This window comes from Aquarana catesbeiana, linkage group LG04 (genome assembly GCF_042186555.1).
Source record: "Aquarana catesbeiana isolate 2022-GZ linkage group LG04, ASM4218655v1, whole genome shotgun sequence".
NCBI classification, from domain to species: domain Eukaryota; kingdom Metazoa; phylum Chordata; class Amphibia; order Anura; family Ranidae; genus Aquarana; species Aquarana catesbeiana.
This window is the reverse complement of record NC_133327.1, coordinates 269,042,443-269,109,887: the sequence shown is the minus strand read 5'-3', so window position 1 is coordinate 269,109,887 and position 67,445 is coordinate 269,042,443. Positions and strand designations below refer to the sequence as shown.

Below are 67,445 nucleotides of genomic sequence, written 5' to 3'. Positions count from 1 at the left end.
CAGAGTATATGTGGGCCAGAAATGGATGCTAGCATTTAACATTATGGGGGTAACCGTGTTGAAGAGGCCTCTGATCCTCAAAATCTGGTTCTCAACTGCCACACCATTACAGCCAATGACTGTGAAGCAGGATGTTAAATACTTTCTTGGGATAGAACATTTAGTCAATCTGGAAGAGCACACAGATTGTCTCCCAGGAGCCTGATCAAGTCAGAGTCTCACATCCGTCTGGGTCATTCCAAAGTTATGAGGATCACCAGAAAGCCCTCCATCTCCAAGTGCAAAGCAGAAAAGGAAGGGGTTTTATGGCGGAAAATGCATAGATCAGGTTGTATTGATCCCATGGAGTTACCAGTGCATTCAATGTTCCCCTAGGACCTCTGCACATCACCTGTACATTTGTTGTTATATCTGAAGGCCAGGTTTTGGGTCCTTCACATGTGGCACAGGTTCTGGAACATTTCTGAAAGAGGGGGCCATTCCCCCTTGTACTGGCTGCCAGCTGAGTTAGTCTGCCTGCCAATTTTCTACTTCTGGGATGTTAAAGGTGTACAAGGCTAGAACTGGAAGCTCTGCCAAGGATGGAGTCCTTTCTACTTTTGGTCCCCCCCCCCCCCCGTGATGATTAATGCACACTACTGCCGTGGCATCGTCTGGCTGAATCCTGATCAGAAGACCCTCCAATTGAAATGCCCAACATTGTAGAGAATCAAATCGTTCAAAGCTTCAGAATGTTGATTGGGAGTCAGGATTCTTACAGTGTTCAGGCCCCCTTGCACTGACAAAGTGTTTAAAACCTCTCCCCAGCCTGTCGGGCTGACTCTTGTTGTGATGATCTTCTAAGAGATTGGGAGGAAGAGTTTCCCTAACTCCAGAACTGGATTCCTGACCCCACAATGCCAGAGACAATCAGGTGATTTTGTCTGTCCAGACTCTAAACCTACCTTTTCCACGATAACATGATGTTGAGTTGTAGGGGTCTGGAGTGAAAGTGGGCAAAATAGACTGTCTTAAAAGGGGCTACTTTCAGCCCCATGACTCTCATGCAAAAGTGAAGCGTTGGTAAACTTTTAGACTGAAGAGCATTAGAAAAACTTCCACTTGAGCTGCATCCAGAATCAGACAGAGATACTCCAAGTGATGAGTAGGCTCCAACGCAGACTTCTGAAGCTTCAAGATCCAATGGAACCTTTACAAGGTCTTAACTATCTATGCTACATTGTTGGTCATGTTGGTTGTTTCCCTAACAAGAGGTAATCCAGATCAGATACCCCTCAAGGGAGATGCCCTGGGAGTGTAACAAGGCAAACACAGGAGCTAGAATCTTATTAAATATACAGGGTGCAACAAACAGACTGTATGGCATGACCATGAACTGGAAGTGTTGAGACCCACAGCAATGCAAATAAATTGATGAGGTGCTGTAAAATTAGGGAAAAGCCAGAAAGTCAACCTGACAGACCTCATGAATAACATGTACACTGAGCAAAATTATTAACGCAAAACTTTTGTATTTGCCCCTATTTATCATGAGCTGAACTCAAAGATCTATGACTTTTTCTATGTACACAAAAGGCATATTTCTCTCAAATATACATAGTTACATAGTAGGTGAGGTTGAAAAAAAGACATCAATATTGTTCACAAATCTGTCTAATTGTTAGTGAGCACTTCTCCTTTGCTGAGATAATCCTCCCACCTCACAGATGCTGATTAGACAGCATGATTATTGCACAGGTGTGCCTTAGGCTGGCCACAATAAAAGGCCACTCTAAAATGTGCAGTTTTAATGTATTTGGGGGGGGGGGGTCCGGAAACCAGTCAGTATCTGGTGCGACCACCATTTAGCCTCATGCAGTGCAGCACATATCCTTCACATAGAGTTGATCAGGTTGTTGATTGTGGCCTGTGGAATGTTGGCCCATTCTTTTTAAATGACTGTACAAAGTTGCTGGATATTGGCAGGAACTGGAATACGCTGTCGTATACGCCGATCCAGAGCATCCCAAACATGCTCAATCGGTGACATATCTGGTGAGTATGCTGGCCATGCAAGAACTGGGATGTTTTCAGCTTCGAAGAATTGTGTACAGATCCTTGCAACATGGGGCCGTGCATTATCATGCTGCAACATGAGGTGATGGTTGTGGATGAATGGCATAACAATGGGCCTCAGGATCTCGTCATGGTATCTCTGTGCTTTCGAAATGCCATCAATAAAATGCACCTGTGTTCATTGTTCATAGCATACGCCTGCCCATACCATAACCCCACCACCACCATGGGCCACTCAATCCACAACGTTGACATAAGCAAACCACTCACCCGCACAATGCGATACACAGTCTGCCATCTGCCCTGTACAGTGAAAACCGTGATTCATCCGTGAAGAGAACACCTCTCCAAAGTGCCAGAATGTGAGCATTTGCCCACTCAGGTCGGTTATGACAACGAACTGAAGTCAGGTCAAGACCCTGATGAGGACGACGAGCATGCAGGTGAGCTTCCCTGAGACGGTTTCTGACAGTTTGTGCAGAAATTCTTTGGGTATGCAAACCGATTGTTGCAGCAGCTGTCCGGGTGGCTGGTCTCAAACGATTTTGGAGGTGAAGATGCTGGATGTGGAGGTCCTGGACTGGTGTGGTTACACGTGGTCTGCGGTTGTGAGGTCGGTTGGATGTACTGCCAAATTCTCTGAAACGCCTCTGGAGATGGCTTATGGTAGAGAAATGAACATTCATTTCAAAGGCAACAGCTCTGATGGACATTACTGCAGTCAGTATGCCAATTGCATGCTCCCTCAAAACTTGCGACATCTGTGGCATTGTGCTGTGTGATAAAGCTGCACATTTTAGAGTGGCCCATTATTGTGGCCAGCCTAAGGCACACCTGTGCAATAGTCATGCTGTCTAATCAGCATCTTATATGCCACACCTGTGAGGTGGATGGATTATCTTGGCAAAGGAGAAGTGCTCACTAACACAGATTTAGACAGATTTGTGAACAATATTTGAGAGAAATAGACCTTTTGTGTGCATAGAAAAAGTCATAGATCTTTGAGTTCAGCTCATGATAAATAGGGGCAAAAGTGTTGTGTTTCTAATTTTGGTGTGTTAAATTTGGTGTTATCGCTCTCACTCTCTCATACTGGTCACTGGAAGTTCAACATGACAAAGAACTCTGAGGATCTGAAAAAAAGAATTGTTGCTCTACATAAAGATGGCCTAGGCTATAAGAAGATTGCAAAGACCCTGAAACTGAGCTGCAGCATGGTGGTTAAGACCATACAATGGTTTAACAGGACCATGGTCGACCAAAGGTCGCCATGGTCGACCAAAGAAGTTGAGTGCATGTGCTCAGTGTCATATCCAGAGGTTGTCTTTGGGATATAGATCTATGAGTGCTGCCAGCATTGCTGCAGAGGTTGAAAGGGTGGGGGGTAAGCCTGTCAGTGCTCATACGACGCACACTGCATCAAATTGGTCTTCATGGCTGTTGTCCCAGAAGGAAGCCTCTTCTAAAGATGATGCACATGAAAGCCCTCAAACAATTTGCTGAAGACAAGCAGACTAAGGACATGGATTACTGGAACCATGTCCTGTGGTCTGATGAGACCAAGATAAACTTATTTGGTTCAGATGGTGTCAAGCGTGTGTGGCAGCAACCAGGTGAATAGTACAAAGACAAGTGTGTCTTGCCTGCAGTCAAGCATGGTGGTGGGAGTGTCATGGTCTGGGGCTGCATGAGTGCTGCCAGCACTGGGGAGCTACAGTTCATTGAGGGACCCATGAATTCCAACATGTACTGTGACATACTGAAGCAGAGCATGATCCCCTTCCTTCAGAGACTGAGCTGCAGGGCAGTATTCCAACATAACAACCCAAAACACACCTCCAAGATGACCACTGCCTTGCTAAAGAAGCTGAGGGTAAAGGTGATGGACTGGCTAAGCATGTGTCCAGACCTAAACCCTTTTGAACATCTGTGGGGCATCCTCAAATGGAAGGTGGAGGAGAGCAAGGTCTCTAACATGCACCATCTCCATGATGTTGTCATGGAAGAGTGGAAGGGGACTTCAGTGGCAACCTGTGAAGCTCTGGTGAACTCCATGCCCAAGAGGATTAAGGCCATGCTGGAAAATAATGGTGGCCACACAAAATATTGACACTTTGGGGCAATTTTGACTTAGGGGTGTACTCACTTTTGTTGTCAGCGGTTTAGACATTCATGGCTGGATGTTGTGTTATTTTGAGGGGACAGCAAATTTACACTGTTATACAAGCTGAACACTCACCACTTTACATTATAGCTAAGTGTAATTTCTTCAGTGTTGTCACATGAAAAGATATAATAAAATAGTTACAAAAATGTGAGGGGTGTACTCGCTTTTGTGAGATACTGTATGTATGCATCTGAATGATTAAACACACCCACCTCAGTATAGAGTAGCACCAGCACAATAGTTCCCTGGTTGGGCGCTGGAGCATCCAGGGAACCCCCACCACAAGGGATCACTAGATGTGTTGGCACATGAAGACTGAATGTATCAGTTTTCATTCTTTGGTGTATAAATTATATTCTATTAGCACGATCATTGTTTTTAATCATGCATACATATTGTGGGATTTTTAAATTTTTGTTACCGAATAAACTGTAGTATTTTATAGTACTCATTGTTTTGCTCCTTCTGTGGCCTGCACCGTCCAATAATATATATATATACAGTGGGGACGGAAAGTATTCAGACCCCCTTAAATTTTTCACTCTGTTATATTGCAGCCATTTGCTAAAATCATTTAAGTTCATTTTTTTTCCTCATTAATGTACACATAGCACCCCATATTGACTGAAAAACACAGAATTGTTGACATTTTTGCAGGTTTAGTAAAAAAGAAAAACTGAAATATCACATGGTCCTAAGTATTCAGACCCTTTGCTGTGACACTCATATATTTAACTCAGGTGCTGTCCATTTCTTCTGATCATCCTTGAGATGGTTCTACACCTTCATTTGAGTTCAGCTGTGTTTGATTATACTGATTGGACTTGATGAGGAAAGCCACACACCTTTCTATACAAGACCTTACAGCTCACAGTGCACGTCAGAGCAAATGAGAATCATGAGGTCAAAGGAACTGCCTGAAGAGCTCAGAGAGAGAACTGTGGAAAGGCACAGATCTGGCCAAGGTTACAAAAAAATTTCTGCTGCACTTAAGGTTCCTAAGAGCAGAGTGGCCTCCATAATCCTTAAATGGAAGACGTTTGGGACGACCAGAACCCTTCCTAGATCTGGCCGTCCGGCCAAACTGAGCTATCGGGGGAGAAGAGCCTTGGTGAGAGAGGTAAAGAAGAACCCAAAGATCACTGTGGCTGAGCTCCAGAGATGCAGTCAGGAGATGGGAGAAAGTTGTAGAAAGGAACCATCACTGCAGCCCTCCACCAGTCGGGGCTTTATGGCAGAGTGGCCCGATGGAAGCCTCTCCTCAGTGCAAGACACATGAAAGCCCGCATGGAGTTTGCTAAAAAAAACACCTGAAGGACATCAAGATGGCGAGAAATAAGATTCTCTGGTCTGATGAGACCAAGATAGAACTTTTTAGCCTTAATTCTAAGCGGTATGTGTGGAGAAAACCAGGTATTGCTGATCACCTGTCCAATACAGTCCCAACAGTGAAGCATGGTGGTGGCAGCATCATGCTGTGGGGGTGTTTTTCAGCTGCAGGACAGGACAACTGGTTGTAATCGAGGGGAAGATGAATGCGGCCAAGTACAGGGATATCCTGGACGAAAACCTTCTCCAGAGTCCTCAGGACCTCAGACTGGGCCGAAGGTTTACCTTCCAACAAGACAATGACCCTAAACACACAGCTAAAATAACGAAGGAGTGGCTTCACAACAACTCCTTGACTGTTCTTGAATGGCCCAGCCAGAGCCCTGACTCAAACCCAATTGAGCATCTCTGGAGAGACCTAAAAATGGCTGTCCACCAACGTTTACCATCCAACCTGACAGAACTGGAGAGGATCTGCAAGGAGGAATGGCAGAGGATCCCCAAATCCAGGTGTGAAAAACTTGTTGCATCTTTTTTTTTAAATAAATCTGCAAAAATGTCAACAATTCTGTGTTTTTCTGTCAATATGGGGTGCTGAGTGTACATTAATGAGGAAAAAAATGAACTTAAATGATTTTAGCAAATGGCTGCAATATAACAAAGAGTGAAAAATTAAAGGGGGTCTGAATACTTTTCGTCCCCACTGTGTGTATATATATATATATATATATATATATATATATATATATATATACATACATACACACACAACACGGATTATGGCCATGAGTGTCACAATATCTTATGTAGTGAATAACATGCAGAGATTTTGGGACAGAATGAAGACATTCAGGGACTTGAGATCCATTTTGGTTTTGGAACTGTGTAAAGGTTGAAATAAAATCTTTGTAACCTTTCTGTTGTAGGAACTGAACCTCTTGCTCCATAAGGGGTACATGAATGTTTGCTAATCTGCATAGTGACATCAGAAGGTTGGAACACATGAAACGAGCCTGGAAGTGAAACTCTAGTTTGTAGCCTGTTGAAACCATCTTTCTTACCTAGGCATCTGAAATACTTATCTCATAAATATAAAAACTCACAACTCACTATAACGTAGCTATATAACAACCACCACACTCTGCTTCTCTATAATTAATCTAGTTTTATACTGATCCAATTAGGATATAATCCTGATGTGGTGGTATAGGGCTGCCACCTCATCCCTTTAAAACCGAACACATATTAAATTACACAGATTCTGTGGCTGATTAAGGTGGTATTTAAACTCACTTGGTGCCTTATCTGCATTAAATTAGCCGCAGAACCTGTGTAATTCATATGTGTTCGGGATTAAAGGGATGAGGTGGCAATTCTATGTATACTAGGGGTGCGCATCTTCACTGGTCTCATGATTCGATTCGATTCCGATTATCTGGTCAACGATTCGATTCGATATCATGATGCATCACGATTACCGACGAGCTCCCACTTCCGCTTGGGCCGCCTAGGTGGCCCTTCCACCCTGCAATCTTCTGGGACACATTCCGGTTCCCAAAAGATTGCCCGGCTATGCAGGACAGCGCAGTGAGACATGCGCACCCGGCTGTGAAGCTGCAAGCTGTCACAGCCGGATGCCCACAGTAGTATTGCCAGTAGTATAAACAAAAAATTGACTGGAACTCCGCTTTGAATTAAAAATATCCTCACTCCCTTAAAAAGTGCAGTAATCCGGTGCACTGCAGGGTACAAGCATTCACACACACTGCTGCTGGGAGGTCAGGAGGGAATACAATCCACAGATGACAAACAGCCCTGTGAAGTTCCCTGTACTGTCTCTGTGCTGACCAGTGGCAGCTGGTGCTCAAAATTTTTGGGGGGCGCAAACAAACTGAAAAATACTGAACCTCCCCCATCAAACGCAGCCACTGTGCCCGTCAAATGTAGCCACTGTGCCCGTCAAATGCAGCCACTGTGCCTGTCAAACGCAGCCACCTGTGCCCTTCAAACATAGCCACCTGTGCCCGTCAAACGCAGCCACTTGTGCCCGTCAAATGCAGCCACCTGTGCCCGTCAAACACAGCCACCTGTGCCCGTCAAACACAGCCACCTGTGCCCATCAAACGCAGCCACTTGTGCCCGTCAAATGCAGCCACCTGTGCCCGTCAAACGCAGCCACCTGTGCCCGTCAAATGCAGCCACCTGTGCCCGTCAAACGCAGCCACTTGTGCCCGTCAAATGCAGCCACCTGTGCCCATTAAATTCAGCCATCACTTCACTAACCCCCCCCCCACAATACACGGGCCACCACTGGTGCTGACAGTTCCTTGGCATTCCTGTTTGCACCTTCCAGCACACTAGGAGTTAACAGTGGAATGTGCACAGGATAGCCAGGGACCTGTCAGCACGGAGTGAGAGGTTTAAGTAGAGTACACATTTGTACTCTACTGTCTACTTACTGTTGTTAAAATTACTTTATTTTAATAAATGCTGTATTGCAATGGATGATGTGCCCCCCTGTATGTGCTTTTTAAAAAACTATGTCACTTCATACCGAATTTCACAGTAGTACGATACATGTGACTCCCGGCCCGTCCTGCCCCTCCCCGCTCTCCTCTCTGCTCTCCTGAGTCCTGACGTCAGCGGGGAATTCTCAGCCCTGCCCGCTGACTATAGCTATCGTATCAGAGAGGCGGGCGGGGCTGAGAATCCCCCGTTGATGTCAGGATTCAGGAGAACGGAGAGGAGAGCGGAGAGGGGCGGGACGGGAGTCACATGTATCGTACTACTGTGAAATTCAGTATGAAGTGACATAGTTTTTTAAAAAGCACATACAGCGGGGCACATCATCCATTGTAATACAGCATTTATTAAAATAAAGTAATTTTGAAAAAACGCTTTGAGCGCTTTCCCCGGAGGGGCGGGGCTAGACATCATGACGTCACCCGCAATCAATTTTCCGGTCCTTATGCATCAATGCCGCATTGGGGACACCCGAATCGCGATGCATCGATGCAACGATTAATTTCAGCACCTCTAATGTATACCCCAAATACTGAACCAATAACCTTAACAAAGGCTGAAAAAAAGAGTATAATAAAAAATACTTTACTATTACCAAAATAGATCATAATACTTTTAACTCTACACCAATAATAATAAAAAAAAAAAAACAGATCTGTTATTAAAAAGCCACTAAAGAGTTTCCCCACAGCTTGAGGTCTAGGCTTCTTTTGCTGGAGTAGATGTTGCAGTAGATTAGTGCTTTTACCTCCAGTAACATCCTTGATGAGGGTGTCCAAGGCAGCTCTGAAGGGCATGTGCAGGAAACATACTGAATATGACCTTCAAGGTGAGTTTATATTAAGAAATTGACATGTGCACTACTGAAAAATTTGTTTAGTTTTCGCTTTATTCAGGTTTTTTTTGTTCCACTCATCGGATCATTCGTTATGCTCAGCATTCGTTATTTTGGATCAACTTTGAATGCATCGGTATTTGTTCCGTTCCCTTCGTTTAGAGGTGGCATTCGTTACCTCGGATAATTCTTGACTTTGGATGCATTCGTGTTCGTTACGTTCAATAACAGTTACTTTAGCCAAATTTGAAAGGAAATTCCAATACAAATGTAAATCTAATCTATCCCAAATTAGCTGCTATGGTGCAGAGACCTGAATAGAAGAATTACTGACTTCAGCTATTTTACCTATAATTTAACAGTTTATAGTTAATAATAATAATAAAAACTATATCAGTTTTATAGTTTTAACTAATATTAGATAATAATTTCATTATAATAGAAAATACAAAAAACAAAATTATCCAAATGTAATCGTTTCGTTAAACTCGTAGGTTGAATCGTTTTTCGTTGTTTAGAATTTTAGGAATCTTGTTCTGACAATTTGTTTTCTTATACATTCGTCAAAAGAGTCTTTAGTTCATTTGGATGCTTCCGAATGAACGAATATGCCGAAGTTCGTTCCGAAAACAAATTCGTAACTAAACAAATTGCACATGTCTAGTAAGAAAACGGAAATGGACAACAAACAAGCCAAAACTAGCCCTATATACTTACTGTCATATCAAGATAGCAATTCACAGGTATTTGAAAAAAAAAGCACATCATTAGTTTAATTACCAAGCTCCCCAGGTCAGAAAGGTAGGAACTTGAATAGATATTAGTATATAGTAAAAAATGAGTGTTTGCCTCTAAATTTATTATTGATGTCTCCAATATAATTCTTTAAAAAGGCTTTTCATTGCACGATAAGCTAGATTCCAAGCTTTTAATTAGAATCCAATAAAGGGAAAGCATGCAGGCATCTTCCTCAAGGTACTCTCAAATGTGGATCATGGACTGTTGAAAAAATATACACAATGGAACAGGCTTCAGGCTATCGAATAGGGAGATATATAGGGCCCAGTGTTTTTCAAATTCTACAGCGATTGGTGTAGTTTACCTATTGACATGTAAATGTGGAGTCTACTATGTAGGTAAAATGAAACGTGCCCTTTGGCTAACGATCTATAATTACACATATGTTATTTGAAATTGGAACTTACAAACACCTATTGGGAGACACTTTGCAAGACATTGCAATTATCAAACAGATGGCTTGTATTTCTGTTTCTTGGATAGAATCTACCTTATTGCAAGAGGTGAATATTTTGATAAACAATCTGCAAAGTAAGGCAAAACAAGATTATATGATCTTAAAACTTACTATATCTCCTGATTTTGACTTCATTGATTCAATTTGTCTCATTTTTATAACAAATATTTGTCTGTCCCTTTTTTCTGACTATGATAGATATTTGGAAAAAGATGAAACTGAGTGAGATGTAAAATCAAAGAGAGCTAGAATCCAATAACAATTCTTCACAGTTCTTTATTTGGTAAAAGAGAAGCGATCTGGGACATCCAAACAAACCCAGCAGAACCCTAATGCCCCGTACACACGATCGGAAATTCCGCCAGCAAAAGTCCGATGTGAGCTTTTGGTCGGAAATTCCGACCGTGTGTATGCTCCATCGGACTATACTCTTATCTGAAATTCCGATCAACTGTAGCAATTCTGACACACAAAATTCCTACGCATGTTTGGAAACAATTCAACGCATGCTCTGAAGCATTGAACTTAATTTTCTCGGCTTGTCGCAGTGTTGTACGTCACCGCGTTCTTGGCGATCGAAAGTTCAGAGAACTTTTGTGTGATTGTGTGTATGCAAGGCAAGCTTGAGCCTAATTCCTCCGGAAAAACCATCCAAGGTTTTTCTGACGGAAATTCCGATCGTGTATACGTGGCATTACACAATTTAGCAAAAGCCCTATGCCCAGTACACACGAGCGGAATTTCCGACAGAATTCCGCTCAAGCTTGGCTTGCATACACACAGTCACACAAAAGTTCTCTGAACTTTCGACCGTCAAGAACGCAGTGACGTACAACACTATGACAAGCCGAGCGTCAGGGCTGGGCTCAGCCCTTCCTTCTCAGAGCTGGCTGCTCAGCTGTCGGCTAATTGCCAGCTCCCATCTCTCCCCACAGTTACCCAGCTGTTGTTGATTCTGCAGTCAGTCCTGCCTACTTAAAGCCTTCCAGCTCACTTGATCTCTGCCTTCGCCTTCAATATGTCAATATCACAGAGACTTTCTCACGCATTCCTGTTGAAGACTTGCTCGGCTGGCATTCCTTCTGGCTCCTGATCCTGCTTGCTGTACTACTACGTTTATCTCTGGCTCTCTGACATTTGCTTGGCTGACTACCCTATCTGGTTACTGAACTCTGGCTTGTTTTGACTACGCTTACTCTGTTTACCTTATTATTATTATTAATTAACAAGTGTGATTTAACTATACTTCTGTCTCAGTCTGATTCATGGTTCCTGATACCGAGAAAATGAAGTTCAATGTTTCCGAGCATGCGTGATTTTTTGCACTTCGGAAATGCATACAGACGAACGGAATTTCCATCAAGAACTTTTTCCGTCGGAAAAATAGAGAACCAGCTCTCAATCTTTTGCTGGCGGAAATTCAGACAGAAAAAGTGGGATGGAGCATACACAAGGTCGGAATATCCGACCAAAAGCTCCCATCACACTTTTTTTAGCGGAAATTCCGCTCATGTGTACGGGGCATTAGTCATAGCTAATGACTATACTGTATATAATACAAAGTGGCTACAGCATAGTCCTTACCCACTTCACCCCGGAAGGATTTGCCCCCTTCCCGACCAGGCCATTTTTTGCAATATGGCACTGTGTCGTTTTAACTGACAATTGCACGGTCGTGCGACATTGTACCCAAGGAAAATTTATGTCCTTTTTTCCCCCACAAATAGAGCTTTCTTTTGGTGGTATTTGATAACCTCTGCGGTTTTTATTTTTTGTGCTATAAACAAAAAAAAGAGCGTAAATTTTGCAAAAAACACAATATTTTGTAGTTTTTGCTATAATAAAAATCCCAATTTAAAAAAAAAAAGTTTTCCTCAGTTTAGGCCAATATGTATTTTTCTAAATATTTTTGGTAAAAAAAAAAAAAATCGCAATAAGCGTATATTGATTGGTTTGCGCAAAAGTTATAGCGTCTACAAAATAGAGGATAGATTTATGTAATTTTTATTATTTTTTTTCTAGTAATGGCGGCGATTTTTATCCGGACTACGACGGGCAGATCGGACACTTTTGACCATTGACATTCATACAGCGATCAGTGCTAAAAATAGCCATTGATTACTGTATAAATGACACTGGCAGGGAAGGGGTTAACACTAGGGGGCGATCAAGGGGTTAACTGTGTTCCCCAGGTGTGTTCTAACTGTAAGGGGGATGGGACTGACTAGGGGAGGTGAGAGATCAGTGTTCATACTTAGTACCCTGTTTCCCCGAAAATAAGACCTAGCGTGATTGTCGGTGATGGCTGCAATATAAGCCCTACCCCCCAAATAAGCCCTAGTTAAAGTCCTTGTAAGTCTAATTTTCAGGGTAGGGCTTATTTTCGGGGAAACAGGGTAGGGCTTATTTGGGGGTAGGGCTTATATTGCAGCCATCACTGACAATCACACTAGGTCTTATTTTCAGGGAAACAGGGTAGGAACACACAATCTGTCTCCTCTCCCCTGAGAGAACCGGGATGTGTGTGTTTACACACACACATCCCAGTTCTCGCTCTGTCATGAGCAATCGCGGGTGCCCAGCGGGCACACGGCGCGCGCGTGCCTCCTGATGTCTTAAAGGAGCGACATACAGCTACGGCGATTTGCCCAGCCGAGCCAATCTGCCACAGTATAACTGCAACGGCTGGTTGGCTAGTGGTTAAAGTGATTGTAAAGTCTCATTCTTTTTTTTTAATTAAAAATAACTAATATGTTATAGTTACCTCCTCTGTTCAGTGGATTTGCACAGAGCAGCCAGGATCCTCCTCTACTTGGGTCCCTCTTCTGTGATCCTGGCCCCTCCTGTTGAATGCCCCTACAGCAACCAGCTTGCTATGGAGGCACCTGTGCCAAGCCACAACTCCATGTGTCCATTCAGACACAGAGCCGCGGCCCCCTTTCTATTCTCATTGGCTGACTGACTTTGACAGCAGTGGGTGCCAATGATGCCACACTGCTGTCTAAGCCAATGAGGAGGGGAGTCCCGGGCAGCCGAGACATTCCTTCAACATTGCTGGATCTAGAGGGGGCTTAAGTAAGTATTACAGGTGCTAAGGGGGGCTGCTGCACAATGCATGAAGATAAAAAAAAATCTGCCTTTACAAATCACTTTAACCACTTCAATACCGGGTACTTTCACCCCCTAATTGCCCATGCCAATTTTCAGGTTTCAGTGCTGTCACACTTTGAATGACAATTGCGCGGTCATGCAACACTGTACACATGACATTGTTATATTTTTTTTCACACAAAAATAGAGCTTTCTTTTGGTGGTAATTTATTCACCACTGGGTTTTTAAATTTTTTTTTTGCTAAATAAATGAAAAGACCGAAAATATAGAAAAAAAAAAAAAAGTTTTTCGTCATTTCAGTTACCCAAATCAGTGTTTATTATTTAGTCTGTAGGAAAGTTATAGAGTCCACAAACTATGGTATATATATATATATATATATATATATATATATATATATATAAATTGATCTCCATGGGCCGCATTCCGGGATGACGTCATATGATGTCCACCTAGAACGATGAAGGTCCCGCCCGGATTTCATTTGACTATAGGCTGGGCATGAACTGGTTAACAACCATGACTCTTCTGCTGTGAGCGGGATTCCCCACTGTCAACAGAATGTAAATAAAACATGTGGTGGTTAAAAAAAAAAAAAGAACCCCATGTCACGATTAAAAACAAAACTTTGTGGGGTCCCCCCAAAATCCATACCAGAAAACACAGTTTTTGACAAGTCCTTTATTAAAAAAAACACTCAAAAAATAGCTGTCCCCCGAAGTAGATCCATTGTCAATCACGAAAAAAGCCAGCTGCCGACCCACACAAAAAAAGCCTGCCACCCACCGAACACTATCGCTCTGGTGTCCTGTCACTTGACAAATGACAGGTAAAAATGGGGGCAGGGTTATCTGGTGAAGTCACTTGGGGGACTCTGCCCCATGTTTGCCTGTCATTCTGCGAGTGTCCCGTCACTCGCCAAATGACAGGTAAACGTGGGGGTCATCTGATGAGGTCACCAGACAACCCCACCCACAAGTTTATCTGTCACTGGACACTTGCAGAAAAAAAGGTAAACATGGGGGCAAAAAGTAAATGTCCCCCAAAGTAGATCCAAAATCAATCACGATGAACGTTGACTGCCGACCCACTTGAAAAAAAAAAATCCTGCTGCCTGCTGAACACGACCGCTCCTGTGTCCTATCACTTGTCAAATGACAGGCTAATGTGGGGGCAAGGTCATATGGTGAAGTCACCGGATAACTCTGTTTTCTACCTGCCATACATCAAGTGACTGGACACGGGAGTGGTTGTGTTCGGCAGGGGACAGGTTTTTTGTGGGGGTTGGCAGTCGACGTTCATCGTGATTGCCGTTGGATCTACTTCAGGGGACTTTTTTTTTTTTTTTTAAATAAAGGGAGTTGTCAAAAACAGGGTTGTGGGGAATAGATCCTTGTCTTTATCAGCATGGGGACAAGGTGCTTTGAGGGAGGAGCCCCCCTCCCCCATAGCATCCCCATGTTTAGGGCATGTGGCCTGGTATGGGTCGTGATGGCGCTCGCTCGTTCCTCCCCACTTTCCTGACCTACTGCATGCTCGAATAAGGGTCTGGTATATATTTTGGGGGACCTCACGCAATTATTTTTTGGTATGGGATTCCCCTTAAAATCCATACCATAAGGCGGAGAGGCCCCAGGGACAACCACATCTGGCAAATGTTTGAGACTCTTTTACAGATGCAGCCTATGCAAATGAAGGGTCAGAAAATACTAAAACTGCAGGCAGAGCAGATAATGATTCTGTAGAGGGAGGCATTGACATATGTTCATGTAGATACTTTTACTTTTTGTCTGATTATTAACGTTCTCTTTCATTTTTATATTACTGTGTGTATAAAATTATCATAGTGGTAAGATAGGTTTATATCCTTATTATAATGTTAAATATATTGAATGTATATTATGTATTCATGCTTTACATTTCTTTATTTTTTCTTGTGAAAATTCAATAAACATATTCAACAAGGAGGTATGTTCATGTCCTGCAATTCCTCCTTTGTTTGGAATCTGACATGATAAAAAGGAAACAACTCAGTTCTAATATAAGATAAAAGTCTTGAGCACTGAAAAATCAAGTGTTGGAAGCAGGAGTTCAATTGCCAGAGGTGACACAGTAGGTGGCAGCAAGGTGTAAGAGAGGTGAAACCCTTTGTCTCTTAAAGCGGGGGTCCACCCATCTATCGTTTTTTTTTTTTTTTGGAGTTCATTCACAAACTTTTCTTCTCATGATTATCTACTCACATGTTCTGTGTAATAAGTCCGCCTGTGTCCGATTTCGTTGTAAAGAATAACTTATAAAATTCACTGAAGGCGGTTTCCATCTTCATTGTGGGCATTTAAAGCCCACAAGAATGTATTTCCTGGATGCAGTGAATGCTGTGCTCCCAGCATTCACCGAGATGTTGTGATGACGCTGTTGCACAATGCATGCTGGGAAGCCTGAGACTAGCTCCCAGGGGACTGCGGGAGGTCTGGAAGAGGCTAGAAACACACCTACTCCCATGGGAGGAAAACCAGGAAGTGCTAAGAAGATTAGAAAAAAAAAAGGTAATTACGGCGATTTAAATTTTTTTACACAGCATGTCGGCATCTAGGCAAGGAAGAGAATGCATAGAGATAATGTTCAAAATTTGGGTGGAACCCCGCTTTAAGATAAGAAGCAGTGTTAGTTTACACTGAATGGCGGGACAAAAGAACAGAATGTGCATACTCACCACATACTACTTTAGTGGCGCAGAAATCAATTCCTTAGCATTTTAATCCTTCTCTCACAGACCAACAGTAAAAAAAAAAAAAAAAAAAAAAAAAAGATGTAACCATGCTGATCTGCATATCTGCTATGTATGCACCAGCTCAAGCAGTGTGTAGATGAAGTGTTGACTGCAGAAAAAGTAATTTTGCACTACAGAAAAAATAGCCACACAGTGAAAGAATATGTGAAACCCAACATTTAATGTTCCTGATATGTGCTTGCTGTACCATGTGCTTGTATGAAAAACTATCCAGTTCACTTTGTATTAAATCCCTAGGGTTCCTGCTAATCCCTCTGCTTTCCAAAAAAAAAGTGACCACACGAAGCTGGATAGCACAGCATGGTCAGCTCTCTAATGATCACATTTGTCCTGACAGCCCCCACTCCCACGCAAAGCCATTCACTGGAAAGACCCGTGTGGTCCCCCCACCCGCCGCCGCTCCCTATGCAGCTAAAAATAGAGGGTATGTGATCACTTATCCCAAAGGGGGAAAATAGGTATTCATAATGTTTTTTATATTTATACACAAATGTTTTGCCATTTTATTTCTATTTTAAACTGAATGATATATTTTACAAGGTGAGGGTTTACATATACTTTAAACAGAGAAAAGATACCCATCCTATTACAATAATTGATTTTTTTTTTTTTTGGTTTGCCAGAGTCCAATGCCTCCTATAGGCAGTAGTATAACCCAAATGGCTCTGAATCCTGTGTTCCACAATAAAGTAGAAAGAAAAGGATTTTTGCATTTAGGTTAAATTCAAGACCTGTTACAAACTGTCCCTGCACATTTCTCAACTTACAGTTTACATTCATGTTTTATACAGATTGACGCTTTATCTATTATTAACATGAATAAATCAGACCAGTCACACAGTATATCATTTCAATATCTCAAAAAGCATTAGTGCTGTAACAGTAAGTTGCATATACATGAACCCTCAGAAGCAGACATCCTTTGTGTATACTAGAAAGTTTAGTCGCTACACACAGTAAGTGCTTCTCCTGTGAACTCATTTACATGTTCTGCCCTAGCAGTCCAGAAGCTTAACCTATTGTTTACCTATAGTTTAAACATACATTTCTGTGAATTACTGAATAAAAATTGCCACACAGACATTAAGGATCACAATGTGTACATGTGCTTGGTAGTGCAAGGCATAGGCACTCTATAACTAATAGGGTGTTTTAAAGAAGATTGTAAAACTTGAACCCTGTATCGACTGGTTGTAGAAACAAATGCATAGTTGATCTATTCTTTTGTGCCTGGACATTGGAACAATTGCCCTTAAAAAGGTATGTACACACCACATACCAGGTTTGTAAAAAATAGCTTTACTGGATTCTGTCTTCCCAATTTGGTCCTGAATGCTGACAGCACCAAAAGTAAGTCCTGGATGTGTCTGATTATGTTGACAGTCAAGATCTGGTGAGTAAAACAAATCAATGCAGTTAAGAGATGGAATGGGAAGTTCAGAAGAGAGGATTTTTGTAATGTTGCGCTTCTTTTTTTCCACAAGATGGCAGCATCAAACACAGCTACTAATTAACGTTTCTGTTTCCTATGGGGATGCACTGCAGAATTTCCCAGTTTGTAAATCAGGTTGCTACAGTACATGTGATATTGGGGCCATACGCGCACCAGCACAGAAAATTGGCTATCAGAATTTTTTTTTTTTTATTTGCTGCTGAGACATACATTATTGTTACAAAGCTTTTAAACATATGTTAATACAGTGACTGGTAAAACATTTATACCCTTTTGGTGCAGTTACCATCGGACTAACATATAATTTCTGAACAAAATCTGCCAGAAAGAATTTGCCAAAATCACTCCTGAATAGTGCTACATACCTAGAAAGAGACAGTGATTACCATAAAAGATGAAGAAACATTATTTAATAAAGGTTTGGAGTTAGAACAAGACACAAAAAAACATGCATAGGAGTGATTAGTATGTGTCCACCAGTAGGGGGCTAATTTTTGCCAATCCCCAGATAGGTATGAATGAATAGCTACCCCCCCAAATGAGTATTGAGGGACCTTGTAAGCAAGAAAAATTAATCAAAAAATGTATAAATGATATTTATTTAAAGAAGATATAAAATTATTAATGTGCAAAATATCACCTAAGGAACATCTTGAATAAAAACAAGTTTCAACAATGAATTATTCGTGCGTGGTAGTTATGTGGATATTCAGCGCGACACGTTTCAGGAGAACTTGAAGGGTCCTTTCATCAGGGGCATTCAAAACCAGATGAGAGCTACCGTAGCATAATCTAAAAACAAAAACAAAAGAAGGAATATGATAGTAATGATAGAAACAGACATAAAAATAAGAAGCAGCAAAAGTAGAATCCATCATATGCGAGGGTCAAGAGAACAAGATTGTGAGCTCACCTACCAATTGTATAAACTTGATACTGCATACACCTCCAAAAAGCATGCCAATTGATGTCAATGCATATGCACATCTGACATTATACAGTATGAATTGGGTTTAAGGTCTTACAACTTGTTTTCTTCCTGAAGCAGCTATAGTAGAAAAATAGAAGAGTGACTCCCCTCCCTGCCAGTTGGTTGGCAATTAGACAGAAATTCTGAGGTTTTTCACTTTTGGAACAAATGCACGTAGAACAAATGCACATGCTTGTTGGCTTACCTGACATGCAGTTGCATTAAAGTGAAAGTCATATTAGTTCATGCTGGCCCCTTTTGCAGGTATAGCATAGAGCTGCACGATTCTGGCTAAAATGAGAATCACAATTTTTTTGCTTAGAATAAAGATCACGATGCTCTCGATGTAACATCATCTTTCATATTATACAAAAATTGGGCTAACTTTACTGTTTTTTTTTTTTTTATTATTCATTGAAGAGTATCCCCCCGCCCCCCCAAAAAATGCATTTGAAAGACTGCTGCGCAAATTCAGTGTGACATAAAATATTGCAACAACCGTTTTTTTATTCTCTAGGGTCTCTGCTAAAAAAATCATATATTTTTTGGGGTTTCTAAGTAATTTCTAACAGAAAATACGGATTTTATCTTGTAAACAAGTGGCAGAAAAAGGTTTGGTCTTTAAGTGGTTAAATTGGCCTCATTTACACACAAGTTCATTCCTTTGATCTAAAAGAACACAGAGATACATTGTATCTTTTCTCTATCTCCTGGCACTGAGGAATGTTGACATTTTGTTTGACAGCTCTGAGCGGCACTTGTCACATAGAATCAAGGAAATGTCGGGTTAAGATCGCAAGGGGGGTTGAATTGAGATCACAATCTTTTAACGATTAATCGTGCAGCTTTAGTATAGCATATATCGTGCAAACATAGGTGCTCCTACCGTTTAAAATCAGAAGAGGTGACAGGACAAACTGCTGCCAGTGAGACAAACTCACAAGGGTAGCATCCTCTTATCTCCCCAATTTTCTCTTCCTCATGAGCAGCTTGTGACCTTCAGCACTGTAAAGCTTCTGCAGCCTTCCTCTCTGGCTTAGCCTACATACAATCAAGGCTGCAATTGTACATATTTTAATTGCAGAAAGTGACATATAGGGTTGATTTTTTTTTAAACTGGAGTGCAAAATCTGGCACAGCTGTGCATGATAGCCAATCAGCTTCTAACTTCAGCTTGCTTTGGCAAAAAAAACCTGGAAGCTATTTGGTTTCTCTGCAGAGCTTCACCAGATTTTGCACTCCTCAGTTATAGTAAATCAACTCCATAGTGCTTGAGACCAAGAAGAGGACAAGAGGTTCCAATAGGGAAGTAACTGCTCTGGGCTTCAATAAAGTGGCGACCTCCAACAAGAACAAACAGGCGCAATTTATAGCACACACTCATTTTGGTAGCATAATCATCAATGTGGAATTTATGTTCTTTTGTTAAAGAATCTTAAAGCAGAACTCCTGGATTTTCAAAAAAATCCCCCCCCCCACACACACATACCACTAAAACAGTTATTACATTTGTGAAATGTCCTACCCTTTAAAAAGATATGTCTTATTGAATTTTCAGGAAGTCAGCTCTGATTCAAAAAATGCAGCCTGTAATCTGCTAGGGGGGGATCTCTTAGAAGAGTGATTGCATCATATATCCTCTTCTCTCTCTAAACTGTAATCAGATTACATTTCTCATGAATCCTTGGGATTGGAGAGAATTTGGGAGGTATACTAGACTTGTACATGTAAATGTGAACCCGCCCACTTCAACATAAATCACACCCCTCATTCTGCAGCCAGCAAGCCATACATAACACACGGTATGATAGGTTACAGCCTTATAAATGCAAACTAGTACCAAGGACCACCAGTGCCGAATGTCAGGGACCACCATGTCTTTCCCACCAGAGCAGAAATTATCAGAAATTACTTGTATGACACAGTGGGGATCTCCCGCTGGAGTCAGGTATTGTATAGGAGAACACCGATTGCTGATCTCCCGCCAGTATTGTGATTGACAGCGCACTGTTCCTATACAGGTGGGATATCAGTGATCTGTGTCCTCATACAATACCTGACACAACGGGAGATCCCCGCTGTGTCATTCAAGTAATTTCTGATAATTCCCGCTCTGCACGGAGATATCAGTGGGGGACAGAGTGAAGGCAGATTGCTGGCAGGAGCGGAGGAGGACACCTCCTCCATGGGCGGCACAGACCGGGGGCTACGTGACCCCCTCCACCCACTACATATCTGCTTCCTCCCAGCTAGAACTAGAAGGGGGCGTGTGTCAGACCGCTGGCTGAGGTTAAGGGAGGACTAGCAGCCAGCGGTCTTACAAGCAGGAAGTCACCAGGCAATAACGGTTGTTCAGCAGCCTATTGCAGAGGAACTACAGAGCTCAGAACATGGCTGACATACTTGGTGAAGGTAGGAGATCAGCAACAAGGACATGGGTAAAAAAAATTTGCCCATTCTGTTTTAAAGCGTTTTTTTTGGGGGGGGTTAACAAACACACATCCTGGTGTTCTGTGTAATCTGCCCCCCCTCTAAACCGTAAAAAGAAAAAACCTCCCTGAATCTGCCACTTCCTGTATCCCCTCTCTGCACTGACCGTGAAAATCAGGGCTACTCAGCCCTGACCATCATGGTCAGAGTACGTCCCTTCATCATACGCATGTCTCCTCTCTCCCCCTCCTTCCTGTCTGTCATCTCCCTCTGTCTCCGCCCACCCCCCCGCCGCTAATCTTAAAAAAAACTTAAAATGGTCATTGCCAGCCCCTCTATTAGAGGCTGGCATAGCACACTATGTAGGTGGATTTACAAAACGAGCATTCTAAATACCAAATTTGAGCTGTCTTCAGGCCAGTCATGGGACTTGCGGCCGCTTTACAGCTAGGAGACTGGGATTCTGCAGAGGAGACGAGCAGACACGTGATCTCCCCAGCTGATGTCAGAGGGAGATCACAGCTCCTCCCGCAGAAGACATCAATTGGAACTGTAGAGTGGCTGCGAATCAGGTGACTGGCCTGAAGACAGCTGAAATTTGGTATTTAGAATGCTCCTTTTTTTTTTTTAAAACCACTGACATAGTGTGCTATGCCAGCCTCTAAAAGAGGGGCTGGCATAGTCTTATATAAAAGGATTAAAAACACTTTAATTGTTATCAAACTTATCCAGGAAGTAGAAACAAGATACAAATGTGGTTGGTTTCTCTTGTTCTTGGCATACCATTGAACTGTGGCTGAAACATTAAAGGGGTTTTTAGAGGTTTGTGTTTTTTTACCTTAATGCATCCTATGCATTAAGGTGAAAAAACACCTGTCAGTGACCGGCCCCCCATTTTAATTACCTGACCCCTCAAAATTGTCCCATAGGGATGCGCTGTCTCTCTGCGGGGGTTCTCGGCTGTTGATTGGATAGATTGATAGCAGCGCAGCCATTGGCTCCCGCTGCTGTCAATCAAATCCAATGACGCAAGCACCCGGGGGGCAGGGCCGAGTCCTGCATTTGGCCTCTATGGAGGTAAGCCCCTCGGGGAAGCACTTCTCTGAGGGAGTTATCAGATGTGGGGAGGAGCCGCCGAGGGACCCCAGAAGACCAGGATCAGGGCCACTCTGTGCAAAACAAGCTGCACAGTGGAGATGTTTGTTATTTTTTTTTAAAAACATTTTTATCTTTACAATCACTTTAACAGTGTATTTCCTTTTCATTCTCATCTTCCTCACGAGTCTTATAATTTCTTGCTGGATGAGGCTCCAAACCAAGTGTCGCACATAAAAGATAGACCCTTCTATGGGGTTTTATAGGCGATTTACAATATTCAAACAAGATATATTTGTTCAGTTCTAAACGTAAAAGTATGTGTCCATACACACACAGGCTTTTAGCAGTGTTTAGTGGCAGAAAAAAAAAAAAAAAAAAAACCAGTGCTTCCAGGAGCAGCAGTTAGGGCAGAAAAAAAAACCACATTTGAAACTGCTAAACACTAGTGCTGGAGCATTAATGCATTTCAATGGCCAGAATAAATGATTTATTCTGTCCAATGAAATGAATTGACGCCTGCAAAAGCTTCAGACACTTTTACAAGCGCCAGGCATTTTTTTTCTGCAAAAACGCTGCTGGCTAATAGCAGTAAAACATCCTGTGTGCATGAGGCCTAAGGAAAGTTTTTTTTAGGCTATACAAGTTGATAAAAAGGTATTTCTTTTCTGCGATTGGATGCCACAATAAAGGCTTCTAAAGGTTTACCTGGAATCACAGCATTTTAGAAAATGATGGTATTTGGCCTCTCCAGTACACCTCATACCTTCAGCAGGGTTATGACAGTAGTAAGCCATTTCAGAGAAAAAGGAAGTGCCATGCTTTGTATTCATACAAAGATCAGAGAGATGATTATACAAAAAAAAAAAAAAAAAAAAAAAAAAAGTACCTCACATGAAAATGGTTGACTTTTTCAATATATTTGAACAGATGCACTCCTCGATGAAAAAGTTCCTCACCTCCAATAGCGAAAAAACATGAGAACGTAGAAAGGAAGGGTGTACAGTAGAGTGAAAAAGACTACCCACAATTGGAAGCCAGACCATTATTCTCCTTAATTAACTGTGTAAACAAAGTATAAAGTCAGAGGAAGGCCTGATTACTAATAGAGTTGGAGAAATTAGACCATATACACCAGGTTTCCATATATTTTGAACAGTGTTCCCTGTCAGGCATTTGTGAATTCCTTCATCCTCACAATACAAATTCACATTTTTAAAACATATAGATGTGGCATTTTAATAATTAGGAAAGTGCTAGATTGTTTACATTTCAGGATAAAGGTGTACCATATTAATCATTTATGCAAAGAAGCCGATTAACGTTTGAGATACTGATCATTGAATCATCAAAATTGAATTTGGCATCCACAACCTTCTTTTTGAGGGCCTAAGAACGCTCTTTTGAAGTTCAAATCATTGGCATATTATCTGAAACACCCGATTCTAATTCATGGATTAGAAGTGATGGTAAACGTAGGGGGTGTTTAATTATGAGAATGAATACTCAATATCAATTTTATACATCACTTGTTCAAGTAGAAAGATAACCTCTAGCTGTAGGCGCTGTCTAAATGAAGATCCAGCGTTTGTCTAATAAAACATGTTAAAAAATTCATCGAGTCCTATGGGGTGTACTTACACTTTCACAAAAACAAGGCTTTTATAATTGGTAGTTCATTCAACGCAGTTGATATGGGGTTCACGCTATTCAAATATCCTCTTCTTGTGGTTCCAAAAAAAGTTTCAAAAGGAATACAAAAGTTCAGAATGCGCACAAAGGGTGAGTTTTCAACAATTAGCTACACAAATAGGGAGACTGATAAACCTGTCTCCAGGATTCCCACTTTAGGCCTGGTTCACACCTATGCAGGTTGCAGTTTTCATATTTCAAATGCATTTTGCAATTTTCAATACATATTTTTGATCCATTGAAGTCTATGGAATGAAAAACCAGAAAAAAGTCCCTGGCCCTTTCCATAAAATGCATAGATGTGAACATGACCCATAGGAATCCATGTTAAATGGACTGTAGCGTGTTTCTGCAAAACTGAAAATGCACAAAAAAAATGCTAAAGTGTGAACCAGGCCTTATTGCAGTGAACATTTGTTCTGAATGCAGTCAGAAATTTGAGCCACTGACCGAACAAGTATGCAGATCATTAGTTCTAACACAACACGCCTACTTTAACACCTTCCCACGCGGCCTATAGGGAATTGATGGTCAGGCCTTTTGACATTCAGACTGGACGTCATGTGACATCCCTCTGATCGCACAGTGCGGCGATGAGCTGTGTCCCCATTAGGTGCAAATCGCGGGAAAAAAGTCCTCGACCCTTTCCAAAAACGCATAGATGTGAACTAGTACCATAGGAAACCATGTTAAATGGACTGTAGTATGTTTCTGCAAACCACAAAACACACTAAAAAAACGCATAGGAGTGATCGTAGGGTCAGTCTTTCTTGGTAATAGTGTTACCTGAACCCAACTACTTAGTTGGTCTCCAGAAAATATTTACCTTTCATTAGGGGGAAAACCTCTAGAACACTTTTTTTATGGACAGAAAAATGTCAGAACATTGGGCACCCACTAAAGTCCTACATGTTAGTGCATGGCAAAAGGTTGGTTAAAATTCTACCATTATGCACACTAATCTATGTAGATAAAGGTTGTCCCACCAAATTCAAACCCCCCCCCCCCCTTCTTTAAACTTAGGTCAAGCCAATATATACCCATACTACAGTTTCCTTTGCCCATCAGTGCCAACAATGACACACATGAAGATGTAAAGGAGTTTTTATTAGTTTATTCCTCATGCATGCACAGATGGCAAACTGCACAATATGCTGGTTTACAGTTTATATAAGGTTTGTTAGATTTTTTTTTTTTTTTTTTTTTGTAATAACAAAAACAATGTGCATTCTGTGCTTTTAATCACAATATTTACTAAAAAAAAATACATTGAAAATGTTCCCATCTGGTCCTTTTCTCTGAGGAAAGGCCATGCAGCACCAGGCAGGTCCACACTGTAAATTTTGATATATGGGAAGGAGGGAAAGTATGTATCAGATGGACCAACCTTAAAGTGGTAGAAGAACACATTAAAAAGGACAAATTATTATAAAAAAAAAGGTATTTTTTTTTAATAATACATTTTTAAAGCTATATTTATTTTCTAAAAATTTGTCATCAAATATACCCTATAAAAGACAGATTGATCACCAGCCAAAGCTCTATTCTTGACCTGGCCCCATTCAGCTTCCCAGTTCAACGTGGACCTTCCCCCAACTTTGTCAGCAATAACTATTGCAAAACAATTCTAATTATTTGTCACCTTTGTCTTGATATTGCCATATGCTAAAAAGCACCTCTTCTCCTCTTGCTAGACTCACATGTTGCAATTATGACATGGACGTAATCGGTGGCTTTTTCTTCCAGGTTGTTGCCTCCAGCTCACAAGTGAGGTCAGGGCCAGATCTCAAAAGAAAAAGAATGGGTTCTTTCCCCCCCCCATTCATCCTTTATTTTTCCTACAGAGAACTTGCAAATATCAGCATGCAAAACTGCATGCACCAGGGATTTTTAGCATTAGGGGACAAAGGTCCACTTTTAACAACTATTAAGCTAAGACATAACCCACACAGACTACCATATTTTCAATGGACCACTGAGCATTGAAGCACGACCATCATGTAGCACTGTAAAGCAGGAAGCAGAACATACTGTATATGAGTGTAAATGTGTATTTTATATATAGTTAAATTAAACACAAAACAAGGTTTTTTTAAAAATAAAGTATTTACATCTAGGTTATCTCTTTTACACATTTTCCAAGTAAACAAATGAAAAAAACACTATACCTTTAGGCCTCACTCCCGCTCAGCTCTGCAGGAGATCTCTCCGTTGAGCCGGCGGATGACAGGTCTGTCTCTGCTCGCCGAGCGGGGAGGGGCCTGTCAGAGCGCCGCTAATTCCTACGGAGGAATCGGACGAAAACGGGCAGCATGTCCGTTTTCATCAGATCTCATCTGATGCGAGGATTAGATGCGAACGTATCGTCATACGTCCGATTTTAACGGATCAGATGTCAGCGGACATGGTAACCACTGACATCTGTCGCACCATAGACCTGCATGGAGCGTCCATTCAGGTCCGCCTAAAAAAAACTGACAGGCAGACCTGAACGGTCCGTTTGTGTGAAAGGGGCCTTAAAGGAAACCTGTATTAAAAGTAGAAATGACTAGATCCCTTGTTGAGCCAATAGTTTCATTAGGAATCTCTAGACAAGCTATAAAGATCAGGAGTTTAACATCACACTGATTTTTCTAAACTGCATTTTTTTTTTCTGGTCAATTATTGAAACCAGTATTTCTGAAACCAGGCAACAGCTATTTTTGGAAAGCAGTAGACAATAAAAAGGTATCCTACATTTTCTCCTACATTTTATCAGTACATGTAGGCTTAAAGATTTGATTGTAGTGGGTTACGATGAAAGACACGAGCAGTAATCTCAGCAGAAGACAGAAGAAGCTGAAAAACCAAAATATTTGGGCATGGGGTTTTTTCTTCCCGATTTAGGAAAAGACTATGTTACACATTGCCTTATGCAAAGAAAACAATAAAAACAAAAAAACCCCAATGTTATAAGCAATAAGTCTGTGCCACAAAAAAAAAAACAAAAAAAAAAAAAAAAAACGATGCCTAAAAATGTGCAACTGCTGTCACTAAAGTATCACAGATACTCTTCTAAATAAATGTGACAGCGCTATCAAATCCCTCTGTGTTCAATACGAATATGACATGAATAAATAAACCTTATATACTCCAAGTGTCCAGTGCATACAAAAAGCGCATATGGAAACTATGCACGCCAATACAGAATGACATCTTAAGGGAGTGATGAAATGTGTAGGACAGGGCTTATTAGATGTGACGTTATCCCATACAGCTGGTGCAAGCATGCAGTCTGCGTATTGAAGCTGGAGCCGGCGCGGCATAAAGCGGAATGCGGTTTACTTCTTAGTCACATCAAATGAGTCATTCCTGAAAGTGCAATATGTTTTTAAAAAAAATTAAAAAAAAATAAAAGGTTTTTACGTGATGGAGCTTTTTTTTAGCTTTTTAGTTCTTTGCTTTCCACTTGCCTGAGGGTAATGAGAATCTGGGATAAGACCAAAGATCCTGTGGCTGGTGGAAGAAAGTAGTGCGGTTCTAAGCTAGATAAGAGTTGTCTGATCACTACCTCTTGTGAGTTATTAGATTGGAAGGTGGTAGACACACAGGGGTGTGAACACTTTGGATCAAGATTGGATTTTATAGATGAAGATGTATGCACTTTATTGACGCACACAAATTCATTTATTCACAGCAAATTTGTATTGAACACAGAGGGATTGAGAGTGCTGTTGTATTAAAAGATTATATATATATATATATATATATATATATATATATATATATATATATATATATATATATAATCTATCTATCTACCCTCAGCTAGACACTCTTCCTAAATCGCTGGCATTACTTTTTCCAGACAAGGCAAAATTTATATACAATGTATGACTTCGTTTGGCCTAAAACCTACTTTTCAATTTAGGAGATGAACTTGTGCTGGAAAGAACTATCAAAATTACATAATTTCTCATACATGGGGCTTTTCACCACAGTAAAAAAGACTGGGCTAGAGCCTTACGTCAAATATTTTTAAAGGCGTTCACATCAGTTGCAACTATATTCTAGAAGTCTGGCTTCTAATACCTTGCAGAGGACACAGCAGGCCCATTTTAAGATAGGTCTTGGTTATTTTTTATTCTGATCTTGTACATTAGAAGCTGAAAGTATGGCATGATTTGTGCCTAATTCAATTGTTAATGGAGCACTGGATGATGTCTGGCCTACAGTTAAAAATCGCCGGTGTTTTGTTGGTGGTTGAAATGTACATTCTGCAAATACAGTTGGAAGGGCACCCTTTTTTAAATATGTCTGGGACCCTCTCAATTCATAACAATCACGAGTGAAGTGAAGAGAACAGACTCTAAAAGTTCCTCTAGGGCCTTTGACAATTCTTGCTGTCAGGTGTTCCAAGTCCCCAAAGTCTTGCTTCATTTGCTGAAGCCACTACTTTACAAGTTCCTTTTCTGTAGGAAATACATGAAGTATCCTATCATCAGTCTTGTTCCTGGATGTGGTTGAACATCCTCTGACCATACACACTGGCATCCTGGGGGAAGGAGCATATAAAATCATAGCATCTGTAAACATTGCAGAGAAGTGATGTTAGTTTTTTTTTTTTGTTTTTTTTACAGATAAGTACTCACTTGAGATATTTGTTGTGGTGTTATCAGGGACTTGGATCAGTCTTCAAAATGCTTAATCCAACAACACAAACTATGGGGGGGGGGGGGGGGGGGAGTTTTACTGGCCAAGATTTTTTTTCGTCTTAACTGCAAACTAGTTTTTACATTTACATAGAGTTAAGCTACTCTGAAAAGGTTGTGTAATTATACATTTTTAAACAGTTTTTCAATTAATCAGACATTGCACCGTATATGGATTACTCAATATCGTATGGTACTCCTGTTAGTGCTTCTTCATATGCCTTGTACACATCTGCCATTTTGCGAGCTTACAATCAGGCCATCCAAAATCTCACGTCCACACGACATGTTCTGGTGTAATTAATTTTTAATGGCATCTAAATGCAGTGCAGTTTTGCCGCAACTGTCGTGTGATAAATCACGTGGAAAACCGCAGTGAAGCTCATCATCCAAAAAGGAGCTTCTTTTGTGTGACAAGCTTTGTGCACTGCAGTTTGACACGCAACTTATCATGCAGCAAAAACAGCATAGCGTTTATGTTCCACTGAAAACTACTGTGGCTCCCCAGCTGCAGGAGAACGCAGAGATTTTTCTGCTAGGCATATTTTATGCATATATACTGTATGTCCACATGGATGAGTCCTTAGTAAAATCTGATTCCAGATTTAGAAACGACACTGTCAAAGCCACATTGTGGTTGGCTCCTAACTCTTTGGAGAGGACTGCTAGCTTTTTGGAAAACCCTTCCAGGCCAGTGTATTTAAACTGTTTTTAATGAATAGAAAATGTTGATTTGTTTTTTTTTCTCTACTACAAAGAGTTACAAACATTCTATCGATGCATATTTAGAAGAGAAAATTATTTGTAACCAGTATAACTAAGGGTAAAACAATTTACTGGCCACAGTGTATGCAAAAATGATTGCCTGTTGCTACTACCCCACAGACACTGGTGCCCCACATTCGGAGATATTGCTCTGCAATAGGTTGTTAGATGCAGTATGCCTACAGTTCTGAAACCTGTCCCTGGGTCTCACTGACAGTGCATGTTTTGTGCATCTCCACACAAAAGCACAGGGAAATCTGGCGACTTAAGTTAAATCAGTGATTATCCTGCATATGTTCCTAAGAGAAAATTGCAAAACAAGCACAGATGGCCAGGTCGGAGAAGGGGTCAGAGAACCTATTCATCGTTACAGCCCAAGAAAGTCGGAGTGAGAGGGCTTTGACACTATAATTAACCACAGAGGGGGGGTGCCTGATGTCAGCTGCCTCATGATGGGTGTTCTGCCGGGGACTTTACTTAATACAGTTTCCTCTTTATAAATATTCAGAAAACTCTTTGGCTGAAATTGTGTTCAGTGGAACAGCAATGAAAAAACATGCTCGTTGTGCATACCTTTTGATGGTATATGGCTATTTGGTGGCTCTTTGGAAACCCTCAAAGCAAGTCACTTAGAATAAAAAGGTACTGATTTGTCTCAGCAAAAGATATCCAAGGCCTCATGCATACGGGCATAGGAATTTATGCTCAAAATCATTGAGCATAAAAGCATTCTACTGGCCAGAATATTTATTTTGGACATGTACATTTACCCTTGTATGTGCATAACTTGTGCTCATAAGCCCCTCTCTGAATGCAGCTGATGTGCATGGCCACATAGACTAACACACAAGTGCATTTAGAAGCATAAAAATATAGAAATAAAAGCAAGGTGTTGTGTTGTCCCCTTGAAGAACCAAGTATATAATATTGTGCAAACTGACTGACACAAAAAGAACACTATTCGTACAAATGAAAGCTCAAAGAAGTGAAAGTCCACTGCACAGATGCAAGCAGAGATCTTCACATCAAATGTGTTTCTTTACAAAGCAGCTTACCACAATATCAAACCCCAGTGACAAGGTCGAATGCGCTAAAAAAGGCAGCCAATGAAGGATTTGTCCACTCAGGCAATATTGCATCTCCAAAAGGCAGATTAAGAAAGGCAAGCATTACAGAAGCAGAGAGAAAACTCCATGTGGTATTTATTGCATAAAGTACTCACAAGAAGCAAAAACATAACAGCACTTTGTTCTGGCTATAAAAAAAATAAATAAAAGTTTGCTGTATGCTTGGAAAATCATTTTTTTAATGCCCATGTGCATGGGGCCTAAACCAAAAAAAGGAAGATGTCATCCTACTCTGAAGCATTTCTTTTGTTGTTTTCGGGCTTCAACCCGAAAAGGCCAGACCCAAGCAGAGAGCCTAGTTCAATAATAAGCCTTGAGTCGCTAATGCCCCATGTCTACAGACACTTCAGCATGAGGGGACATTCCCACTTTCCAAATTGGGGGAGCCCCTGGTGGTCCTTGCAGACTCCTGGTCAGAAAGCATCTAGGATGCCCAGTAAGAAAGTGGTTTCCACAGGCTACAAGCTAGAATTCCACTCTCTGTTCCTACCTATTTCATGCTGTCCAACATGCCTGTGGCCCTGAAGACTTCCATGATGCTCTTGCAAATCTCTTTAGCCATTCAGTTATTGCCATTGTCCCAACAGTAGAAAGCTTTCAGGGATTTTATCCTTTCACTTTTCCAAAACCAAATCAAGGCACCTGATCGCAAGGCTTTAGAAGTCTTTGTTCGAAACCAAAATTTTAGCATTATGAAGTCCACCAGGTCTGTTATAGTCTCCCTTCATCAGAAATACTTTCTAGCCTCTGTGGAAGTCAAGGATGCATACCTGCATATCCCTATTTGTCCAGTGTATCAATTCTTCCTCTGTCTTATGCTGGCCATACACTATCCGAAAAATTGGCCGAAATTCGGTCATTTAGACAGTTCGTTTTTTTCGGCCAGTGAATGGGCACAAAATCAATAATCGTTGGGATGTTTTTGAGCCGAAAAAACAAAGGGCAAATTTGGAAATGTTCTGCCGAACGAACAATAAATCGAAAGGTTAATGTGTTTCCCATCCGAACAGTCTGCACTAGGCATATGTTAAAAAAAAAAAAAAAAAAAAAAATGCATTCATTTATGTCCACTGAACGTTCATTAATAAAATTGTTGGGACTATGAGACGACTACTACAGAGTTTGTATGTCTCCATCCCTGAATCATAGAAAAAAAAAAAAAAAAAAAAAAAAAAAAGAGGGTAAAGGTGAGATTTTATATGAAGCACAACACCAAAACCAGATGAATCGATTAAAGTTTATTGAACAATTTACAGTTTGAACATATTTCTGCAGGTTATAAGGCAATACTGCAGAATAGGGATGAGCCGAACACCCCCCCGGTTCGGTTCGCAGCAAAACATGCGAACAGGCAGAAAATTCAAACACCGTTAAAGTCCATGGGACACGAACATGAATAATCAAAAGTGCTAATTTTAAAGGCTTATATGCAAGTTAGACCGGAGGAAGATAGAGGAAGAAGCGGGGGAAGAACAAGATGGAGGAAGAAGAAAACCGAAGGAAGACCAGAAGAAGCGGGGAAAGAAAATATTAAATAAAGGAATTGTCAAAAATCAGCTATTGTCTAACATTGACACTTTTTTGTGAAATGATAGGGGTTCTTGTACTTCTTGTACCCCATTACTAATTCACACGGGAAGGGGTGTGGGGGGGGGGTCCCCTTGGGGCTTCCAGATTCCGATAAGCCCACTGCCCGCAGACCCCCACAACCACCAGGCAAGGGTTGTGGGGAGGGCCTGGTAATGGACTGTGGGGGAATCCCATGCCGTTTTCATCAATTAACTTTTATGTGCATTTATGTGACAATTCATTATAGCCGTGAGTAGTTTTAAATGATTTTTTTTACTTTAGAAATGTCATTTTGCTCCTAAACTGTTCTAAACACGGGAAACATGCGCTATTTTACAGGCATACTATAGACCCCCCCCCCATGTACAAAATTTAAAGGAATATTTCACTTTTATTGTATCACTTTAACCACTTCAGCCCCGGAAGGATTTACCCCCTTCCTGACCAGAGCACTTTTTACAATTTGGCACTGCGTCGCTTTAACTGCTAATTGCACGGTCATGCAATGCTGTAACCAAACAAAATTTGCGTCCTTTTCTTCCCACAAATAGAGCTTTCTTTTGATGGTATTTGATCACCTCTGCCGTTTTTATTTTTTGCGCTATACACGGAAAAAGACCGAAAATTTTGAAAAAAAATGATATTTTCTACTTTTTGTTCTAAAAAAAATCCAATAAACTCAATTTTAGTCATACATTTAGGCCAAAATGTATTTGGCCACATGTCTTTGGTAAAAAAAATGTCAATAAGTGTATATTTATTGGTTTGCGCAAAAGTTATAGCGCCTACAAACTAGGGTACATTTTCTGGAATTTACACAGCCTTTAATTTATGACTGCCTATGTCGTTTCTTGAGGTGCTAAAATGGCAGGGCAGTACAAAACCCCCACAAATGACCCCATTTTGGAAAGTAGACACCCCAAGGAAATTGCTGAGAGGCATGTTGAGCCCATTGAATATTCATTTTTTTTGTCCCAAGTGATTGAATAATGACAAAAAAAAAAATTTACAAAAAGTTGTCACTAAATGATATATTGCTCACACAGGCCATGGGCATATATGGAATTGCACCCCAAAATACATTTAGCTGCTTCTCCTGAGTATGGGGATACCACATGTGTGGGACTTTTTGGGAGCCTAGCCGCATACGGGGCCCCGAAAACCAATCACTGCCTTCAGGATTTCTAAGGGCGTACATTTTTGATTTTACTCCTCACTACCTATCACAGTTTTGAAGGCCATAAAATGCCCAGATGGCACAAACCCCCCCAAATGACCCCATTTTGTAAAGTAGACACCCCAAGCTATTTGCTGAGAGGCATGTTGAGTCCATGGAATATTTTATATTTTGACACAAGTTGCGGGAAAGTGACAATTTATTTTTTTTTTTTTGCACAAAGTTGTCACTAAATGATATATTGCTCACACAGGTCATGGGCATATGTGGAATTGCACCCCAAAATACATTCTGCTGCTTCTCTTGAGTACAGGGATACCACATGTGTGGGACTTTTTAGGAGCCTAGCCACGTACGGGGCCCCGAAAACCAATCACCGCCTTCAGGATTTCTAAGGGTGTACATTTTTGATTTCACTCTTCACTGCCTATCACAGTTTCGGAGGTCATGGAATGCCCAGGTGGCACAAACCCCCCCCAAATGACCCCATTTTGGAAAGTAGACACCCCAAGCTATTTGCTGAGAGGCATGGTGAGTATTTTGCAGCTCTCATTTGTTTTTGAAAATGAAGAAAGACAAAAAAAAAAATTTTTTTTTTCTTTTTTTAATTTTCAAAACTTTGTGACAAAAAGTGAGGTCTGCAAAATACTCACTATACCGCTCAGCAAATAGCTTTGGGTGTCTACTTTCCAAAATGGGGTCATTTGGGGGGGTTTTGTGCCACCTGGGCATTCCATGGCCTCCGAGACTGTGATAGGCAGTGAAGAGTGAAATCAAAAATTTACGCCCTTAGAAAGCCTGAAGGCGGTGCTTGGTTTTCGGGGTCCCATACGCGGCTAGGCTCCCAAAAAGTCTCACACATGTGGTATCCCCGTACTCAGGAGAAGCAACAGAATGTATTTTGGGGTGTAATTTCACATATTCCCATGGCATGTTTGAGCAATATGTAATTTAGTGACAACTTTGTGCAAAAAAAAAAAAAAATTGTCTCTTTCCCGCAACTTGTGTCACAATATAAAATATTCCATGGACTCGACATGCCTCTCAGCAAATAGCTTGGGGTGTCTACTTTCCAAAATGGGGTCACTTGGGGGGGGTTTGTCCTGGCATTTTATGCACAACATTTAGAAGCTTATGTCACACATCACCCACTCTTCTAACCACTTGAAGACAAAGCCCTTTCTGACACTTTTTGATTACATGAAAAAATTATTTTTTTTTGCAAGAAAATTACTTTGAACCCCCACACATTATATATTTTTTTAAAGCAAATGCCCTACAGATTAAAATGGTGGGTGTTTAATTTTTTTTTTTCACACAGTATTTGCGCATTTTTTGGGGAAAAAAACACACTTTTTTACATTTTAATGCACTAAAACACACTATATTGCCCAAATGTTTGATGAAATAAAAAAGATGATCTTAGGCCGAGTACATGGATACCAAACATGACATGCTTTACAATTGCGCACAAACGTGCAGTGGCAACAAAATAAATACATTTTTAAAAGCCTTTAAAAGCCTTTACAGGTTACCACTTTAGATTTACAGAGGAGGTCTACTGCTAAAATGACTGCCCTCGATCTGACCGTCGCGGTGATACCTCACATGCATGGTGCAATTGCTGTTTACATTTGACGCCAGACCGACGCTTGCGTTCGCCTTAGCGCGAGAGCAGGGGGGACAGGGGTGCTTTTTTTTTCTTTATTATTTTTTTGCTTTTTTATCTCATTTTAAAACTGTTCCTTTCATTTTTTTTTTTTTTAATCATTTTTATTGTTATCTCAGGGAATGTAAATATCCCCTATGATAGCAATAGGTAGTGACAGGTACTCTTTTTTGAAAAAATTGGGGTCTATTAGACCTAGATTTCTCCTCTGCCCTCAAAGCATCTGACCACACCAAGATCGGTGTGATAAAATGCTTCCCCAATGGCGCTATTTACATCCGGCGAAATCTAAGTCATAAAATGCTCGTAGCTTCCGGTTTCTTAGGCCATAGAGATGTTTGGAGCCACTCTGGTCTCTGATCAGCTCTATGGTCAGCTGGCTGAATCACCGGCTGCATTCTCAGGTTCCCTGTTGAGACAGGAGAGCCAGAGAAAAACACGGAAGACGGTGGGGGGGGGGGGGGGGGTGCATTCTCTCCCACTGCTTGTAAAAGCAGTCTAGAGGCTAATTAGCCGCTAAGATTGCTTTTACATGAAAGCCGACCGCTGGCTGAAAAGAATGATACCAAGATGATACCTAAACCTGCAAGCATCATTCTGGTATAACCACTCAAAGTCGTGAATGCTGTACCTGAAGACAAAAAAATGGTTAACAATAAAGCACAGTAAACGGTAAAGTATAAAAAATTGCATACCTGAAAAGCAAAACATGATAAAACATAATAACAATAAAACATTGCAGAATAGAATACAGTAAAAAAGAGCAGAACAATAGAGAAAATAGAGAGAGAGAGAGAATAGAGAGAGAACAATAAAACGACAACTATTATTTTTATTTTATATTTTTGTTTGTGTTTTTTTTTTTTTTTTTTTTTTACACTTTTTTTGTAACTGTAACTTTTATAACTGTAACCGGTTCCAGGTTCGGGTCTCTCAAAATGCGATGGCATCTTGGGAGACCCTGTGAAAGTGTGTCCTAGTCTGTGCAATGCTGTACCCTACGCTAATACTCAACTAGTGAATGGTAGCGTTCAAAACATTCACCAATGCAAAGACCAGGATTGTCAGGACAGGAGGGACAATAATAGCGGGTGTCACGCCACAACATCTTTTTTGGGGGGGTTCGTTGGGTAGGGGTACTCAGGAGGACATAAAAATGCCTCTCATGCAGCCGACTGCATTTGGTTGGGGATGTGAATGGGGGAAGTACGGCGCTGCAGAAGTGGTGGGTTCCCAATTAGGATTGGCGAATGCAGCAGGAAGGGCATTATGGGCACGACGGGCCTGTGTTTGTCTTCTTGGTGGCAGCGGGACACTATTTGTGCTTGCCACCTCACCAGCTTGAACTGCACTTATGGGACTCGCCACGTCACCAAGTGTTACTGCAGTGCTGGTTTGACTACGACCGGGGTGTACTAGGCCGCTGGCGCTTGCCAGTTCACCAAAACGCTACCAAAAAAACTGTTAACGATCGCAGGGATCAGGCCTGACTCTGCGAACGCTGCAGTTATGCGTTTAGTGTTTTGTAAGTGACAGTGATCGATCGATCGCTACTGCACTTGGGTGGGCTGGGCTGGGCGGAGGGGCAAAACGCAGGTGCTAGCAGGTATCTGGGCTGATCCCACTAACACTGCGTTTTTGGGAACCCTAAACTGCTGGGGACGCCAGTATAGATCTGATCGGATCAGATCAGATATTGATCAGTTCAGATACTATACCACTAAGGGAGGTGTACGGTGCGTGCGTGGGTGTTAGCGCTACTGGCACTAACCTGGCGCTGCCTGGGGCTGGTGCTTGCCAGTTCACCAAAACGCTACCAAAAAAACTGTTAGCGATTGCAGGGATCAGGCCTGACTCTGCGAACGCTGCAGTTATGCGTTTAGTGTTTTGTAAGTGACAGTGATCGATCGATACTGCACTTGGGTGGGCTGGGCTGGGCCGGGCGGAGGGGCAAAACGCAGGTGCTAGCAGGTATCTGGGCTGATCCCGCTAACACTGCGTTTTTGGGAATCCTAAACTGCTGGGGACGCTAGTATAGATCTGATCGGATCAGATATTGATGCGTTCAGATACTATACCACTAAGGGAGGTGTACGGTGCATGGGTGTTAGCGCTACTGGCACTAACCTGACGCGGGCTGGTGCTTGCCATTTCACCAAAACGCTACCAAAAAAACTGTTAGCGATCGCAGGGATCAGGCCTGACTCTGCGAACGCTGCAGTTATACGTTTAGTGTTTTGTAAGTGACAGTGATCGATCGATACTGCACTTGGGTGGGCTGGGCTGAGCCGGGCGGAGGGGCAAAATGCAGGGGCTAGCAGGTATCTGGGCTGATCCCGCTAACACTGTGTTTTTGGGAACCCTAAACTGCTGGGGACGCTAGTATAGATCTGATCGGATCAGATATTGATCTGTACAGATACTATACCACTAAGGGAGGCGTATGCTGCGTGCGTGGGTGTTAGCGGTACTGGCGCTAATCTGACGCTGCCTGGGGCGACGCATATCACCGCCGGGCGATCAGGGGGCTAAACCTTTATTCGGTAATAAACGGCGGGTGCCCTGACACTATAAAAAATAAACAAACTAACCAGCGTCACCCGTAACGGTTATACAGTGATCAGTGGTGAAAGGGTTAACTAGGGGGCAATCAAGGGGTTAAAACATTTATTCGGTAGTATATGGGTGTCCCTGTCGCTATAAAACGCTGACGGCGAACCTAAATATTTACCTCACTAACTAGCGTCACCAGCGACACTAATACAGCGATCAGAAAAATGATCGCTTAGCGACACTGGTGACGGGGGGTGATCAAGGGGTTAAAACTTTATTAGGGGGGGTTAGGGGGGGTATCCTAGACCTAAAGGGGGCCTAACACTCACTGCCCTAACACTAACTGTCACAAACTGACACCAATACAGTAATCAGAAAAAAAAAAAAAAAAAAAAAAAAAACCTGCTTGGTGTCAGTTTGTGACGGGGGGGGGGGGGGGGGGGTGATTGGGGGGTGATCGGGGGGCGGATCGGGGTGTTTTGTGTGCCTGGCATGTTCTACTGTGTGTGTAGTGTGTTGGTGCACTCACATTGCAGTCTTCTCTCCTCGGCCCGGAACGGAAAATACCGAGCCGAGGAGAGATGACATCATTTCCTCTGCCTCTGTGTACAATACAGAGGCAGGGAAATGATCCCATTGGCTGGGAGCGATCGCGAGGGGGGGCCACGAATGGATGGCCTCCCCCTCACCACCGATCGCCGGGGGAGATTTGCCGACCGCCGCAGGCACCGGGGGGGGGTCCGATCGGACCCCCCACCCGCGGGCAGGCAAGGACGTACCTGTAAGTCCTTTTGCCTGCCCGTGCCATTCTGCCGACGTATATAGTCGTGCGGCGGTCGGCAAGTGGTTAAGCATTATTAAAATCACTGCTCCCGAAAAAACGGCCGTTTAAAAAAAAAATGCATTGATACATGTTCCCAACACTTTTTATGACAATACCATGCATATAAGCCTTTAAAATTAGCACTATTGATTTCTCCCATAGACTTTTAAAGGGTGTTCTGCGGCTTTCGAATTTGCCGCGAACACCCTAAATTGTTTGTTATGTACATGTAAAAACACAACATGTCAGGAACTTATACAGATTGAACAATGGACTCAGCGACTAACAATTGGGTGGAAAACCTTCTGTCTATGCTATTCATGAGATTCCACGCTGGGAGCGGTCATGGCTTTACAAACCACCAGTGCATGTGTCCGTGGACGCAAGCCACCCATCCCAGATTTTGTTGTACTTATCTGGACAGCCTCTGTTAATGTATATGAACTTCTTGTAGGGAAGTGTGTTATATCTATTTTCCAGTCGTTGAAGCTGGGGGAGAATGGGTCTCATCCACTGTCTGGCTATAATTTTTTGGCAGAAAACAGTGTTTCATGCAAGAAAGTTTTAGTGAATTTATCTCAGAATCGGGGAATATCCCCAGTAGGCATTGTTTGGGGTCTAGGGTCAAAGGGGATCCCATGTCATCATGGAGGAAATCTACAATCTGCTCCCATAGACTCTGAAGGACCGGACACGGCCAAATTAAATGGAAACATGTGCCCGTTGCCTGGTTACACATTGTACACAAGGTAGAAGACCGTTGCCTAAAGCAGGCGACTGCTTTAGGGCAAGATATGCTCGGTGCACAATATACAACTGGGTCAACCTGTCAAAGTTTGGGGGAAAGGTTCTTGCATGAATCAAGTGCTTCACTCCACTCCTCATCCTCTAGCTGACCCATCGCTCTTTCCCTTCTTGGTTTAAGGCTGTAAAGCTAGTGTGGTTGAGGATGGGGTTAGGAGCACGACATAAAAATCAGAAATTGGCCTTCATGGATCCTCACCCTTAACTTCTGCCATAATGATATTGGGGGTAGACTGTGGTAAAGGTTGGGGGAACTGAGTTTGAGCTGCATGGCGTACTTGAAATAATCTAAAGAGCAGGGAATTGGGCAGCAGGAACTCGTTTTGAGTATGTTTTTAAGTGTGCCATCGGAAACTATGTGGTGCAAGTAGTATATCCCATGTTCGCTCCATATCTCTGTGTCGGAGATTGAGAGAAACTCAGAGTAATTTATTGTGCCATAGAGCGGTATAATCGTATTTAGAGGTTGTTAACATTTTAGTGGCAATGTCCCATATGCGTCTATATTGGTACAGGAGAGACCCACGGTCTCTTTTAGAGTTATTCCCACTATGACCCACTGCAATTGCAGTAAGTGGATCCGTGGTTAGTTGCTCCCACCATGGGCAAAGGAGCGTGAGGAATCTGGGTCTGTCGGTTTTGTCTATGTGGTATAGCTGAGACAGTTGGGATGTTAGGGAATAGAGATTCAGGTCATGGAGGGCCGTTCCTTCCAGGTCAGTAGGGTTCTTAAGGACTCTCCAGGCCAGCTTGTGTTTGTTGGTACCCCAAATGAATGTCCTGAATATGGCCTCCATTAATTTAAAAAGTTTCAGGGGTAAGTATACAGTTGTGTGCCAAAGCATATACAATACTTTGGGTAGTAATATCATTTTAATATTAATGCGGCCCCACACACCGAGCGGCAGTCTCGCCCACACCTGAGTTTTAGACTTAATGAGATTGAAAAGGGGCTCTATGTTCAGGGTTATATAGTCAACCGGTGTCCTATTCACCAGTACTCCAAGATAGTTAATAGTGTTTACTCGCTGGAGTGGTAACTGCTCCTCTAGCTTGGGAGAGGAGAAGCTGTCCATTGGCAATATTTAGGATTTCTCCCAATTATGAGGTCAGAGAACTGACCCGAAGTGTTCGATCTTATGTAATGCTTTCTGAATTGTGGTAGAGTCGGCCAGATATAGTAGTGTGTCGTCTGCGTATAAGCTAATTTTTTCAGTCAGGGACCCAAGGCAGAGACCCTGGATCTCGGGGTCTTCTCTAATGGAGATTGCAAGGGGCTCCTCTGCCAGGGCGTAGAGGAGCGGAGACAGTGGACAGCCCTGCCTAGTGCCTCTGGATAAGTCAAACGTCTGGGAGGCCCTCCCATTGGCCACTACTTTACCTTTGGGCGCCAGATATAATAATTGACGCCACTTAATAAAATTAGGTCCGAAACCAAAGCTACGCAGGCATCCCCAAAGGTATCTCCACTCCACCGAGTCAAAGGCCTTAGCGGTGTCCAAAGCCACCACCACCCGGGACCCAACATTAGTATGTGTCCCTTGTAAGCTAATATATAATTTTCTGAGGTTGAAGGAGGTGTTGCATCCCGGCATAAATCCAGCTTGGTTTGCATGGATCAGGGTTAGTATCACTTGGTTAAGGCGGAGGGCAAGTACTTTGGCCAAAATCTTTAGGTCTACCTGGAGGAGCGATATGGGTCAGTAAGATTCCGGGAGGCCCGGGTCCTTGGCCGGTTTAGGTCTGAGGATAATAACCACCTCGCTCAGCGATGGGGGTAGGGTGAAGCTATCAAATAAGTGGTTATAGAGGGACAATAACTTGGGAGCAAATATCTCGCTGTATTGAGCATAAAATTCTATGGGTAACCTATCTGAACCTGGGGCCTTGGATCTGGCGAAGCTCGCGATCGCCATGGTTATTTCATCGAGTGCAAGAGGTGCGTCTAGCACAGCCATTTGGGTGTCATTTAGCTGTAGGAAGGCGATTCCCGCCAGATCTTCCAATTGGGCTTCAGTGGTGGAGACCTGGAACGTGTAAAGCTGAGTGAAGAAGTCCCTAAATTTGGTAGTGACAGCTTGCGGTTCCGTGATCTTTTCCCCATTAGGGCCAGTAAGTGAAATGACAGTAGGGGGGTCTATCTTCGCTATGTGCTAGATAGGCCAACAGTTTACCCACTCTCTCCCCATGTTCAAACAATTTGTCTGGCAAAGAAAAGTTCTCTCCTGGCCCTCTCGTGCTGTAGCTGGTTGACCACCCTGGTTTGTAACCTGAGTTGGGCAGCCCCAGCAGGAGAGATGTCTGATATGTAGCCCTGTTCAGAGGAGGACAGATCCCGCATTGCCCAGTCCAGTGCAGCTGCTGAATTAGCCTTCAGCCTGTTGATACAGGAGGTCAGAGTCAGGCATGCGTGTAATTTAATGTAAAGGTTTCCCATACTATATCTGGGGATGCAGATCTGTCACTCTCTAAAAAATAGGTTCTCCAACTGTTACCAAGCTTGTCCTCCGATAGGGTGAGCCAAAACGGATTCAGGCGCCACGTACGGGGTGGTTTGTCTAATGGGAGGGAAAGGTTAATCCAATATGGGCTATGGTCTGAAAGTAGTCTAGGGGAGAACTCACCTCTCAGTAATCTTGGGGCAAGGGTGGTGGAGATAAGTATGAAGTCTATGCGGGACATGGTGTTATGAGTGGCTAAGAAACAGGAGTAAGCTCGGTTGAGCGGGAACTTAAGATACCAGGTGTCAGTGAGATTAAAGGAGGTGATGAGTCGGGAGAATCTAGTGTGGGTTGGAGCTGTAGTAGGTAACGGTGAGGGTGACAGTTTGTTTAATGCTGGGTTCAGCGCAATGTTAAAATCCCCTAGCCACATTGCCTGGATTGAAGGATGAGGAGTCATATACAGCAAGCCCTCTAACTATAGCAGAACTAAATGGGGGAGGTACATAAAATGCCATCAAAAAGGAAAGGTTCACCATACAATTTAACAGAAAGAGAGACATATTGCCCCTGTGGGTCAGACTGGACATCACATAGCTCAAAATGTACCGTCTTGGCAATCAAGATTGAGACTTTGCGTGCTTGAGAGGAATGGGATGAATGATAAGCCCACCTGATCCATGGCCAGCGGAGTGCCATCTGAAGCCGACCCTCCACATGTCTCTACCAACACCACAATGTTGGCACGTTGTTTTTTGAGAAATGAGAAAACTGCAGATCTCTTTACTTTGTCCCCAAGCCTAAGTATATTCCAAGTAAGCAATTTTATCGAGGCCATGGGTCAGACATTAAGACGTATTGTGTAACAGTAGTGGCCCGCCCTTCTCCTAATTGGACAAATGGTCCACATTCCTGGTCTGTAATGAGTGGCTGAGAAACAGGAGTAAGCTCGGTTGAGCGGGAACTTAAGACGCCAGGTGAAGACATTATGCATATTACATGAATAAAAGGTTTGCCATCTATGCAGTATCAGCTTGCATTGCGTTATATTGCATTCCATCAAGTTGAAACTAACCTCCCCTTCCACACCTTGCATCTTCCCCAACTGATGAGGGTATGTACCCAAAACCAAAAGTAGATGACAACCGGGAGCAGGTAAAAACAAAATGTTCTGCTGCCATGTAAAAAATCTGCAGCGATCGGTCAGCATGGATGGTGCGGGTGACATGAGGCCCACAAATAAAGAGCAACAGGCTCTTCTTGTACTGTGTAGGGTCAATGGGAGCCAAAGTGCTGCAGTCACACAATAGAGGGATGTATGTTCCGGTTGCTGGGGGGGGGGGGGGGGGGATTCGCTGTGTTATGCATATGGGGTGTAGGTTATAGTCTCCAGTGTATGTCTAGGGACCGACCAGTCAATAGGAGGCCCTGAGTATAGGAGACCCTCTTTGTAAGTTACAGTTAGATAGGATTAAAGCAGGGGAAGGTAAAGGCGGGTCTCAGGAGATCCCAGGGGTGAGGAGCAAGAGGGTATGTGTCGCGGGCAGCCAAAGGGGGGGCAACAAGAAGGTAACATACCAGGATTCAATGCATTTGCAGACTCCCGTGGCGGTGCATAATGTGGGTGATGGCGACTAACGATCAGTAGTGCCGATGGACATGTTCGGCCAAGTCACTCCGCTGCCCTCCTGGAGGGCTCTGGGTGCTCCAACCAGGTAAGGACTTCCTCAGGATTCTCAAAGAAGAACACTCAGCCATCTCTCTCTCGACCCGAAGACGAGCCGGAAATAGCATAAAGTATTTAAGATGTTGTATCCGGAGCCTCCTCTTCGCCTCCATGAAGCCTTGGCGGCGGCACTGTACCTCCGCAGAGAATTCTAGCAATCCTAGAGTTTCCAAGGTGGATGTTACCTTTTTCCCTAGCCATGCGCAGCGCTGCATCTGTCTTTGTAATTCAAGAATTTAGCTATAAACGTGCGGGGGGAGCCCCCTGTGGAGGAGGTCTGGCAGGCATAGGGTGGACACTTTCCAACAAGAAGTTGCTCCAGGAAGGCGGTGGGATCTTTGCCCTCAGCTCCCTCGGGGGTTGGATCGGAGGTTGCACCTCCGGAGCCTAGTCTCCACATCATCTTGCTTGCTCAGGACCTGGTTGATTTGGAGCTGCATAGTATCCGAGCTGATCTGGAGTGGCATAATGGCGTCTTCCGCCAATCCTATGCGGGTTTCGGCTGTTGTGTCCCGTTCAGAGTTTTTGAAAGTCCTCTCGTATAAGCGAGATGTCTACCTTGACCTCCTCTATTTGGGCTGTCAAAGACGTCCGGCAGAATGTGATCGCCTCGAGCACTTTTGCTGTGTCACTTCCCGGAGTGTCCCGCTCGCTGCACATGGCGCCGCCATATTCCCTAGTACTTTTTCTCCGGGCGGCGATATTGATCTAATTTAGCCAGGATGGCTTTTGGTGTTTTCGGTGGAGTCATAGCTTGTATCCGAGACGGTCCTCACCCCCGCTGTATCTGGCTAGTTAGACTGTCCTGGAGGGTATAGAGTTGTGAGCCAGGAAGGTCTGGAGGCAATACTGGGCAGCAGGCCGGGTGGAGAAAGATGGCCGCGAACCTCCGGGACTAGGCCAAAGCCACGGTCTTTCCTGAGTGCGGCAGCCGCGTGTGGCTGAGGCCTCCGTATGGTCAGGGGGCAATGGAGTCACGGCTGCAGAAGTGCAGGGTCTACAGGGAATCCCGCTAGGCTGGTACACAGGATGTGACCGGGAGGTAATACTTGGCAGGCCGGGTGGAGCAAGATGGCCCACGGACCTCCAGGACTAGGCTGAAGCTGGGGTTTTTCCTAAATGCGGCGGCCACATGCGGGATCGCCGATCCACGGAGGCCGCCGTATGGTCGGATAGCAGTGGAGCCGTGGCTGTGGGTGTTCAGGGTCCTCAGGGGGTCCCGCTGGGCTGGTGCAGGATGTTGCTGGAGAGCAGGAGGAGTTAGGAAAAGGAGTAATGGACGGAGCACAGAGCACACACGTCCTACCCCATGCTATGTCAGGCCATGCCCCGGTAGATAATATTTAATGGTGCACATGGATGCATGTGGGACAATCAATAGCATGTAACAAATAACATATTATAATAATACAATAAATGCATAGAAATGTACACACACTTCTGGGGATAATGTTTCCCATAGTGCCTCCAGCTACTAATACTACCCATATCGTTGAATACTGTAGCCTACTTATAGGTAGGGCTAGGCGATTTTCACAAAAAAAAAAAAAAAAAAAAAAAAAAAAACACCACAACACGATTCGAAACGATTTTATTTTTTTGACACCGCGCCGGTCCTGAGGAGCTGCAGGCAGGAGTTTTCAGGCAAGGCCGCGGCTTCGGCCTAGTCAACGGCGTCCGGCCTTGCAGACTAGGCTGAAGCCACGGCCTCGCCCAAAAACTCCTGCCCGCAGCTCCTCAGGACCGGCGTGGTGAAAAAAAAAAAATCTAAAAAAATCGATTTGCTTAAATTTTGAATCGACTTGACCTCTCAACTCGATTCAAGATTTAAATCGATTTTTTCCCCAGCTCTACTTATAGGTAAGAGTGCTGGGATTAAGTTGTGGTTCCCCCTCTTCCTGTTACTTTAGTTACTATAATATTTGGTTATTATATTTTATTACAGACATCCCTAGATTGCATTTGCTCCTGATAAGTGGAATTTATCCACGAAACGTGCATAGAGCTATATACTGAATGTATTGTCACAGCTACCATGCGTTTACTATGCGATTACCTTGAAGAACCTTGAATCAATTTTTTTATTATGTGTGCAATCAATCATGTTTATATGCAAGTTTGGGCTACATTTAATACATTTTAAAATATTTACTATGTAGGAACATTTATGTATACATATCTAACACGTGTGTGTATACATTTCTATGTATTATATTACTATATTATGTTATTTGCTACATGCTATTGACTGTCCCACATGCATCCATGTGCACCATTAAATTTTATCTACCAATCGATTCATCTGGTTTTGGTGTTGTGCTTCATATGAAGTCCCACCATTCCCCTTTTTTTCTATGTCCGCTGAACAATTTATCGGTCATTACATGAGGGCACTATCGTTTGCGCTCACAGCAGAATGTTCGTTTTACACACAGTCTATTCCATTGACAAACTGTTACAATGTTTATACTTAAGTTCAACTGATAAAGAATGTTTTGATTCTTGGCAGACTGCCCAGTTTTTCTCTTACTTTCTTTTGAGAGCTGTGGCTTCAGAAGAGCAGAGAGAATTCTTTGCATGGAAAGAATTGTGAAACACTTTAGTCAAGATCACGATAACGATTCTTGACGATTAATTGTGCAGCTCTACTCCCAGACTGATTCTACAGTCCAAGAGCTGTCCAGCTGTTTCTGCATGACAGTCCTGGGCCTGATAGTGGCCTCTGAGGCCTGCAACACAATATTCTGTTCCAAGTAGAGTTAGTTCAGTACCTAGACAAACTGACTTGTCTGACTCCACAAACCAAACTCTCTCTGGCATGGAGTTAGTAAAACCATCCTCCCTCTGTCTTGGAAGATCATCCTAGACACCTTGTTAACAGAGAAATAATCAACATTCAGGAGCGCCAGGTGATTTGGCAGTCCCTGCAACACTGGACTTCCTAACTGGAGGGTAACCTAACAAGGATCAAGTGGGGCAATGCCACAGCAGTGGCAAATGTCTATCACCAGGGAGGTACAAGACGTCTCGTCATGGCAAGAAAGGTAAAAAAGGATTCTAGCCTGGGGAGAACTTTTTGATTCAGCCTTATATTCCATTTACATTACAGGTGCAAACATATGACAGGCTAACTACCTGAGTCGGTAGCACCTGGGCTTGAGGGGAACAGTCTATACACATCCTTTGCTGGAAGCAGTGTATGCTCCAGTGACTGTGCAATTAGTACAGCATGATATATGCCTCTCTTCTGACCTGATCAAACTTCTGACAGACATCTCATGGGCGCTTAAAGATCAACCATCCTATCAATAACTAATTTTGTGGAAGGGGGGATGCTGCCTATGACCCCAAGAACACCTTCCCCACCATCAAACAAGGAGGTGGAAACATTATGCTTTGGGGATGTTTTTCTGCTAAGGGGACAGGACAACTTCACTGCATCAAAGGAACGATGGACATGCCATGCACCGTCAAATCTTGAGTGAAAACCACCTTCCCTCAACCAGGGCATTGAAAATGGGTCGTGGATGAGTATGCCAGCATGACAATGACGCAACGCACAAGGCCAAGGCAACAAAGGAGCGGCTCGAAGAAGCACATTAAGGTCCTGGAGTAGCCTAGCCTGTCTCCAGACCTTAATCCCATAGAAAATATCTGGAGGGAGCTGAAGGTTTGAGTTACCAAACGTCAGCCTCGAAATCTTAATGACTTGGAGAGGATCTGCAAAAAGGAGTGGGACAAAGTCCCTCCCGAGATGTGTGCAAACCTGGTGGCCAACTACAAGAAACGTCCGACCTGATTGCCAACAAGGGTTTTGCCACCAAGTACCAAGTCATGTTTTGCCATAGGGTCAAATACTTATTTCACTCATTAAAATGCAAATCAATTTATAACTTTTGAAACGCGCTTTTCTGGATTTGTTGTCATTCACTGTTAAAATAACCCTACCATTATAGACTGATCATTTGTCAGTGGGCAAACGTACAAAATCAGCAGAGGATCAAATACTCCCCACTGTATGGTAGAAGAATTTTCTTCCTCCCCATATTTGAGATGGCGCAGGAAAAGTCTAGCTCAAAGTAGAGGATTTAAGGGCTTAGTCTAAGGGACAGATTTAGACATGGAGGACTCTAGATCAGATAAGAGACCTGAAGGATTGTAAGGATGAGACCATATTGCATGGACATCATAAAAAACTCATGTAGACAGCGGATTCTAAACTTGCTATATATAAGCACGATACATTATTTACACAAACGTTTACTACGAGTCTGAGAGCCTGGCTTTGCAATTACCACATTTTTTCCTTACTCTAACAGGCTTGGCCACCGAAAAAAAAAAAAACACCACAAGCAATCAGTCAAGCTCAATACAAGTACCCTTACAAGCTTACTTCAGAAGCACAGATCTGGAAGTAAAGGTAAAATGCAAGACTTTGCCTGCCCATGGTCTCTAACCTCTGGTGCCCCCCCCCCCCCCCCCCCCCCATCCTCTAAATAGGGGAAACCTGAGTTGTCTGCCTATGAGGTTAATATTGCCTCCAACTCAAGATGCCTACTGGGGTCAGACATCCAAACTCCTCTACTACACAGATGCCTGCCCATAGAGAGTTTCCTCTGGGAGGGATGCGTTCTGATGCCAATCAGAAATGCATACCTGATGTGACAGAAGCAGGTGTGGAGTCAGGGGAGACAGTAACATAAGAAAAACAAAAAATAAAAAAACACGATCAAGCTTTGGGGGTCATAGCTCGGTGACCAGGGGTAGGTAGCCAAAATCCTACCCCACTGGTCAAAATTTGGGGTTGACACCTTATAGTTCTGGAGATACGGGGCTCCTTGTGCAGCCTGTCAGAAGCTACATACAGCGCGGCCAGTTTAAATACAAGTTGGCACACGCTGCTTGCAGCAGACAGAGGATAAGCTCACAGTGCCTCTCCTCACTTCTTGTCAGAGGCACTGAGCTCAATGAACATCTTGGAGCCTTGGAACCAAATAGTAAAGCACCATTGATCCAAGCTGTCCAAAATAAAAAAAAAAAAAATGCTGCAATGGAGGCTCTACTCTCACTGCAGTGTCATAGAAGGGCGTAGGTGTCTAAAAGACAAATGCTCCCTTCCAGCCCAGCCCTCTTAACTACAAGGGAAAAACATGGGTTTATGGGTATAAGATTTACCCACAATCCCATGTTTTTCTCATGCAGTTTAGACAGATTATCTGCTGCTGCTACTGAAAAGGTACTTTTTTAATCAAGCTAAATAATATATTATGCTACAGTATATGTTATAATAATTTATTTTTTATCCATTTACTGTGTAATTACTGGTTTGAAGTTATAACTTCAAACTACAGTAATTTGTCTGTTAAGCCACCTGCTCGAGTACAGTTTTCGAAAATATAGTAAAGTAACCTTAAAAATAATAATTATTTGTATATTACTTACGGTAATTAACCCCTTGCCACCCAGGCCACGTCTAACACTTCTCTCCTACATGTAAAAATCATTTTTTGCTAAAAAAATTACTCAGAACCCTCAAACACTATATTTCTTTAGCAGACACCCTAGGGAATTAAATGGTAGTCATTGCAACTTTTATGTCACACGGTATTTGCGCAGCAATTTTTCGAACGCTTTTTTTTGTTTTGTAAAAAAAACTTCACTAAAGCTAGGCCAATTTTTTCTATAATTTGATAGATGTTACTCTGAGTAAATAGATACCCAACATGTCACGCTTTAAAAAAATTGCGCACACTTGGAAAAGTGCCAAAACTTTGGTATTTAAAAATATCGACAGGCGATGCTTTCATTTTTTTTTTTTTTTTTTTTTTACAGGTTACATGTTTGGAGTTACAGAGCAGGTCTAGTGCTAGAATTCTTGCTCTCGCTCTAACGTTTGCGGCGATACCTCACATGTAGTTTGAACTAGGGTTGTCCCGATACCACTTTAGGACTGAGTACAAGTACCAATACTATTTTTCAAGTACTAGCCAATAGCGATACTTTTTTTTTTAAATGTCATGTGACAGTTTGACTGATGACTGGCACTGATAGATGGTACTGACAGGTGGCACTTATGGGCACTGACAGGCGGCTGGCACCGATAGGCGTCACTTATGGGCACTGAAATGCAGCAATAAATGACATGAGATAAAAGGAATTTTGCAATGCTACGACGTACATCTTGGTACACCTTGCACTTGGCCGCAGTAAGCAGCAGCGGACATCTTGTTACACCCAGCCCGAACTATATGGGCTGGGTGTAACGATGTCCACTGCTGGCTTATTGCAGCCGAGTGCAGGGTGTACCAAGATGGGCGTCGATATGTTCAACCTCTGACGGCGACCAAATATGATGGCTCCGGTCACTGATCCTGATGGAAAATGCGGCTGTTTGTGTTCTCAAACATAACCTCTTTCTAATCCAAGTGTTGATATGTGACCCATAAAAGGTCTAATAATAAATAAGCCAGCAACTGGAAATGTTTCTCCCTCTGCGAACCTGAAGAGCCACAGTGAGACTACACAAGCTGTCTGGGGAGACTCTCTCTAGCACACGTTATATAACCTCCAACAAGGTAACGAAGGAAGTTGTCAGAAGACAGTGTGCAGAAATCACAGCAAAAGTCCAGAAAATAAAAAAGGGGGTTTCGGTCTTACCTGGAGATGTTCCAGTCATCTCTTGAAATTGAACTGATAAGTTTGTCAAGTTCTGTAGAGTTCAGGCTTCATGCTACCAGCTCACTAACTGAGCTCCATGCCAATGTTCACATTTTTCCAGCATGTTGTGCGGGCTTGCATTGCTTCTGTGTTCATTTCCAAGAATTTAGAAACAGAAACATAAGTACAATTATCACTCACACAACAGAAATAAAAATGGTAAAACAAGAGAACACCTTTAAAGAAAAAATACCCTGCAATACTACCCACACACATTCCATGCTATATAAATGTTTCTCTCTCTGCGAACCTGAACAGCCACAGTAAAGCCATGCCAGGCTGTCTGGGGAGAATCTTTCTAGCACACAATGCAAAAACCCCCAATACAGTGATATAATGGAGGCTAAGTAAAGACAGTGTGCTGAAATTACAGCAAGAATACATAACGAGATGTAAAGGAAAGTTCTAATTTAACATTTCTTACCAGCAGAGGCCATTGATGAGCCATCCCAGCTGAAAAAAAAAAAAATTAATTTCAAATTAACATGCCATATCACCTTTATCCATCCCTTGTCATATGTATTGTTTCCATCACTGAAAACCCAGGTTTAGGCTCCATGTCACACAGATGGCAAAACCATTGACACAGGCAACAGGATACCAATAAAAAGTAGGGTCCATCTCAACACTTGCAACTAGGTGTGCACCAAATGGAAATTTTGGTGCCGAAACCAAAAAAATGAAAAATGCACTAGGCCGAAAACGAGTTTAAAAAAAAATATATATATATAAATATATATATAAAGTTAATCAATATACGTTTTTTATTTCGATTTTTTTTTTTTTTTTTCTGCATTTTTCTTGAGCTTTTCTTGCACTAAAGGTGCCAATAATTTCCAACAATAAATTCATATTAATTTAAATTGATTTTAATTGAAAAGTTGAATACAATGCAATTGTGTGTGTGTGTGTGTGTGTATATATGTATATGTATATATATATATATATATATATATATATATATATATATATATATATATACATATATATATATATATATATATATATATATATATATATATATATATATATATATACACACACACACACACAATTGCATTGTATTCAACTTTTCAATTAAAATCAATTTAAATTAATATGAATTTATTGTTGGAAATTATTGGCACCTTTAGTGCAAGAAAAGCTCAAGAAAAATGCAGAAAAAAAAAAAAAAAAAAAATCGAAATAAAAAACGTATATTGATTAACTTTTGCGCAAAAGTTATAGCATCTACAAAATAGGGGATAGATTTATGACATTTTAATTATTTATTTTTTACTAGTAATGGCAGTGATCTGTGATTTTTATTGGGACTGCAACATTGCGGTGGGCAGATCGGACATTTGACACTTTTTTGGGGCCATTGACACTTATACAGCGATCAGAGCTAAAAATAGCCACTGATTACCGTATAAGTATCACTGGAAGGGAAGGGGTTAACACTAGGGGGCGATCAAGGGTTTAAATGTATGTCCTAGGGAGTGATTCTAACTGTGGGGGGATGGGACTGCATGATGGAGGAGACAGATGTTGTTCATAATTAGTATGAACAACAGATGTCTCCTCACCCCTGACAGAACGGAGAACTGAGTTTACACTGACAGACCTCCATTCTGTGACTCTCAGGAGCAATCGCGGGTGCCCGGCAAACATCGCGGCCGCCAGGGACGTGCACCAGCTCAGTCATAGCGCGCCTCCTAGTGGTCTTAAAGCAGCCGACGTATACCTACGGCGACTTGCCCAGGCGAGCCAACATGGAGCAATATAACTGCAGCGGCTGGTCGTCTAGTGGTTAAGAAGCAGAGAGAAAACTCCATGGTGTATTTATTGCATCAAATAGAAATGTACTCACAAGAAGCAAAACATAACAGCACTTAGTTAAAATAAAATTTGCTGTATGTTTGTAAAATCTGTTTTTTTTTTGTTTTTTTAATGCCAGTGTGCATGGGGCCTAAACCAAAAACTGTGATGTCATCCTACTCTGAAGAATTTCTTTTGTTGGTTTCGGGCTTCAATCCGAAAAGGCCAGACCCAAGCACAGAACCTAGTTCAATAATAGGCCTTGAGTCGCTAATGCCCAATGTCTACAGACAATTCAGCATGAGGTGACATTCCCATTTTCCAAAGTGGGGGAGCCCCTGGTGGTCCTTGCAGACTCCTGGTCAGAAAGCATCTAGGATGCCCAGTAAGAAAGTGGTTTCCATGGGCTACAAGCTAGAATTCCACTCTCTGTTCCTACCTAATTCATGCTGTCCAACCTGCCTGTGTCCCTGAAGACTTCCATGATGCTCTTGCAAATCTCTTTAGCCATTCTGTTATTGCCATTGTCCCAACAGTTCCAAAACCAAATCAAGGCACCTGATCACAAGGCTTTAGAAGTCTTTGTTCGAAACCAAAAATGTTAAAATCATGAAATCCACCAGGTCTGTCATATCCTCCCTCCATCAGAAATTCTTTCTAGCCTCTGTGGAAGTCAAGGATGCATACCTGCATATCCCGATTTGTCCAGTGTATCAACTCTTCCTCTATCTTACTGTGAGCAATCACCAATTTTGTAGCCCTAATGTTTACCTGGTACTGGCATAAATTATAGCCTTACTACACTCCCAGGGTATATTCCCATTGTGGAATACCTGATGATCTACTGGTGGAACGAATGGCACAAATTTTAACAGACAATGTAATGCAGACATTTCAAAACTCAAAAAGGTTTGGTTGGATCCTAAACCTTCAAAAGTCAGCTCTGAAACCAACACATCATGTGTAGGGACGCAAGTTTGACTCGAACATCGGGTGTTCGCCGAACAGCGAACAATATGCGGTGTTTGCGGCAAATTCGAGGGCTGCTGGAACACCGTTAAAGTCTATGGGACACTAACATGAAAAATCAAAAGTGCCAATTTTAAAGGCTTATATATGCAAGTTATTGTCATAAAAAAAGTGTTTGGGGACATGTATCAATGCAAAATTTTTTTTTTTTTTTAAACGGACATTTTTTCAGGAGCAGTGATTTTTTAATACTTAAAGTGAAACAATAAAAATGAAATATTCCTTTAAAATATTGTGCCTGGGGAGGGGGGGGGGGTGTCTATAGTATGCCTGTAAAGTGGCGCATCATTCCTGTGTTTAGAACAGTACCACAGCAAAATGACATTTCTAATGGAAAAAAACAATTGTCATTTAAAACTGATTGCGACTGTAATGAATTATCGGGTCTCGGCAATATGGATAAAACTCATTGAAAAAAAAAAAAAAAAAAAAAAAAGGAGCATGGGATCCCCCCCGTCCATTACCAGGCCCTTTGGGTCTGGTATAAATATTAAGGGGAACCCCGAACCAAAATTTAAAAAATTGCATGGGGGTTCCCCTAAAATTCATACCAGGTCCTTCGTGTCTAATATGCAACTTAAGGGGAACCCTGCGCCAAATTTAAAATAAAAAAATGGCGTAAGGCCCCCCCCCCCCCCCCCCCCAAAAAAAATCCATACCAGACCCTTTAAGGGGAACCCTGCACCAAAATGAAAAAAAAAAAAAATGGCATTGGGGTCACGGGTTACATAAACGGGTGACCCCGCCCCCCTCTGACACCACAGGAAAGTCCCCGTGGCGTCAGAGGGGGGCGGGGTCACCCGGTTATGCCACCGCCCTCAGTTATATAAAAGCTGTCACAAGCAAAGACGCGTCAGATGGCGGGAGCCTCCAATGGAGGTGTCCAGGCGGCGTGATAGAAGATGATGAATGGACATCGTGGGACATTTTTATTTTTTTAATAAAGGACTTGTCCCAAGCTGTGTTTTGTCATTTTTTTACACTTTTTTTGTGAAATGGTAGGGGTACTTGTACCCAGTTACCATTTCACACAGGGAGGGGGGGGCCTTGATCTGGGGGTCCCCTTGTTAAAGGGGCTTCCAGATTCCGATAAGCCCCCCACCTGCGGACCCCCACAACCACCGGGCAAGGGTTGTGGGGATGAGGCCCTTGTCCCCATCAACATGGGGATAAGATTCTTTGGGGAGCTACCCCAAAGCACCCTCCCCATGTTGAGGGGGCGCTCTCGCCCCCCCCCCCCCTTTTCCTGCTGCCTGTAAGGTTGCGTGCTCAGATAAGGGTCTGGTATGGATTTTGGGGGGACCCCTACGCCATTTTTTTAAATACATTGGCGCAGGTTTCCCCTTAATTTCCATATCAGACCCGAAGGGCCTGGTATGGATTTTAGGGGGACCCCCACTCAGTTTTCTTTCATTTTGGTTCAGGGTTCCCCTTAATATTCATACCAGACCCAAAGGGCCTGGTAATGGACTGGGGGGGACCCCATGCTCTTTTTCAATGAGTTTTATCTATATTGCCGAGACCCGACAATTCATTACAGCCGCGATCAGTTTTAAATGACAATTTTTCCTTTAGAAATGTCATTTTGCTGTGGTACTGTTCTAAACACAGGAAAAATGCGCCACTTTACAGGCATACTATAGACACCCCCAGGCACAATATTTAAAGGAATATTTCATTTTTATTGTTTCACTTTAAGCATTAAAAAAATAAAAAATAAATAAAGAAAAATATCACTGCTCCCAAAAAAAGGTCTGTTTTTAAAAATTTTTTTTTGCATTGATACATGTCCCCTGGGGCAGGACCCAGGTCCCCAAACACTTTATGACAATAACTTGCATATAAACCTTTAAAATGAGCACTTTTGATTATTCATGTTCGTGTCCCATAGACATTAAAGTGGTTGTAAACCCTTACAGACCACTTTGACCTACAGGTAAACCTAGATTAAGGCTTACCTGTAGGTCAAAGAAATATCTCCTAAACCTACACGGTTTAGGAGATATTTGCAAAAAGACAGGCCACGCTGTCTACGGTGCATGCGCCATAGACAGCGGTGCGCAGGCACACTGAGCATGCCGCTGCTAATGGCGATATGCCATTAGTGGCGGCTCCCGTGCGCAAGCACGGGAGTGATGTCATCGTGGCTCCGGCCAATCACAGCGGCGGAGCCACGATACCCGGAAAGAAGATGGACGCTCCTTAGCAGAGGGGACAGCGGTGACATTGCAGGCTCCTGTGTCAGGTAAGTGACCCATCAGGGTTTACTTCCTCTTTAACGGTGTTCGCGTGTTCTGCCAAATTTTGTGTCTGTTCGCATGCTCTGCTGCAAACCAAACAGGAGGGTGTTCGGCTCATCCCCAATCATGTGGAAGTAAAGGAGTTTGGATCATCCTTCACAAAGCCCAAACCAAAGATTTTCATCTCCAGGACAAACTTCTGACACTCCCAGACTGATTCTACAGTCCAAGAGCTGTCTAACTGTTTTTGCGTGACAGTCCTGGGCCTGATAGTGGCCTCTGAGGCCTGCAACACAATATTCTGTTCCAAGTAGAATTAGTTCAGTATCTGGACAACCTGACCTGTCTGACTTCACAAACCAAGTGAAGTGGGGCAATGCCACAGCAGTGGCAAACGTCTACCACCAGGGAGGTACAAGATGTCTCGTCATGGCAAGAAAGGTAAAAGGATTCTAGCCTGGGGAGAACTTTTTGCTTCAGCCTTATATTCCGTTCACAATACTGGTGCAAACAAATGACAGGCTGACTACCCGAGTCAGTAGCACCTGGGCTTGAGGGGAACGTTCTCTACACTTTAAAGCGTTTCAGGCGGGGATGTGAACAACCTGGCATAACAAACTGGGAAGGTTTTTCTTCACGGTGTAGAGATCCTTTGCTGGAAGCAGTGGATGCTCCAGTGACTGCGCAATTAGTACAGCATGATATATGCCTTTCTTCTGTCTGCTCCACAGGATCGGGTGGAAGGGATTCTGATAATTCTCAAAGCACAAAAATGGCCTAGGTGGATGTGGTACTCTGACCTGATCAAACTTCCGGCAGACATCTCATGGGCTCTTAAAGATCAACCATCCTATCAATGACTGATTTTTTGGTCAGATGAAATCAAAATCAAGCTCTTTGGCATCGACTCAACTCACCATGTTTGGAGGAGGGGGGAATGCCCCCTATGACCCCAAGAACACCATCCCCACCATCAAACATGGAGGTGGAAACATTATGCTTTGGGGGTGATTTTCTAAGGGGAAAGGACAACTTCACTGTATTAAAGGGACGAGGGATGTGCCATGCACCGTCAAATCTTGGGTGAAAACTTCCTTCCCTCAGCCAGGGCATTGAAATGGGTCGTGGGTGAGTATGCCAGCATGACAATGACCCAAAATACACAGCCAAGGCAACAAAGGAGTGGCTCAAGAACAAGCACATTAAGGTCCTGGAGTAGCCTAGCCAGTCTCCAGACCTTAATCTCATAGAAAATATGTGGAGGGAGCTGAAGGTTTGAGTTACCAAACGTCAGCCTCAAAACCTTAATGACTTGGAGAGAATCTGCAAAAAGGAGTGGGACAAAGTCCCTCCTGAGATGTGTTCAAACCTGGTGGCCAACTACATGTTTTGCGATGGGGTCAAAGACTTTACCTCCCCATGGTCTCTAACCTATGGTGCCTCCCCCATCCTCCAAATATGGGAAACCTGAGTTGTCTGCCTATGAGGTCAATATTGCCCCCAGCTCAGGATGCCTAGCAGGGTCAGACATTCAAATTCCTCTACTACTCAGGTGCCTGCCCATAGAGAGAGTGTGTCCTCGAGGGGGGGGGTTGTGTTCTTCCATTTACTGTGAAATTACTGGTTTGAAGTTATAACTTCAAAGTTCAGTAATTTGTCCATTAAGCTTGAGTACAGTTTTTGAAAATAATAATTTGTATATTACTTACGGTAATTAACCGCTTGCCACCCAGGCCAATTCTAACACTTTTCTCCTACATGTAAAAATCATCGTTTTTTGCTAGAAAATTACTCAAAACCCTCAAACACAATTTTTTTTTTTTTTTTTAGCAAACACCCTAGGGCAGTGATGGCAAACCTTGGCACCCCAGATGTTTTGGAACTACATTTCCCATGATGCTCAGCGACACTGCAGAGTGCATGAGCATCGTGGGAAGTGTAAAAACAAGTAAAAATCTGCGCTGAACTGAAAAAAGCAAGCGGCCAGCAAAGTTCGTAGATAACAAACAAAAAGTCACATGCATAAAAATATTGCGGCGCTGAAAAGTTCAAAATGAAATTGAAGAGTGGGAGGAATCCAATCACCAAATGTATTGTGCAGACGTAGAAAGAGTCACTCGTCACCACGTGGTAATGTAGTCTGCTTACCAGAAGGTGTTAAGGATTAGGCATAGATGACAAAATAGCATCCAGCAGATCCAGCCCACTGGAACCCCTCATCAGACCACAACATCCGTGGGATTTCCTTCACATATAAACATCTCCCAATGGTCACTTAAGAATTAGGCATTCAGGCACGTAGTCATCATATAACCGAGAAAAGAAGATGAAGGACCCATAGTGAAGCCCGTAATGATAGATAAAAAACTTTTATTGTAGTAACTTACACCTGAAGTTTAAAACAACATGCATCAAGGATAAGAACAAATGGCTGCAGCAATCAGCGTATGGATGTCAGCCTGCCTGCATGTTTCATCATAACAGATGTTTTCAGAGCCCTAGACATGAGGACTGGATACTGCTGTGCAGGGAAATACAGGAGGATCAGAAAAATTCTGAACTTGTATAATTGGATTTCAGCTTTGGGCAGAACACCCCCCCCCCTCCCCCCAAAAAAAACACACATGGTCAAGTATGCACTACCTAGGTATTTCTTGTTAAAGTTGAAAAGGGAAAGCATGACATGGGAAATGTAGTTCCAAAACATCTGGGGTGCCAAGGTTTGCCATCACTGCCCTAGGGTGTTTCACATAAGTGACCATTGGGAGATGTTTATATGTGAAGGAAATCCCACGGATGTTGTGGTCTGATGAGGGGTTCCAGTGGGCTGGATCTGCTGGATGCTATTTTATCATCTATGCCTAATCCTAATCTCATTACAAGAACTTACATGTGTCAAAATAAGCCAATACAAAGAAATCATTTGTGTTCCCAAAAATAACCTCTTTCTAATCCAAGTGTTGATATGTGACCCATAAAAGGTCTAATAATAAATAAGCCAGCAACTGGAAATGTTTCTCCCTCTGCGAACCTGAAGAGCCACAGTGAGACTACACAAGCTGTCTGGGGAGACTCTCTCTAGCACACGTTATATAACCTCCAACGAGGTAACGAAGGAGGTTGTCAGAAGACAGTGTGCAGAAATCACAGCAAAAGTTCAGAAAATAAAAAAGGGGGTTTCGGTCTTACCTGGAGATGTTCCAGTCATCTCTTGAAATTGAACTGATAAGTTTGTCAAGTTCTGTAGAGTTCAGGCTTCATGCTACCAGCTCACTGTAACTGAGCTCCATGCCAATGTTCACATTTTTCCAGCATGTTGTGCGGGCTTGCATTGCTTCTGTGTTCATTTCCAAGAATTTAGAAACAGAAACATAAGTACAATTATCACTCACACAACAGAAATAAAAAAATGGTAAAACAAGACAACACCTTTGATGAAAAAATATCTTGCAATGCTACCCACACACATTCCATGCTATATAAATGTTTCTCTCTCTGCGAACCTGAACAGCCACAGTAAAGCCATGCCAGGCTGTCTGGGGAGAATCTTTCTAGCACACAATGCAAAAACCCCCAATACAGGGATATAATGGAGGCTAAGTAAAGACAGTGTGCTGAAATTACAGCAAGAATACATAACTGGAGATGTAAAGGAAAGTTCTAATTTAACAGTTCTTACCAGCAGAGGCCATTGATGAGCCATCCCAGCTGAAAAAAACAAAAAACATATAATTACAAAGTAACATGCCACATCACCCTTATCCATTCCTTGTCATATGTATCAACACAGGCCCCCGAATCCCCCCCCCCGACAGGGAGAGCTGCCGATCGGCTCTCCCTGTCAGCGTAAACCGAGGAAAGCTGTTTACCAGCACTTCCTGGTTCACGCGATGATCAGCTGTGATTGATCACAGCTGATCACATGGTAAGAGGCCTCTGTCAGAGGCTTCATACCATGATTGGAGTTGTGGTGTGTCAGACTGACACACAGCACTTCCAATCGATGCGCGCCGGCTCTGTTATCCTGATCACGTCATAAGACGTCCGGTCATCCGGCCACTTTGCTGCCGTCATTTTTCTATACGGCGGGCGGCAAGTGGTTAAACTTAAACACACTGCTAATAGTATTAGCAAAATTTCCATTCGGTGCACCTCTAGCACACATGATGCAGGAGATGGTCAGAGACTGCAGACATGATGCAGGAGATGGACAGTGTTCGTCAGATGCAGCCTCACCAGTGCCCGTCGATGCAGCCTCACCAGTGCTCAGATCGGCGATCTCCGTGTGTCACAGAGCTGTATTCGAATTTCCCGGGTCGCAGTAACAATGTCCCACCTCCTGTGATCATGTCACACTGATTCAAAGTCCCACCATTGCATCAGCGTGCCGTCTGTCACAGGAGCCGGGACACTGTTACTGTGGCCCGGACAATTCAGCTCCATGACACACGGAGGTCCCCGCCTGTGGGAAGGCGAAGAGAAGAGGAAGGAGAGGACTGGGGCGCGGTAGGGATGACACCCCCGCAATGGTTGGCACCAGAGGCGGGGCCTCGCCCCATTTTCGAGGCCGTTATCGGCAATATTTTCCTTTTGCCAATGTGCCAAACACAATTTTCGGCAGCTTTTTTTCAGCCGCCTAAATTTCGGTGCATCCCTATTTGCAACGTATGTATGCACTTTAAATGGCACCCCAAAACACCTGTGTTGCAATGCCTAGTAATGCACTACTGAGCAGTGTGATACAAGAGATGCTGCAGGTATGATTTTAAGCCCATTACAGAGAATTAGGCAGCTCGTTTAAATAAATGCCCTGTACAAGTATTACCACATCTTTATTAAAAAGGAGAAGTCCAGCCAAAAGCTCGTTTGGCTGGACTTCTCCTGTGGATCACAGGAGTGCAATTAGTTTTGCACTCCTGCGACCCGCTAAATTCCGCTCTCTGCTGACATCACGAATGTCAGTCCAGGCATCGCGTCATCACTACAAAGGAAGTCTGGACCCGCCAGGTGCTTGGACTGATACCCCCACACAGCCTCTCAGCAATCTACTGAGAGCCTGAGACAACCACTCCCCCTACAGCTCATCGCTCCAATGAGCGAGGAGGGAGAAAAGCAGAGAACTGTGACTGGCAGGCTACGGCTCTCTGCTCATGCAGCTCTGAAAACCGAGTGATTGGCGGTGCTCGATTGCTCGGTTTTCGGTGCACAGGCGCCGGGGGACAGATGCAGCATCGCACCAATGCTGCATTTACCTAGGTAAGTATAAATCAGAGGAAAAAAAAAAAAAAAAAAGGAGGTGCACCAGCCTAGTGCATTATCTTACGGCTTTGAATAAAATGTGTTTAAGCCACTTGTTCGTAGTTCAGTAATCCAATACTCAGTCTGCAGAACATGGAGAGACCTCACTGGGATCCCTGCTGGCTGATGCGTTTTAAAGGCAGAGAAAAAAAATATATCTATATCTATAGATATAGATATATCTATATCTATATATGCAGTCTAATTTATCTCAAAGGTGTTCTATCGGGTTGAGGTCAGGACTCTCTACAAGCCTGGGCTTCTCGTCCACATCAGTGCCTGACCTCACAAATGCGCTTCTGGAAGAATGGTCAAACATTCCCATAGAGACACTCCTAAACCTTGTGGACATTCTTCCCAGAAGAGAGTTGAAGCTGTTATAGCTGCGAAGGGTAGGCCAACTCAATATTGAACACTATGAACTAAGACGCCATTAACTACTTGCTGACTGCCAGCTGTCAAATGACAGCCAGGCGGCGCGGCTCTCGTTGTGGGAGTTTTAATGGTGAAAATATGTGGCACTCATCTAGATGTACCATTCACAATGATAAATCAATTGCAAAGTAGCCAGAAAAAACTGAGTACTACCTTATCATAACAAATATATGTTGCCTATAGGTAATACAGCAACACATACATACTACGAGGGAGTAAGTATAGCCAATATGTCTGTTATATTCACATAAATGATATGCTGCAGTGCACACTCCAACCTTCTCATGTGGAGGAGTAACTAAACAAATCTCAAGTGTTTAAATACTAGTGGTTGGTCTGAATAAACCGTAACTAAAAATCACCTGTGTAAAATATTTCTAAAAACTTAGTGAATGAAAATTGGTCACAAAAATGATGATGAAAAAATCTTGACATAAATTACACTTCATAAATAAATACAATGTACATAATAGAGGTCGACCGATATATCGGCCGGCCGATATATCGGCCGATATTTGGCATTTTTTACTTAATAGGCATCGGCCGATTGTGCTGATAAAAAAGGCCGATTATAACTTCAGCCATGACTTGCAAATGACTTCTGTAATAGAAGTCAATGCAAGTTTCCTGAGGTTATCTGTGGAGAGGATTCTCTCCTCCTCTGGGCAGCCTGCCAAATCTGATAAGAAGATACATTGTATATCTTTCAGGTTCTTTTTATCAATAGACTGAACTCAGTGTGTAGAAGTTCTCAGTTTAACCGTTTAAAGACTAAATCTTTTCTGACACTTGTTGCTTACAAGTAAAAATCCTGTATTTTCTGCTAGAAATTCACTTAGAACCCCCAAACATTATATATATTTTTTTAGCAGAGACCCTAGGGAATAAAATGGTGATTGTTGCAATATTTTATGTCACACGGTATTTGCGCAGCGGTCTTTCAAACGCAATTTAAAAAAAAAAAATACAGTAATGAATTAAAAAAAAAAAACCTAAGCAGTAAAGTTAGCCCATTTTTTTCGTCCAAAAGTTTTGATTACCTGTTTTTGTGTATTTATTATTTAAGATATTTTTTTTTTGTTTTTTTTTTAAATTCTACATACAAGTGAACTGATTGAAGGTTTGTTTTGTTTAATGTTTAAATGAAAAAAAATTTCTGTATTACTTAAGGCTGCTTTCACACTGGAGCGGGCATGCGTTGATGGTAAAACGCTGCTAGTTTTAGCGGCGCTTTACCGTCATTTTAGAGGCGCTATTCGGCTGCTAGCGGGGCGCTTATAACCCAGCTAGCGGCCGAGGAAGGGGTTAAATGCGCCCCTGAAGCGCCGCTGCCAAAACGCTTTGCAGGCGCTTCGGTAGCGGTGCGCATTCATTTCAATGGGCAGGAGTGGTGGAGCAGTGGTATACACCGCTCCAAAGATGCCGTTTGCAGGACTTTTTTTTACATCCTGCCAGCGCATCGCCTCAGTGTGAAAGCACTCGGGATATCACACAGACTGCAGGGGAGCCGTTTTACAGGCACTTTACAGGCGCTATTTTTAGCCCAAAAGCGCCTGAAAAACGCCCCAGTGTGAAAGGGGTCTAACTGTTAGATTTTATGAGATGAAGGGAAAAAAGAAAGGAAAAAAAAAAAATCGGCCAAATATATCGGCCCAAAAAAATCGGCATCACATATCGGCCATCGGCCACCGCGATTTCTAAATATCGGCATCGGCCAGAGAAAAACCCATATCGGTCGACCTCTAGTACATAATAGTCCACACTATTAAGTGATTGAGTGAAACACAAAGTGACAAAAATACGCATATACAAATAGTGATCATTAAAATTGGGACACACTTTAATACCCCTTCCACCTAACCAAATAACTATAAAAATAGAAATAATAAAATCAAAAAACAATCGTGACAAATATAAGTGATCAAGTCCAAAAATAAGTGTTGCTTCATGCAATGCGACTTTTGATATCCATATAAAATCGTAGCATGCCAGTAAGGTGACTTTGTGCTGAATTCGTTCACTTCACAACCTGGTGCAACACACAAGTGTTTCCCCCAGCCTCTCACCTCAATTTGCGGCCCCCAATGGGCCAAATCAAGCAGATGGTAAATGCTTAAGTGCAGGGTCAAGAAGCTGTTCACCTCCTCCAACAGGTATACGTGGGTCAGGCTTTCTATACTGGGCACCACCGCTCTCATAAATCCCAAAAATCACAATAAGAAAGAGATGCTCCCATGGTGAAGTAATTCAAATACATGTTTATTTAAATAATGTAGTAACTTACAGTTCCAAATCACAATTGACAGCAAAACGAAAGGAGCTTCCGGGTTCGGCCGTCCCCGGGAAGGAGCCAGGTCCTGACGCTTCCCGGGGACGGCCGAACCCGGAAGCTCCTTTCATTTTGCTGTGTGTGGGGAAGGGAGGTCTTTAACTGCTTCAGATCCGGGCCGTTGTAAAATGACGTCAACAGCGCGGATCTAAATTGCCGGGACGACGTCTATTGACGTCGTCCCGTGCATGAGCGGCCTGCGCGCCCCCTGCAGGGCGCGCGCGGCGCGCTCGGTGATCAGCGAGTCTATGAGACTCGCCTGATCACAGATCAGAGTAAGGGGTTGGTCCCGACCCCTTACCACATGATCAGCTGTCAGCCAATGACAGCTGATCATGTGATGTAAACAGAGCCGGTAATCGGCTATTTTTCCTCCTCGCGCTGACAGCGCGAGGAGGAAAAAAAAAACCCGATCACCGGCGGCCGTGATCGGGACATCAGTCCCGATCACGGCGATCTTCTGACACAAGGCAATAGGCAGCAGTGCTGCCTACCAGTGCCCACCAGCGTCACCCATCAGTGCCCACAGTGCCAACAATCAGCGCCACCCATCAGTGCCCACAGTGCTACCCATCAGTGCCCACAGTGCTACCCATCAGTGCCCACAGTGCCACCCATCAGTGCCCACAGTGCCACCCATCAGTGCCCACAGTGCCACCCATCAGTACCACCCATCAGCACCCACATCAGTGCCACCCATCAACACCCACATCAGTGCAACCTATCAGTGCCCATCAGTGTCACCTACCAGTGCCCATAAGTGCCCATCAGTGCCACCCATCAGTGCCCCCCCATCAGTGGTACCTATCCGTGCCACCCATCCGTGCCACCCATTCGTGCCACCCATCCGTGCCACCCATCCGTGCCACCCATCCGTGCCACCCATCTGTGCCACCCATCCGTGCCACCCATCCGTGCCACCCATCCGTGGCCATCAGTGCCGCCTTATCTGTCCCCATCAGTGCCGCCTTATCTGTCCCCATCAGTGCCGCCTTAACTGTGCCTATCAGTGCCGCCTTAACTGTGCCCATCAGTGCCGCCTTATCTGTGCCTATCCGTGCCCATCAGTGCAGCCTATCAGTGCCCACCAGTGCCACCTCATCAGCGCATATCAATGAAGGAGAAAAATTACCTGTTTGCAAAATTTTATAACAAACTATTAAACATGATTTTTTTTTTTTTTCAAAAATTTCCATCTTTTTTTGTTTGTTTAGCAAAAAATAAAAATCCCAGATGTGATCAAATACCACCAAAAGAAAGCTCTATTTGTGGGAAAAAAATGATAAAAATTTCATTTGGGTACAGTGTTGTATGACCGCGCAATTGTCATTCAAAGTGTGACAGCGCTGAAAGCTCAAAATTGGTCTGGGCAGGAGGGGGGTTGAAGTGCCCAGTAAGCAAGTTGTTAAGGGAAGGTGACCCCCTGACATGCCAAAATTTTTTTTGGGGGGGGGGGGGCGCGGATACCCTCTTTTTAGAGGGTTCCAGCTCCCACTTCCTCCCGGCCCTGGAAGCAAGTTCACCTCTCCCCCCTCCTGGCAATCATCTGGGACACGTCACGGCGCGGCTCTCGCAGTGTGTGCCCCGCCCACAGTGACAATGCTGGTGCCGCAGAGAGGAGGGGGAGACAAGCGGGGCTTCGTTCCCCCGCATCGCTGGACCCTGGGACACGTTAAGTGTCCGATTATTTAAAAAAAGTCAGCAGCTGTAGTATTTGTAGCTGCTTTTTTTTTTTTTTTCACGGAACTCCGCTTTAATGACATCCCATAATAAGTTGGCATATCACAGCGCGATCTGCAAATCCGGACAGGAATCGGATCACTTGGATCTGATTTTGCTGCGGACCCAAAAAAAAGGGTCCTGTGCGAGGTTGGCCTTAATGGCTGAAATCGCATCACATACTATTATTATACAGGATTTATATAGCGCTAACAGTTTACGCAGCGCTTTACAACATTAGGGCAGACAGTACAATTACAGTACAATTCAATACAGGAGGAACCAGAGAGCCCTGCTCGTTAGAGCTTACAATCTAGGAGGGAGGGTCAAGTTATACAAAAGGGTAATAGCTGTGGGGGATGAGCTAATGGAGAAAATAGTGCAGTTGTTAGATGGAGGCAGGATAGGCTTCTCTGAAGAGGAAAATTTTCAGGGATCGCCTAAAAGTGGATAAATTTGGAGACAGTGCGACAGATTGGGGTAGGGAATTCCAGAGGATGGGCGAAGCTAGGGAGAAGTCCTAGAGGCGGATATGGGAGGAGGTGATGAGGGAGCTAGACAGCAGGAGGTCTATTTGTATTACTGAAATCGCACGCAATTTGCACTGCAAATCACATCCCATCTCGGACATCGCAGCAGTGCGAACCGGCACTCAAAGTTAACGACACAGTGGTGCAGTGGGTAGCACTTTCACCTACCCGTAAGAAGGGTCGCTGGTTCGAATCCCAACCACGACACTACCTGCTTGGAGTTTGCATGTTCTCCCTGTGCCTGCGTGGGTTTCCTCCGGGTACTCCGGTTTCCTCCCACACTCCAAAGACATGCTGGTAGGTTAATTGAATCCTGTCTAAATTGTCCCTAGTATGTATGAATGTGAGTTAGGGACCTTAGATTGTAAGCTCCTTGAGGGTAGGGACTGATGTGAATGTACAATGTATATGTAAAGCGCTGCGTAAATTGATGGCGCTATATAAGTACCTGAAATAAATAAAAAATAAAATAAACGACACCCTGAAATCAGTTTGCATATTGCAGTGTGATCTGCAAACTCGGATCGCATGGGTGTGGACACCCATGTGATCAGATTCTGCTGCGGACCCAAAAAAAGGGTCCTGTGAATGCGATGCAAATTCAGCCCTACAATCTGTATAGCTGAAATTGCATCGCATGTGAATTGCAATGCAGTGCGAATCACATGCGATCTCACACCACACAGCAGTTGCGCTATTGCAGGGTGCTCTGGCACAACTAATAACCAGGTACGGTATATTCAGCAGCAATCATTGCAGGTAATCGCTGACTGCCACGGATAGCTGCACCCACCACCAACCTACCATTAACATGTACAAGGCTCAGTGGCACAGCCAGACACTCTCAGGTGGTAGAAACAACAGATTCCTGTCACCATCAGATCACCTACATGGATGTGGCCTAACAGACAATGCTGCAGTCAGGATGACATTTAGTGTTGTCACCCTGGAAGACAAAGTGTATACTACCGGCAGGATGACCACTTTTATTATAGATAAGGGAGACAGTTCGATATATAAAATAAATCCCTATCTCCTTTAGTTTATATGACTTTTATACTTGGTCTGTGCTCGAGTACACACATTCCTACATATGACAGGTTCTCTTTAAATCCCATTACAAGGCAGACCACGTGCGATGGAGGCAGCCTCCCTAGTAATGGGATGACAATGAATGACACCTGTGAAGCCCAGCTATACAGAAGATTAACCGAGCGCTCAGTGCACACAGCCCGGACATACACACACCTCTCCGGGTATACTATGTACATACTTCACCTCATGGACGCCGCGTGTCACGGCTCCCTTCACTCCACCACATGGACACCTAGCACTGCTCACTGCAAGGCGGGGCTACGAGAGGAAGTGACGTCACCGAGAGGCGGGGCCGTGCATTGCGGGAGAGGGAGAGGAGGAGGAAGAGGGGGTACAGTAGATTGTGGATTGTCAGATGTGTAAAGCAAACCTTATGAGGTTCAGTACAGACCTGTGTGGAGGAACTGCTAGTTTCCACACACTGATAAAATAAGACATTAAAATATGAACTCCAGTAAAAGCATATTGTTAGCTAAATATAGGAGCTCTGTGTATTTTGCCCTAAATATCAGTGTGCCCACTGTGTATTGCTTCCAGATCTGTGCAGTAATACAGACCGGTCTCTGCTCCTTCCTCTCCTTGTATGCTGTGACTGGTCTTGTCTCCTCCCCCTCCTGTAGATTTCTGCAAGGAGTCTGCTCTGCCCCTCCCACAGCTCTGCTTTCTGCACAGAGATGATTTATCTGCTACTTTTATAAGGTAATATCTGGGTTTGCAAAGGCTTTTGATACACACGCACACACACACATATACATACAGTATCTCACAAAAGTGAGTACACCCCTCACATTTATGAAAATATTTTATTATATCTTTTCATGTGACAACACTGAAGAAATGACACTTTGCTACCATATAAAGTAGTGAGTGTACAGCTTGTATAACAGTTTAAATTTGCTGTCCCCTCAAAATAACTCAACACACAGCCATTAATGTCTAAACCGCTGGCAACAAAAGTGAGTACACCCCTAAGTGAAAATGTCCAAATTGGGCCCAAAGTGTCAATATTTTGTGTGGCCACCATTATTTTCCAGCACTGCCTTAACCCTCTTGGGCATGGAGTTCACCAGAGCTTCACAGGTTGCCACTGGAGTCCTCTTCCACTCCTCCATGATGACATCACTGAGCTGGTGGATGTTAGAGACCTTGCGCTCCTCTACCTTCTGTTTGAGGATGCCCCACAGATGCTCAATAGGGTTTA

General features: G+C 43.1%; 1 long non-coding RNA gene across 3 annotated transcripts; it reads right to left on the bottom strand.

Annotated features, from left to right (window-relative positions):
* Positions 1-16,098: 16,098 nt before the first annotated feature.
* LOC141139914 (uncharacterized) lies at positions 16,099-66,525 on the bottom strand. 3 transcript variants are annotated; one of them, XR_012243833.1, is made up of 7 exons: positions 66,423-66,519; positions 58,518-58,546; positions 58,028-58,175; positions 50,194-50,222; positions 49,710-49,855; positions 18,161-18,312; positions 16,099-17,457 (listed from the first exon to the last, which is right to left on the bottom strand). It is a non-coding gene; the product is annotated as an uncharacterized lncRNA (long non-coding RNA). The 3 variants fall into 3 exon arrangements; XR_012243834.1 differs by lacking the exon at positions 16,099-17,457 and having other exon boundaries at positions 17,911-18,312; positions 66,428-66,525; XR_012243832.1 differs by lacking the exon at positions 16,099-17,457 and having other exon boundaries at positions 17,911-18,312.
* Positions 66,526-67,445: the final 920 nt, after the last annotated feature.